Here is a 71,655-nt window from a genome sequence, read left to right as displayed (position 1 = left end):
GATTCTTTTTTTTGTTTTGTTTTAATAACTTTTAATACATTTTGGGTATTAAGATGGCCTTACATGAAATTGAATCATTGTGATTATCCAGCATACATAACAACCCATAAATATGAATATTTCCATTACAAATGTTATGATGTCCATATAAACAAACATGTACAATATTAACTTTCTCACGTTCTTGCTTATGGCTTTGCTCTAGTTATGAAAAAAATACAACCCTGCTTCATGCATATTATTATGCTGATGTTCTTGCTTTTTTTCTCTCTCTCTCTTTTTTTTTTATTTTATAACAGTTTATTTTTACATCATTTTGTACATTTTTTTTTCTTTCTCAATTGTAATCCCATTGGGTTTCCCATCACCAAGTCACCCGTGTGCCATCACATATGGTGAATATTTTTAATAATTTGAGAAAACGTCATACAGTTTTCCATAAGTGCTGACCATTTCACATTCTCACCAAGAGTTTGGAAGGATTCCTACATGACCCCGCCCCCCCAAAATCTCCCTAACCCCCCAGCATCCCCACCACATCCTCACCAATACCTATTGATGCTGGCCTTTTTGATATAGGTCATTCTTACAGGGGTGAATGGTAATCTCATTGAGTATATATTTGCAATTCTCTGATGATGGTGATGATAGCATTTTTCCAGATGCCTGTTAGCAATCTGTAGTTTTCATTGGAAAAGTGCCATGTTCCTTTTCTTCCATTTTTTGATTGGGTTATTTGTTTGTTTTATGGTGAGTTGTGTGAATTATTCGTAGATCTTGGTTATTAGCCCTTTATTGGATGTATGGAATACAAATATTTGATCTCATTCAGTACGGTATCTTTTCATTTTAATGAGTTTCTTTTTTTGGCATGCAGAGGCTGTTTATTTGATATTAGATTAGTATCTGTTTTTCTTTTGTTTCCTTTACTGTGTAGTTTAGTACCCAAATAAATCACTGAAGCCAATATCTTGGTGTGTTTAGCCTACGTTTTCATCTCTGTACTTCTTAGTTCCACGTCTTATGTTCATACTTTTAATCCATTTGAACTTAGCTTTTGTTTGTGGAGTGTGTCACTTGTTAATTGTGTGTCACTTGCTAGAAACTTTTGGATTTCAAGTGTTGTTGTGAGAATTCATTAAGTATACATTAAACACTTAGAATAGTGTCTGACATTATTCTGTGATGATTATTAGATGTAGTAATTATCAGCAATAATTGTAATATTATTTATTATCCACTTAGAAGGATTAAGGGAATTTAAGTCACATATGAAGCTAAAATGTAAGACTGTAAGGAGAAGCATATACCATGATATTGACATGAGTTTCATGTTGAGCACCATTTTCCTTACAGTGAATAGATATATCTCCAGGCTTGTGACTAACTCATCTCTATTTCTGAACATGAGGGGGATAAGTTAGAGAAATACAAAATAGAACTAACTTAATAGAATTTCAACAGAGAGATAAAAATTGAAATTATCCCACTAAACAAAGAATACCTGTTTAGTTCTTGAAGTTTTGTACAGAGTCATTTATATATTTGAAGGTAGCATGGTTTTTAATGTAATTATAAGTCCTACAAACCTTAAAATTTATTACTCTAGAGTAGGAGAGGGCTCTTTTCTACTCTTGAAACATGACACTGAAATACTTAGATTTATTTCTTTCCTTTAAGTGGTTGACACCATCATGACCAAGCAACTTGAGCTGAATAAAATGCCACTCTCCGTGTTCCCATACTACCACTCCTTGGGCACAGCCTTGTATGGAAAGGAGAAGCCTCTGATCAAGCTTCCAGCACCCTTCAGAGAATCCTTGGACCTTCCCTTGTGGAAGTTCTTGCACAAGAAAAACCACCTGATAGAGGAGATAAATGATGAAGTGAGACGCTGTCACTGTGAGCTCACGTGGTCTGAACTTGACAGGGAAGTGACCATCAGACCTGCACCCTCCTTGCTCCATCAAGGAAGACAGAGAATCAAGAGCTGGCAGAAAAATGCTTCCTCAGCCTTCGCTCACATCAGGTCTAAATATAAAGTCTCCTCATTTAAGGTGCAGCCCATTGTGTGGGACACCATAAAAAGTGACTTAGAAGACAACAGTGTGCTGGTTGAGTTTGATACACTGCTGGAGATGGTCACTTTGGTGGGGAGATCAGAGGATGTACAAAAGATGGAGCCACAACTGATAGAATTAATAGATAGAACCACTCAAAGAATCGAAAGGGAACAACAAAGTCTGAAGGAAAAATTGTCCCTTTCTCCAGGGAGATTTTCTCTCTTGTGCCACAGTGGGGCATTGGAACATTTATGCTCGGAAAACCCAGAGGTAGAGATTTTCTATGACGAACCCTCTCAGCACATGAGCATCAAAGGTCTCCCAGCAGAAGTGTATAAGATGAAGTGTGAAGTCCAGGAAAAGGTGCACACCATGGCTCAGAAACACATTGAGGTTCTCCCTGAGATCTTCCAGTTTTTACAACAGGTAGACTCTGCAGAATTCTCTAAGTCTCTTTTTATAGCACAGAAAATTCCTGCAATTTATGAGCTAAAGGGTCCAAATGTTCTCTTAACCAGTTGTTCTCCTGAAGTCCTATTAGAAGCTGAAAGTCATATCACCGGGGCCTTAATTTATCAGCGCATATGTGTTGAGGATAGGGACTTTCTCAATGGCAGGGAATGGAAAGGATTCACTTGCAGTTTGGATGATCAATTTAATTCTCCGTCAAAGACTGTCATAATCAGTGAGTTAACTTCAGATGTCAAGTCTGAGGTCATCGTGGCTGGCTGTGTGAAAGAAGTAAATAAAATCCATGACTCACTTTTTGACTTTCTGGACAAAAAAATGATCATAACAAGGATAGTTGAAATCAAGTCTTCCTTGATTATTGAATATTTAAGGACGGAAAAGAAGTCATTCTGGCAAAAATTAAGGAAATCAAACATGCAAGTAGATTTCATTCTAGACAAAAATGAAAGAGTTAAAAAAGGAATTTTACTAAAGGGTCCAAAGGTAGAAGTCCTGAAGGGAATAGACTTCATCTTGAAAGCCTGGGATTCTCTTTGCATTAAAAGTACCTGTATTGATCAACCAGGAGCCAGACAGATATTTCGGGAGAGAGAACGGTTTTATACATGTGAAGCCAAAAGGCTGTTTGGTTGTTTCATCGAACTACAGGAGAATGAAGGAAAGGAGGGAGGCGCCGATGGGCAGAAACGCTTCTGTCGGGCAGACTTGGCCCCTGGAGTGTCCCTGGTTGTGCAGCAGGGAGACCTGGCAGGGTTTCCTGTGGAAGTGGTGGTGAATGCAGCCAATGAGGAGCTCAAGCTCATCGGAGGCCTTGCTGCTGCTCTCTTAAAAGCAGGGGGCCCTGAGCTCCAAGCTGACTGTGACCAGATAGTGAAGAGAACTGGCAAGATCCTACCTGGCCGAGCCACCATCTCCAAGCCAGGCAAGCTCCCGTACAGACACGTGATCCATGCAGTCGGGCCCCGGTGGAGTGCACAGGAGGCCCAGAGGTGTGTATCTGAGTTGAAGAGCGCTGTGGAAGAAAGTCTTCGTTTGGCTGAAAAGCACAATTGTCAGTCCATCGCCATTCCTGCTATTAGTTCTGGAATCTTTGGCTTTCCCCTGTCTCAGTGTGTGGAGACCATCGTTTCAGCTGTCAAGGGGTTTTTCCAACACAAGTCAGATGGATGCACCTTGAAGGAAATCTACCTGGTGGATACAGCTGAGAAGACTGTGGAGGCCTTTGCCAGCGCTGTGACAGCTCTGTTTAAAGACACCCGACCTGAAGCTGATGCCGCCTCCCTGCCCAGTGTGCCAGCAGCTGAACAGCCCGACTTGAGACAAGATCATGGGAATGGACAAGTTCTCTTGACCCCAGAAGGCCTGAGCGTCCTGCTGGTGAAAGGAGAAGTGCAGAGTGCTGTGGTGAGTGACCCGATTCACACTCTTCCAAGCTGTCTCTACCCCAGTTAGTCCAGCCTGAAAGAAAGACAGGCTCGAGGAGAGAATCCGTGCCCAGCCCAAGTCCCAACTCAAAACAAGGTGCTTAGAACTTTGCTGCTTGACTAAGACATTTCCTACAAGCCTGGCCAGTCATCTGTGGGAACTGAATATGTATTCAGGTCACTAGGTGTCTAGTCTGTGTGAAATACACCATAACACCTTGGTTCAATGACTTAACACTTATTTGAAACAACTATCGATAATTCTGGTTAAGTTGGCAGATAATGGATAAGAAAACTTAGAGCATAGGGTCTGAACACCTGTGGATTGAGATTGGGGGCTCTCAGCACCAACCCCAGGAAGGAAATGTGATGAGGACAGAAGAAAGGAGCTCGGAAAACAGTCAGGGTATGATGGAGGAACAATTCTGTTAGGTTGAACAGGGGAAGACATGTTTAAAAAACACATTAATAAACTTTTCACACTGACTAACTAGTCAGACAGCAGTGTGGACTCCCCTCTGTTTGGGGAGTGACTTCTTTAATGGGCCCACAGTCGTGGGCATAGGACACCTGGGAAGGCCGTTATAGAATTTCTTTGGAGAACTGTCTACTCAGATCCCTTGTTTGCTTTCAAATTGGGTTATCTTTTCCTATTGCCTTGTTAAGAGTTCTTTATATTTTCTGGATATAGCTTCCTTATTAAATATATATGATTTTAAATATTTTCTAGCATTTTTAAGGTGCCACTTTTTATAATTTTGCTGTTTAGGATACTTTTATTTTCACATAAAATCTTGAAAGAGATTGTTAACATTAGATTACCACTTGCATCAAGATAAAATATAATCACAACAAAAGAAGCTCAGACTGATCACTTTCTCTGTGCCAGACACTATGCTATGTGCTTGATACACATTTTCCCATGAGATAGATTGTGGGATTATTATGCTTCCCAATACACAGATGAAGAAATGGGACTGAGAGGGGACAAGAAATTTGTACATGTGTCATAGTTACCTAGTGGTAGATCCATGAATTTGCTCAGATACTTAGCATTGAAATTGATTTTGTTTTTCACTAAAGAAAGGAAATAAATTTTAAAAACCAATTCAACCAACAGTCAGTAAGTGGAATGAGCTCTGAGCCCCGTCCTCCCTATCACCAGAGATATTCTAGTCTGGCTGGCTGGACTGTGCTGTCAAAACAGGCCTGCCCACCTGTGACAGATCACAGCCCACATGCTAATATTCAGCTCCCCCTCTTCTTGAGTGACATCTTGTGTCTCTCCCTGCTACAATCCTTCTCAGTGCCCACTCAGCCCCGTGTCTTCACCAGCCTTGAAAAACCTCCCTCTGGACTCCTCTAAAGTTCCAACACTATTTTTCTGTTGCTTTCTGACAATTCTCTATTGTCTTGGAGTTCCTTAAATGAAAAAGTATCTAGGAATACATTGCATAAGGGAGCATTCAGTCTTAGAAAAGTTGATTGTGTTAGTTGTCCCCCATTGGGCCAGCCCAGGGGGTCAAATGGTAAAGCTTGATGAATGATTTCTACTAGTGTTTGAAATAAACTGGTTTTGTCTTTAAGGCCGAGGTTGTTGTCAACTCCGTTCCCCGGGATCTTGCTCTACATAGAGGAGCCCTTTCTAAAGCCCTCTTGGGAACAGCTGGACCAAAACTCCAGGAGGAATTGAACACAGCTGGACAAGCGGTGGCCGTGGGCGTGGGCACAGTTCTCCTCACCAGTGGCTACAACCTGCAGTGCCAGCATGTGCTTCACGTGGTGGCTCCCAGCTGGAGCAATAACAGCATGTCTGCATACAAGGTGGGGCCTTACTGCACATCCCCAGGAAACTGGGAAGCCCTCTCCACTCTCCTCTGTGTGATGGAGACCAAACAGAATCCTGTCTCTCTCTCCTACAGCCATGTCACACTCGCGACAGGTTCCGCCATCATGGCCGCCTCTCGTAGCGGTGTCTGACATTCCCTGAGGACTGGTAGCACTATAAACTGGCACAGTGCTCAACCAGTGTTGGGAGTCAGGGAGAGTCAGCGGAGATAAATCCTGCCTTTAGAGGCTACAAGGAGAGGGAATGAAGAGTTGAAAAGAAGGAAATTAGAATGGTGGTTGCTATGGGTCTTCCCATCAATCCTGATGAGCTTGATTTTGGGACGGGCTCTCAGGGCTCCCCCTCTAGTCTGTACTTGTCTTTCACTTTCTGACTATTCTTAACGTCTACTGAAAATGAAATAGTGGACATCATGGTCAGGTCACTAAATTATTTTTCTTCGAACTCCCATTCCATAAAGATTTATTTTGTTCTTTTCAGAGTATGGAAGACTTAATCAGGAAATGTTTGGAGATCTCTGAGAGCCTGTCCGTAAAATCCATTGCATTTCCAGCCATAGGAACAGGAAATTTAGGCTTTCCTAAACCTGTTTTTGCCAGACTAATCATTTCAGAAGTGTTCAAGTTCAGTAGCAAAAATCAAGCTACCTCCTTACAGGAGGTTCAGTTTCTGCTGCATCCACAGGATCATGGAACTATCCAGGTACAGTCTCTCATTTTTGGTATTTTGTGAGTTCAGCCCTATGTTCTCAAGTGCCTTCTTGGCCATTTCTTCATTTATTTTTGCATACAAGAGAGCAATTGAGTAGTGTGGAGTAATTGTGGCCTGGGAAACCTCAAGCAAATTTATGGTTGTAAAAACAGAATTAAATTCTTTTTCAGGACATTTAGAATCTATATAAAAATTGGTAAAACAATATAAAATTCCTTTGAGCCCACAATTCATCTTCATAAATATCAACTTATGCCACTGTGTTTCACCTCTATTTCATTTATTTCCTCTCCCTCCAAAAATACTATTTTGAAGCAATTTGCGGCTATATATTTTATCCATAAAGAATTCAATTATTTGGCCCGCCCTGGTGGTGCAGTGGGTTAAAGCACAGCACTAAGAGGCTGGGGCCACTTCTGCCTGAGTTCGATTCCCGCCTGCCCTGGAGGTGACCACAGGGCGTGGCAGACCTCTCCTGACCCGCCCACTGCTCCCCTTAGCAATGTACTTCATCAATCTGCCTGTTCTGCTCCCCACTCTGTCTCTGGTGAAGTCTCTGCCCCCCACCCCGAGCCTCTAGCCTGTACCCCAGTTCTGTAAGTACAAATAAATAAAAAATCTTAAAAAAAAGAATTCAATTATTTAATTGAGCCAGTCAGGTTCTTGTGAAATTTGTAATTTGCATATTGATTATAAATGTTTTATGTTATTTGAACAGCTTGTTTTTTTGAATCAGAATCCAGATAACACCTACATATTGTAGTGGACTTGTCTTATCCCTTTATCCTTTTTTTCTTTTCCTTGTTAAAGTTTTATTTACTTTTACATACAAGAACTAGGGTATAGTCCAGAGGTGAGTGGGGGGTAGTGGTGAGAGGATTCACCAGAGACAGAGTGGGGAAGAGAACAGCAGAGTGACTGAAATACACTGCTGAGGGGAGCAGTGGGCAAGACCGGAGAGGTCTGCCACGCCTTGTGGGTCACCTCCCTGGCTGGAGATTGAACTGCTGCTGCGGTAGATTCATAGTGCTGGACTTTAATTCCTTGAGCCACCCAAGAGTGTCCAATCTGTTTTTCATCTTTGGGGTTCCCTTCTTCATGAACACGGAAATTTTAATATATATTAAAAATGCACAACTGCAGTGCTGTACATAGGAGAATTTTAGGATGAGATATGATGGAACCCAGCATCTCCCCACTGGAGTAAGAGTGTTAGGACCAGGAAGATCAGAACTATCTTTAGCCCTAGAAATCCATCAACCAGCTTATACTTGCTGAGTACCAGAAGTGGCCAAGCCACACTGAGGCATTTAATAAGATACCATTATCCCTGACCTCCAAGTTCAGATCCAGTAGAGTATATGACATCAAATGTTTGAAAGTCTATGATAGTATAAAATTAAACATAAGTGAAAGCCATCAACCCAAAGATGTTTGTGGATTATTGGACCATGTGAATTATTATGTTTACTTAACTATTTTCTGGCTCAAGACACTACCCATTACTTCTTTTGAAGCAAGCAAATGTAACTTAAATTTCAATCAGGCAGACAAACCACCCAAGCAAAACATTGTCCATTTAGTTGGCCCACCCACGTGGTAAATCCTGGTCAAAAATGCTTTTTTTGAACAGTCTATTGTGGCTTATTTTTTACAAGGTGATGTGGATCATGGAGTAATTTTATAGCACATATTTTTCTGTTATAAATAATAATTACTTTAGTGTTTAGTATTTATATACATAATACAAAATAAATGAAGGACAAAAAGTGCTGAGAGTTTTTAGATGCATTGCGGAGGAATCATGGTACCATCCCATGAAATTACCTGAACTTTCAAATCTCCATTTTCTGTGCAACTCCCACCTTTATTTTCTTTGCTAAAGACTGAGAGTACTCTGCATATCTTCTCTGAAATGAATAATCCATATAAAAACTTGGAATGTCATTGAAGTAGTATTGATTCTCCACACAGAATTGTGCCACTAGCTCTCTTAAGATCTTTAAGATGGTAAAACTGAATATATTTCCATGGAATCAGTAAGTGATTGAAATGGTTCTAGGCAGATTGTAACAGAGGTTTCAAAAGAGCTGTTGGAAACATCTAAATATGCTTTACTCAGGCTAATTTTTTAACATGTCAATCAGTTGCCAGCATTTAAAAACCAACTATTTCCCACAGCATTGTAGATGCACTCTGTGACCTGACAATCCAAAAATGCTGGCACCCTGGGAGCAGGCAGTTTGCAATGGCCGAGCGCCCCGTGCCCTCTAGTCTCTCAGTCAGCATCCACCGCTTGCAGCTTCCCTGCCTGCCCCCAGGCCTGGGAGCCTGAGACCCTGGCTCCATAGACTCTCCTGGCCCTTCTTCCATCATGCCTTAGTCATTTTGTCATAGGACAGGGAGAGGCACCCCAACTCCCAAACCTGCCCACTCTAAATAGTTTCTGCCGATTGTCCCATAGAAAGAAAGCATGGTCTAGTGTATAAGATTTTGAATGGTCAGGAACTTTATACAATTAGTGTACAAAAGGGGAAGGATGGGAAAGAATATAGTTTGCAAAACAATCTACCAAAGTTACCCATCCCCTAGGGGGTCAACTCCCAGTCAAACAGGGTTGGCCCAAAGTGGGGCCTCTACGGTCCCTTCCGGTGGGGATCTATTGAAAAGGGGCAGAATTAGCCAGACAAGTCCTGAAAAGAGCATAATCAATCAAGATCTAGCTGCCATTGTTAACCTTCCCATGGGTCTTTCACCCATAATCCTGCTTCAGCCAGTCCAAGGTGGAAAAGCAAGTGCAGCTTCTTCACATGTCTCTCTGTTCCACGTGCCTCTTCCGGCTCTCCTATCTCTCCCTCCTGCTGGCTTCCTTCCCCATCTTGTCTCCAGCTCAGGTCCCTGCTCATCTTCACCCTCCCTGACTGATGAGTTAATATCAGTTATCTGCTGAGGAGAGTAGACCGTAGTGATCAGAACTCTCTTTGCATTTCTAGGCATTTTCAGATGAATTTGCTCGAAGGGCTAATGGAAATTTGGACAGTGATGCCATTCTGAAGACAGAAGATACACAAGGTTCAGTAAAACTTTCCCATTGAAAGCAATTGACATCTTCCATCCTGCCCGCTACCTCTCTCAGGAGTATATTTCAATAATTCTGCTTTTTCTGCTCTCTACTAAATAAATAATAATAAATTTAGACATCATTTTTAGTTATTAAATAACTATGAGTGATAGGTGGGCATGATACTGATGATTTTTATGAAGCATTCAATTTTTGATAATAGTGTTTTCAGTTGCATTCTATACATGTAGCATGCAAGTCCCTGCTGGTGTTAATGTGATCTGGACCAAGAGTGGCAGACCAAATAGTAGAGCCTGCACTGAGGTCTTTACGTAGTGATGAGCCACTATTTTTGTGTTTTCAAAAATAGACTCTTTGAAGAGACATTATCAACTAAATGCTTCAGTCTGGTCTGCTTGCTCCGTTAGATTTTATGCTATCAGAAGTTTACTGAGCTTTCTTAGAATATATGTCTTTCATCAAATTTGGTATCTTTTCAGTCATTTTTTCAAATATTTTTTAAAAGATTTATTTGGTGGCCCTCCCTGGTGGCGCAGCGGGTTAAAACACTGCACTAAGAAGCTGAAACCACTTCCACATGAGTTCGATTCCCGCCTGTCCCGGAGGTGACCACATGGCATGGCAGACCTCTCCTGACCCACCCGCTGCTCCCCTCAGCAGTGTACTTTGTGGATCTGCCTGTTCTGCTCCCCACTCTGTCTCTGGTGAAGTCTTTCGCCACCCCTGAGTCTCTGGCCTGTACCCCAGTTCTGTATGCACAAATAAATAAATCTTTAAAAAAAAAAAAAAGATTTATTTGGGCCCTCCCTGGTGGTGTAGTGGGCTAAAGCACAGCATCAAGAAGCTAAAGCCACTTACTTGGAGTTCGATCCCTGCCCTAAAGGTGACCACATGGCGCGGCAGACCTTTCCTGACCCACCTGCTGCTCCCCTCAGCAGTGTACTTCGTCTGTTAGCCTGTTCTGCTCCCCACTCCGTCTCGGGTGAATCCTCTTTTTCCCCCTGCATCTCTGGCCTGTACCCCAGTTCTGTATGCATAAAAATAAATAAATCTTTTAAAAAGTCAGTTTATTCTCTTTAAAAAATTATAAAAGAAAAAAAGATTTATTTATGCATAAAGAAGTGGGGTACAGGCTAGAGGTTTAGAGGCAATGAGAGGGTTCACCAGAGAGAGTGGGGATCAGAACAGGCAGATTGACAAAGTACCCTGCTGAGGGGAGCAGTAGGTGAGACAGGAGAGATTTGCTGTGACATGTGGTCACCTCCCTGGCTGTGGATCCTGCTGAAGAACCTGAGGCTGCATCTAGATTCCTAGCACTGCACTTGAACCCTTGTGCTACCAGAGAGGGCTGCTTTTTCAAATATTTTTGTCTGTACTGGTCTCTGCTTCATTAGGGTTCAAAATGACATGAAGTTAAAGCTTTTCGATAGCTTCCCATAGTGGCTCAATCTTTTCTTTCCAAAAATTTCCTCTGTATCAAATTCATTTTTTTTAATTGATCAGTCTCATGTCACTCACTATCTATACTCTGTTGTCTATCCGATGAACAATTTTATTTCAGGCTTTCTTTATATTGTTTTATTATAACAGTTTATTTTTACATCATGTTGTGCCTTTTTCCATCTCAGTTGTAATCCCGTGGACTTCCCACCACCTGTTCACCTATGTGCCATCACCATAGTCCCTTGCATACCCCACCTCCCCATTTGTGATTCCATTCCCCACCCTACCCCCATAAAACGTCTCTGGTATGTAGCTGTTATTATTTTTTTTTAAAGATTTATTTATTTATTCGTACAGAACTGGGGTACAGGCCAGAGATGTGGAGGGTGAGAGGCTTTACCAGAGACAGAGCTGGGAGCAGAATAGGCCAACTGACGAAGTACACTGCTGAGGGGAGCAGCGGGCGGATCAGGAGAGGTCTGCTGCGCCATGTGGTCACCTCTGGGGCAGGCGGGGGTTGAACTCATGTGGAAGTGGCTCAAGCTTCTTTGTGCTGTGCTTTAACCCGCTGTGCCACCAGGGAGGGCCCTATATAGCTGTTATTATTATTCCCCCCCCCACTGGTCCTTTATGCTTCTGCTATGAGTGAAACCATCCAGTATTTTTCTTTTTCTTTCTGGCTTATTTCACTAAACATGATCCCTTTCAGCTCCATCCATGTTGCTTCAAAAGGCATGAAGTTTATATTTTTGATTGCTGAGTAATATTCCATTGTGTATATGTACCACATCTTTTTAATCCAGTCATCTACTTTTAGGCACTGAGGTTGATCTCATGTCTTTCCTACTGTAAATAAAGCAGCAATAAACAGGGGGTGCTGGTGTCTTTTTGAATCAATGTTTTTGTGTCTTTTGGGTAGATACCTAGGAGTGGGATTGCTGGGTCATGTGGAAGCTCCATTTTTAGCAGTTTGAAAAATCTCCAAACAGTTTTTCACAGTGGCTGTACTAGCTTGCATTCCCACCAACAGTACAGGAAAATTCCTTTTTCTCCGCATCCTCATCAGGCTGTATTGTTATTTTGAAAATGTCCATTTGATCTTACAGTATAATTTCTGTTTTTCTGGAGAGACTCTTGTTTTTGCATTCATTAAATCATTTCACTTTTCAGAATTGTAATCTTAACCTCAGACCTTATGGTTATAGAAGGTTCTGTAAAGTCTTCCTCTCACTGCCCAACTTCTGGGTCACCTAAAGATGAGCATCTATTGACTGCCTTTATCCTTGAGTTGGTCCAATTTTCCTTGTTCTTTGTATATTAAGCTATTTTGGATAATAGGATGAACAGTTTCAATATTATTTTATGAAACTTGGGTCTTCTTAAAAGTCTGTAGAAATAGTGAATTTTTGTGTGTTTGCTTCAGCAGGCTGTCAGTTGGTCAAGTTCATTCTAAGAGTTCCCTCTCACCTCCTGTGTGAGCAGTAGCAGTAGCTCCCCTGTCTTTTCGGTCCTCCCAGCATCTTCCCTGTAGCTTGACACTCACCTATCTGTGAAGTTCTGGGGTGAATTCAGAATTTCCTTAGTTCACATCCTGAATAGGTGATCCCTGTTGCCAGTTCACATGTCTCAAGTTCTCTTGTATACTCTGACTTGCAGTAACTCATTTTCTAAATCATCTGGTCAGAGAGACAGGGTTCCCTCTGAGTTGAATTTGACATTTCCATTGCATGGTCAAACCCCTTGGAGGAAGTGGAGAGAAAAAAGAAAAGAGTGGAAAAATAACAGAGAGGAAAAAAGAAGTGTCAGGGAACAAACTAAGTAAGTTAGTGAATATCAAGAATGCTCACCCTACCCCTCCGTATGCTTTTCAAGTCAAAAGAGCTCATTTTCTTGCTTTTCTGGATAGAATCAAGAATGTGGAGTCATCCTAGGGCAAGGTCTTGATCAAAAAAAAAAAAAAGAGCATGGAAAATAATGAGAAATTAGTATCCTGCTATTTAACTCACAGGGACCTGTTTTCTCAGTCCTCTGGCCTCAGGCTAGATATTCTGAGTGTTTTCATAGCCTGTGCCCATGTATGCCTCTTTGGCCACCCCAAGGCCAAAGCCAGGACAGAAAAATGGAAAAATGTCAAACAAAACAAAATTGAACTCTTCTCTTTCCCTCCCCCACTAAAGGTTGCTACTTCAAGTTTGAACTTTGTTCCAACTCTACCTGCTGGTGTATACTCTCCTCAGTTTCTAATTGCTGCCCTTTATTATCTACCCCACATTATCAGTTGTATCAGTGGGAGAGACCTGCTTGAGTGGGCTAGTTTCACCTTGACCAGTGTCTGACTCTACATCTAATACGTATTGCATTTCATAATCTGTTTTCCAAAATGGGCCGTCACTCTGCATAGGGTCTGGGCCAGATTAAAGTCAGAGCTCACAGACAGGGAAGCAGCATGGGATGCATGTGTGGAGCAGAGACCAGCACTGTTCTTGCTGTTGGCAGCCTGGCTTCTGATTCCATCTTCTTCTCTTCTCAGGTGTCTATGGGTCTGTGTCCAGCCCTCAGCAGGGAGTGCACACGATGAAGATCGGTCCCATCACGTTCGAGGTGGCCACAGGAGATATCACCAAGGAAGAGGCAGATGTGATTGTCAATTCAACATCAAACACATTTGATCTCAAAGCAGGTACTCTACATGTTGGGTTTGAGTGGTATAATCGTAACAGAGAATTCCATGTAGGAAATTTCCTCCAGCCAAACTGTTCTACAGTTCCTATAGCTGAGGTGATTTCTACAACTGTTTATTAATTAATATTTTAAAAAGTATTTAGACATTTCTTATATTGATAACAGTCATTTTATGCATTATTGTTCTTTGTTATCACAACTACCCAGGCTTTATTATCTCACTGGTGATGGGAAAGCTTAGACAGTAAGGAGGAATGCACAACACCAATTGAAAGGGCACAGACACTGCTCTGTTCATTGCAGCATTATTTACTAGTGTCAAGTTTTGTAAACATCCAAAAGCCCAGACATGGTACATCATGTACCATGATGTACATGCAATAGAACACTATTCAGCTATTAAAAAAAAAACTCTGGCTATTTGCAACAACATGGATGGAACTGTATGGCATTAAAATAAGCAAAAAAATGATAAAGATAAAGAAAACTATGAGATGATATCATTCATATTGGGAACTTACAAAGTCAAAACAAAGGATCAGATAAAACCAAACCAATTTTAGACCCCTGAAATCTGACTTTAGAGTAGAAGTTGACAGAAGAGTTGGATACTTGAAACACAGAGGGGAGGGGTACAGTGGATGCTGGTGGAGGACTTCAGGTACCTTTGTGGTGTGTTTGGTGGTGATGTACACCAGAAGGGTATGATCTTAAGTCTCCAAATCATAGTGTTCTACAGCAATGTTACCTCAATTTACAAAAAAGCTACAAGAGGAAAAGAAAATGAGCAGTTACTCTGATCTAAATGTAACATTCTGGGTTTTGGTCACATTTATACCATCTTAATTTTCTCACATAGGTGTCTCCAAAGCAATTTTAGAAGGTGCTGGAAAAGATGTAGAAACCCAATGTCAACTTCAAGGTAAAGCATAATCATATTTTCTGATCCTAATTTGTGAATGGCTCAACTGAGTATAAGAGGCTATGCAGAGACTTGGGAAAGACTTGGGATTGAAAAGAAACACAGTTACATAAAAGTATATATTTTACCAAGAATTTCGGCTGTGATAATTAAAAGTAAAATTAATCTCATAATTCAAAAGAGGAGGAAAGCTAAAAATTCATCAAAGGTAGTAGTTCAAGGTTCTTTGAGTTGCATAAAATATTTTATATGCAACTCAAATATTTTATATGCAACTCAAGCCAGATATGTTGCTTTCTAAATAATTAGAAACACGCTTCAGCATCTGTTTTTGCAACTTTTCATGTGTTTCCTAGGTAAACAGGGCAATAGTGATTATATAATCACTGACGGTGGTTTACTAAAGTGCAAGAATATTATTCATGTTGTTGGTGGAAAGGACGTCAAGAACTCTGTTACCTGTGTTTTGCGAGAGAGTGAAAACCGGAATTACTCATCCATTTGCCTCCCGGCCATTGGGACAGGTGAGTAACCTTTGGCTGACAAGGCAAAACCCCAATTCATCCTCTCCCTTATTCGGAATGTTCTTTCACCCTAGAGAGTCTCTAACAGAATAAGGGATGTCTGTGGGAAATGTGATAGAGAAAAAAAATAAAGGAAAGTAAAGAGTTCAAAACCATTAGAAAGACATTTGCTCTTTGATGTGGATGTCAGTGGAGAGGATGGAGGGGAGAGAGTAAAAAGAGGAGGGGAAATGAAGGAGTTAAAAGAAAAAAAGAGCATCTCTCCTTTTCTGTCAGTCCCTTTGTTGATTTTCAGCCTCTCACCTGGACACATCACCTACTATGAGAGACAGACACTCGTGAAGCACAGCGTGGCCCGTGTGCACTGAATGTGCAGGTGTTGAAGGGGACCATGGCTCGAGGATAAACCCAATTGGTCACCAGGTCCCGCGGACTTAGGGCCTAAATACATCCTCCCTGCACCCGACCACTCATTCTGACCTCTTCCCTTTGTTTAGCTCTTGTCTTAGCCTAAACTGTTATTTCACACTCTAACTAAACCTGGACTTCACTTCTAGGGTTTCCTTCACTTTCCTCTTTCCTCAAAACAGCTCTCTTGCCCTAAACATACTGGTGGACATACCACACCCTAGGCCCACTTCTCTCTGGGTTTCCATTTTCCTCAACATCCCTTCCCTCTTGTACTCACCCCCTCACCCATATCCAGTGTGTCCTCAGATCCTTACAGAGCATCAGCCTATGATGAGACACAGTCAATACTTATAGATCGTGGGTGCTTGTGCCTGACATTCCCACTTAAATTCTTACAAATCTCAGGCGGTTAATTATTAATTTCTCCCTTCCCTGATCGTGAGGGTTGTCTACAGTCTCACAGTTGTTGACATAGGCAAGTCAAAGATGTCCAGCCTCATTCTCTGCAATTGTGGGGCACCATAAGTAGGAGTAATTGAAGCAGTCCCCGGCCTATCACACCATGTTGGTTAGGGTTCTTCACATTGCCTCCTGCCCCAGCTGAATTATCCAGCTGCAGTTCACATGGCACTTCTGTGAATTGCCATGAATTAGCTGATTGGTTGTGAGAAACCAGCCATGGAGCATACTGAGATAGGAACTGACCTCAGGTGGCAACTTGATCATTCCTGTTGGCTAAAATCTCACTGTGTGCGGAGATTCATTAAAATCTCATTCCTGGTGAAGCCTCTCACCGCCCCTGAGCCTCTGGCCTGTACCCCAGCTCTGTATGAATAAATAAATAAATCTTTAAAAAAAAAAAAAAATCTCATTCCTGGAGTTTCATTAATAACTTGTGTGCAAAGAGTTACTGATTACTAACAAGTTGCTTATAGTTTTGTGTCTTCCAAACTATCTCAGATAAATAAGGTCCATAAAAACAGCAGAGAGAATAAGGGTACATGTGTAAAATTAAGGGATGACTGAACCACAGTAATGATTTTTCCCTTTAATGATCATAATGTTGCAATATAAATTATCATATTTTGTTTATTTTGAGTATACTAGCAATACTAAAAGATTATCTGTGCTCTGTATTTCAGAGAAATAAACTGAGCTGGTATCAGTGGAATAGAGCAGGTATTTACATCAGACACCCAAGTTACTTTTCTGAGTCCTTTGATCATTGTGTGGTCACTTGCATCCAGACATCCTGGACACGGCAACTAGGACTTTAAATGTTTGCTACAAAGTGTTGAAAAGTTCATGTTCTTAAAATTTTTAGAAAGTGTGCATTTATTCTGTGATTATTTGAATCTTTGACTTTTTTGTGTCTTTCTCATCCAATCAACTCTATTATTTGCCTTGCCAGGAAGTGCTAATCAAGACCCAGATAAGGTTGCTGGAGCCATCATAGATGCCATTGAAGGTTTTGTCCAGAAAGGATCTGTCCAGTCCTTGAAAAAAGTTAAAGTTGTTCTCTTCCTTCCACAATTACTAAAGGTGTTTTATGCCAACATGAAAAAAAGAGAAGGCTCTCAGCCTCCCCCACAACAGTCTATGATATCTAAAGTTGCATGTGAGTTGTACATTTTTACCAAATGCATGCTTCTGATATTCTTATCACATGAGAAATAGTTCATCTTTCCAAACTATCAGAAACAGCAATTAAGAAGACAGTGTCATTAAAAATTGCATAAAAAGAAAATTATGCCAAGAAATAAATTTAATCAAGGTGGTGAAAGACCTATACACTGAGATAATTAATAAATAATGAAAGAAAAGAAAGAATATATATATGAATGGAGATTACTGCAGTACTTATAGATTAGAAAAATTACTATTGTTACAATGTTCATACCCCATAAAACAAAATACAGAGTCAGTGCAATCCCTTTCAAAAATTCCTTATTATTTGCCAAAAGAAACAGAATAAACAGCCCTAAAATTTGAATGCAACCCTAAGAACTACCCAAGTAGAAATAATGACCTTGGAAAGAGGAACAAAGCTAGAGGCATCACACTTGCTGACTTCAACTATATACAAATTAATAGTAATAAAAATGTGTGATGATACACAAAAGCAGATATATAATCATGGAACATTAGTGAAAGCCCAGAAAAAAAAACCCAACTATTGATAATCGATACACAGAACAAAGCAGACAAGAATGTACATTGGGGAAAAAAACTATGTCTTTAATTAATGGTATTGGGAAAATTGGACAGCCACATACAAAAAGATGAAAGTGGACCCTTATTTTACACCATACAAAAATAAAGATTGAATGAATACCAGATAAAATAGAACTCCCGGAGACAAAATAAGGGATAAACTCCTTGACTTTGGTTTCCGCAATCATTATTTTTTATTTCTACCAAAATTAAAGGCAACAAAAACAAAATAAACAAGTAGGATTACATAAAACTAAAAGGCTTATACAGGGTAAATGAAAATGGGAGTAAATATTTGCCAATCACATATGTGATATATATAAATAATGAATATATACAAAATGTATAAAGAACTCATAAGTTAATAAAAAAGAATGTGTTTGAAAAAATGGTCTAAGGACCCGAACAGACATTTTTCCAAAGAACACAGAGAGGGATGGCCAACAGGCTACATGAAAAAGTATTCAACCACACAGATCATTAAGGAAATTTAAATCAGAACATAATGAGATACATCACATCCAATGATGTCTATTTTCAAAAATTCAGAAAAATAAGAAGTGCTGGCTTGTTGTAGAAAACAGGAAACCTTGTGCACAATTGATGAGAATGTAAATTGGCTAATCACTATGGAAATCAGTAAGGACATTCTTCAGAAAACTTGAAAGGCATGTAAGACAGGATCCGTTTCTGAGTATTTACCCCAAAGAAATGAGATCAATAGCTCAAGAAGATACCTGCATTTTCACAGTAATAGCAGTGTTGTTTATAATGCCAAGATGGAGACAACTTAAATGTCTCTCCTTAATGAATGGCTAAAGAAAACTCCACACATGGACACACACACACACACACACACACACACACAGGAGTATTATTCAGCTATAAAAAATGAATTCCTGTCATTTGTGACATGGATGAAACTTAAGGGCATTATGCTAATGTAAGTCAAAACAGAATGACAAGTACTGTATGATCTTACCTATGGTGCAATCAAAGAGTAAAATAAAAAGTCATAGAGAGCAGAGGCAAGGTGAGAAGATGGGAAAAATGGATTAGGAAGGCCAGGAATTACAAACTTCCAGCAAAGTAATCAGTAAGTGTTTGGATACAATGTGCATTCTGGTCACAAAAAGTAAGTAATAACTAATCTTACTTCTTTTCACTTTTTAGCATTTCTCCGATTTTCAAGGCCGCCTCCCAAAAAGCATCATCCTTTGGCTCTGGAAAAGAAAAGAGAGACAGTCATTTTTCAGGTGTGTGGTGAAAAAGCAGAATGTGTGGAAAGAAGTTTGTCCTGGTTACAGGCTGAGCTTAAGAAGGAGCAGTGCTCTTACACCACTGAAGATGAGTGTATCAAAGACTTTAAAAAACAGGAGGCCCAGAAATTGAACGAGCTACAGAAGAAATTAAACATTACCATATCCTTGAACTGCCAAAGACCTTTGATTGAGGTCTTGGGATTTAGCAGAGATGTGACTGAGGCTAGAGATGAAATTGAGGCAATGCTCAAGAGAGCAAGATTGGCCAAAGAACAGGAATCCCGGGCAGACTATGTCCATGAATTTATAGAGTGGCAATATAATGACAATAACACTTATCACTGTTTTGACAAAATGACCAGTCTGAAACTGGAGGATGCAAGGAGAATAAATAGAAGTACAATAGATGTCAAAATTAATCATCAGACCTACACAGTGAACTTGAACACGTACACTGCTACCAATGTGAATGGTCACACTGTGTCTGTTCGGCGCCTCGATAAACCTAAAGGTGAGTCCAGTTTTCATTCTTGCTATTTATTATTTTATACCTCCTTTGGACATATTACTGTTTTATATTTACATCAACATTCTAAGTATTATTCAACCAAAATTTAGGGATAAAATAAAAAAAACTTGGTCTTAGCTCATGCAGCTCAAGTGAGACTATATCCTGGGCACGAAATGATGTCCATTTAGGTGCAACCGCAGCCAAGCCTTGCATTTAGTTCCATCCTATATAATACAGATTTCCCAGAGCCAGTTCTGCTGAGGAGAAAAAGTCTGTGTTTGTCTTTAACTGGGAAGACATTGTTTAAGGAAAAATTCCTGAGACTCCCAGCAATCCTGGGGAAAAGACAAGTCAGGTTCATTTTGCCATGTAAGTGCCATGTAAATGTTATATAGGTGTGCTAACTGTGCTACTGTAGATCCTGGTGTGGTCTTTGATTTAGAGGAAGGACACAGAGCTGTTAGCACACCACCACATACAAAGCCTGCCACCCCCCAACTTGTAAGGACGCTGTGTGTGAGGAATGAAAGCACAGATGTGGAAGGCCCAAGACCAAAATCCATGCAATTGGAAGAGGACAAAATGACTACTGGATATTATAGGGAACAATTTATTATTAGGTTGCTAAATGTAATGGCCTACAGACTGAACAAGCTATGCAGCTGGGTTATCCTACACTGATAGTTCCAGATCCACACGTGATTAAAATTTGTCAAGAGATGTATCTACATGGTTTCCATCCCCGTTCCAGAAATCTTCATGCAGTGTATCTGTGAGAGTTTTATCTTTTTAATAAACAAGATCATAGTTTTTTAGATGTACGTTGCTTTGGTCCACATTTTAAGAAACAGTCTAGAAAGAGAAGGAAGAACTTGAACACAATGGATTAGGAGATTGTAAACAAGAACACAGAGAGCACTCACATTTTCAAAGCACACCATGGAATGTGACTATGTAGCAGCTCTTCCCCACTGAGGTAGAATCAATTGTCCACTTTACAGTTGAGATCCCTGCTCACTGGACTGACATGAGGCAGCAGGATTTCCTTGCGGTAATTCTACAGCCTGATCACCCAGATTATAAATTTGTGGCAGACGCTTTTAATCTGACCTGTGCAAACTTCAGGATAGAGAAGGTAAGTCTTCTGACATGGGATTTATTCATGGTGAAAATAAATTATATTGTGGACTTACATTTTCATTCTCTACCTATCTTTTTTTTTCTTTCCCACAATTAGATATTTATTTTAAGAATTTTTTCACTAATACATTCAAGAACTGGTATGTAGGTCTGAGGTGCAGGTATGGCATGAGAGGATTCACCAGAGACAGAGTGGGGAGCAGAACAAGCAGATGTACTGAAATACACTGCTGTGGGAGGTGGGGGAGGGGGGAGAGACAGAAGAGGCCTGTTGCACCATGTGGGTCAGCTCACCAGACAGCCAAGGATCAGAGTCATGCTGCAGGGCCTGATTATAGCTGATAGTGCTGTCCTTAACCCCTGCACCATCACGGAGGGCCCCAAATTATATCTTTAATGCTATGCTTAGGTTTTAGATTCATTTTATGTCACCACTATGCCTGAGATGTCAGGATTTAGCTTTTTTGTGTCATTCTATATAGTACTAACTTACAAATCATTCCAGAATATTTATTTTCTGAAGCAAAGGTTTCCACATTGGTTTGGTTCCCAGGGTTATCCTACACTGATAGTTCCAGATCCACACGTGATCAAAACTTGTCAAGAGATGTATCTACATGGTTTCCATCCCCGTTCCAGAAATCTTCATGCAGTGTATCTGTGAGAGTTTTATCTTTTTAATAAAACTGTTTACAGACAGAGGCTCCTCAGACACTCTTAGCTACTTCTGCCCCATCCACAGAGCAACAGTGCCCACCTCCTGACTAAACCCAACAGCCTGCTCCTTGTTCATCTTACCTGCTGTGGCTTCTCCCAATTTTAAGCAGTGGACTGCTGTTTGAAACATATTCTCCCTGACTTCTGTAATGACATTAATCTACAGCTTTCTTTTCCTTCTTTAACTGATTTTCCTCTTATGGCCAGTGACATCCAGTCCTAGTGTTACACATAGGATTTTGGACTTTTGTCTCTGCGCTTCATTGAGGAATACTTTTTCAATTTTTCTTTTGTAATGACATTAGTGACGATCAAGTGCTCTACCCTTTCTTAGCTTCAGCTATTACTTCAATGTTTATCACTCCCAAGTCTGTATCACCAATCCTAATCTTTGACTCAAACTCTCAAACATAATCACAGTGACATAAAAATACCTCAGTTTGGGCCCTCTCTGGTGGCACAGCAGGTTAAAGCACAGCACTAAGAAGCTAAAGCCACTGCAGCATGAGTTCGATCCCCGTCTGCCCCGGAGGTGATCCACATGGTGCGGCAGACCTCTCCTGACCCACCTGCTGCTCCCCTCAGCAGTGTACTTCATTGATCTGCCTGTTCTGCTCCCCACTCTATCCCTGGTGAATCCTCTCACCACCCCTGCACCTCTGGCTTGTATCCCAGTTCTGTATGCATAAATAAATAAATCTTTAAAAAAAATACCTCAATTTACCCATCTGTTAAATCAATTTCCTAGAAACTAATTCGCATTCTCTGATTATTATCTTTCTCCTTTCTTCCCCTTTCTGCCCTTTTGTCCACCAGTTACTGATTCAAGATAAATCTTTCAATACCTTCATCCATAAAAATAAACTTGTCAACATACCTGCATTTAGTTTCTCTGTGGATTGTCTCTTACACTCTGTTTCCATTGCCACCTCACTATTTATTTGCGCAGTCACAAATATAATAAGGCAATAAATATTTGAAGTATCCTCTAAAGGTAAATATCATATTGTAGATAAATAATGGAAAAAAATGAACAAAAAGAGGAGGATAAAGAAAATAAGATGATACAGAAGTATTGTTAGTTCACATAAATATGTAACAGGAGATCCTAGGTAGTAATGAGGGCAGGACCCAAATTTGCCTTAGCTTTCCAGTAGAAAAACAGAAGGGAACACCCAACTACAAGGTTGATAGTGTCCCCAAGTCACAAACCAGTGACAGAACTTTCACAACAGAACTTTGCTCCTAATGGATTTCTCCAGTGAACCAAGTACTGGAGAGTGTCATCAAAATCATCCATGATAAATTCAATAAAAAATTTATTATCACTTTTTAAATCTTTCAATGTAATCCAGTTGAACAATTCTCTGAATAACTAATATGTAGCTCTTGATGCCTTGCTTTTGAGGTAACAAGTAGATTTCATCAAATACCTCTCATAGTCGTCAGGTAGATGTGTTGAGATGTCAGGTCCAGAGCAGTGAGATCTCTCTGACCAGCAGTTTCTGTAGTGGGCCCTGGACATTTGCCATGTGTTGGTGAGTGAAATGACCAGAGAAATGATTTCCCTACTTTTTTTTTATAATAGAAGTCTTTTTCTTAAGGATTTTTTTTTTTTTTTGTGAAATCCCAGTGTGTGACACTGATAAAAGCAGAGCTAGGATGTAAGACATCTCTGTGAGGTCCATAGTGGTGTGAAAACATTGGCATAAAGAATAGTTGATTTGGGTCCCCCCTGGTGGTGCAACGGTTTAAGGTGCAGCACTATGAAGCTCTCTGCAGCCGCTGCAACAAGAATTCAATTCCTGCCCAGGGAGGTGACCCACATGGCACAGCAGACCTCTCCAGAACTGCCTGCTGCTCCCCCTCAGCAGTGTACTTATTGGATCTGCCTGTTCTGCTCCCCATCAGCCTCTAGTGAATCCTCTAATCCCACCCCCAGCACCTCTGGCATGTAGTACAGTTCTTGTATGCATAAATAAATCTTCAAAAAAAAAAAAAAAGGGTGATTTGGCCACTAGAACTGTGACTAATTTTGAATATTCAAAAACTTCCACTTCAATTCATTTCTTGCCACATTTATATTTCTCTCTCATTCAGTTTTTGATGGTGTTTGAATGTAAGTTGTAGACATTATAATACACCTAAATATATTAGCACATGTCTTGTAGAAACAAAGTGTTATCTTTCAAATAACACTACCATTATTTCATATTATTAGTGCCAAATCATTAATAATACAGAATTCATGTCCATATTTCCCCACTTGTTCAAACTTGTTCAAACAGAATTCTTATGTATTCCTTACTCCAAGATATCTAGTTACAAATTACATTATGTCATTATGTCTTGTCTATTCTAGAACAATACTCCTGCATTTCTGAAAAGTATTATTTTATGATATTAAGTGTTTTAAAGTGTCACTTTCTTGTTCTCTTTTGCATAGTTTTTTTTTTTTAACCCATCCCCCAAGCCAGTTTTTTAATAGATTCTAGAATTGTCAGGTTCCTGGTGGTGTACGCAAGTCTCCATCTCTGGAGTCTGCAGCCAGAGTCTGGTCACAGCATGGCAACTGTGATCTGAAACCGCCCCCTCCCACCAGGACTCATGCCCCCTCTTACAACTGGCCAGAGATGGATTTACATCCATTAATTGTGCTTCTGCCTCCTTTCTAGTGCTTCTCACTATGTTAAGGCATCCGTAGGTAAGCCAGGACTCAGAGAAAGGAGGGAGGTGGAGAGTGACAATGCCAAGCAGACAGCTGCGGGGGGCAGTCAGGAGCATGGAGGTCAGAAGCAGGAGCTGCAGACAATGCCTGGCCAAGGTCATATGACAACAGTTAGACCCTAACCACCGCTCACTCTCCTGTGGTGCGTGACCGATGTTCAAAATTAAATCAGCGGTCTTCCAAAGGCATATATTGTGAAGTACTGGCTCGAACAAGGTTTCTGAATGCACAATGCTGCCACCTGACGTTGATTTTGCTTATAAAAATATGGTTGTATTTCATTGGCTGTATCTCGCCAAGTGCTTTCGACCCTAGCAGAATGTTTATCCTGATCTACTTGCAGATTGAGAGAATCCAGAATCCAGATCTCTGGAATAGCTATCAGATAAAGAAGAAAATCATGGATGCTAAGAACAACAATGCTGTCAATGAGAAGCTGCTCTTCCATGGGACAGATGCTGACTCAGTGCCACATGTCAACCGCAATGGCTTTAACCGCAGTTATGCTGGGAAGAACGGTAAGGAGGGGCGGCTTCTGGCTGCTGCAGTGAGGGGCTGGGCATGACACCCCAAGCGGGCCTGGGCCTCGTGTTCCCTGTGGCCATGTCCCTGGTGCCACCAAAGTTTCTGGGTCAGACTTACTAATGGGGACTGGTGATGCTGGGGTGAAGAATGATTGGTAAAAATAAGAAACACACCCTGAAAATATACAGAGGTTTTAGACTGAAAAAAATAAACTTTATTTGACATATTGAATCTATAGAGCTATTTGAAGACTAATGTAATCTTTTAAAATGTTGTTTTCACTTAGTGAAATAAGCCAGAAAGAAAAGGAAAAATACCGTGTGGTTTCTCTCATAGCAGGAGTATAATGGACCAGGCGAGAAAATAATGATAATAATGAACAGCTATAGACAAGAGACACTTTGCGGGGGTGGAGTGGGGAATGGGGTCAAAAACAGTGGGGAGAGGGAAATGCACTGAACTATGGTGATGGCACATGGGCAATTTGGTGATGGGAGACCCAAGGGGTTTGCAACTGAGATGGAAAAATGCACAAAGACATGTAAAAATAAACTACTATAATAAAATCCTTAAAAAAATGTTTTCTCTTCACAGCTGTGGCATATGGAAAAGGAACCTATTTTGCTGTCAATGCCAAGTATTCTGCCAATGATACATACTCCAAACCAGACAGAAATGGGAACAAGCATATGTATTATGTGCGAGTGCTCACTGGGCTCAGCACACCTGGAAATTCATCATTAATTGTACCTCCTCCCAAGGACCCCCAAAATCCTACTGACCTGTATGACACTGTCACAGATAATGTGCCAAATCCCTCATTGTTTGTGGTATTTTATGACTACCAGGCTTACCCGGAGTACCTCATTACTTTCAAACGATAACCTTTCAGAGTCCTTTGGAGAAAGTATTATTCACTGACAATAATAGATTAAAACAGGTTTCAGCTTTTTTTCTCCATTAACAGCTTTTTGAAAATTAAAGGGTGCTTGTTTCTGAAATCATGCTATTTCAGATGATATTTCATAATGGATGAACCTCTCTGGAGAGAACTAAATTTGAGAATTTAAGTCAGATAATTTAGTTACAAGTTTGTGTCCAAACAGTGAACATCAGGTTTGCAGACAAAAGAACAGGAAGGGGAGCATACTGTTATACTACACCCTAATGTGAGCTGAACCTTCCAACCCCCCTGTGGTGCCTGACTCAGGTGTGTAGCCCCAAACTCTTTATCCCGCTTTTCACTGCAAGACAAACCTATGATAAAATGCAAGTTATCAGTTAAGCACCATCAGAGGTTAACAGCAACCATAAAATACTACAATTATAGCAATAAGTGTAATAGAATTTATTGAATGTGGGTTCCTTTTTTCCTCTCCCAAATACCATCTTGTAGGTGACACATCGGAACTGTGGTTACCCATGGGTAACTGAACCCATAGAAAGCAAACTACGTGTCAGAAGGAGAACTGTTTTCTTCATGTCAGGTGGTAAAGCGACGTCTGCAGCTGCTGCTGAGACACAGCTGGCGTCACGTCACTGCCGCTGGCGACTGAGTTAGGAATAGGGGCTGCTACTTCCTCGCACCGGGATTTATGATTGGCTCTTACACATGGAAACGGGTGATGGCACATTTCTGGTGATTTTATAAAGACAGACATTAGGATACAGAAATGAGTCTGGCTCAATTTTTACCCCGATCTGATGCCTGGTGGTCAACGGTTGCACTGTAAATGCTCCACAAACCAAGTAAGCATGACAGAGCCTAGTCAGGCTGCCACCAAGAAGGGACAGTCTCTCCCGCTCCGTGGCTCACTGTTTCTGCCCCAACCTGAGCAGACTCCTTAGCAGCAAACGTCCTTCAGCAACTAGGGCAGGACATGAGGAGCAGGCCCGGGCAGGGCTCTGGGCAGGAGAACAGTGTGGCCTGCATGGTCCAGGGCATAGAGGAGACGAGAGGAGCTCGGGGTGTGCCCAGAGCTGTGTGGCAGAGCCGCCTGCCCAGATGGGTCCTTTCATTGTCAAGCCCAACTCCACTCACTGTCTTAGTTCTGCCCAGTGAAGCCCGTGTGATGAAGCCTCGGAAACCTTCATTGCGAAACCCTTCTGCTATGTGGAGATTAAATGGATTCCGAGATTATTAAATAGCACATGCTCCTTGGCAGTCTATCTGTGCATGATTTCAAAGTTCTGAGAACATGTCATTGATTAATACAGGGATTCACATGTGTATAGGCTGGTAGAAATATTAATAAAAACAAAAACTAACACTGACTACTGGCTTCCAAGGCTTCAAAAACAAACATATTGCTTAAATAGATGCCACCGCTTTTAAAAGTCTAATTAAAAATTTAAAAAGCAGTTAACAATGGGAAAATTATTGCAAACTCTACCCAATTTTTGAAGAGTATGTATTGATTAGCTTTTGATTTTAAGTGTAAGATGGCAGAAGAATAGATACAGAATTTATAAATTCAAACAAAATAGCACAAGAAGGGGAATAAAAAAGACTTTAATTCAAAAAGAATGGAAAAACACTTCATTTCAAAATTTGTAAAATAAAGTGCTAGAAATAAATCGGACTATACTATTGATTATAAATTTATATTTAGTAATTTTTAGAAATGAATTTGAAAGTCCAGCTATATTCTTTTTTTTTTTTTTTTAGATTTATTTATTTGTGCATACAGAACTGGGGTACAGGCCAGAGGCTCAGGGGCGGTGAGAGGCTTCACCAGAGACAGAGTGGGGAACAGAACAGGCAGATCGACAAAGTACAACTGCTGAGGGGAGCAGCGGGCGGGTCAGGAGAAGTCTGCCACGCCATGTGGTCACCTCCGGGGCAGGCGGGAATTGAACTCATGCGGAAGCGGCTCTAGATTCTCAGTGCTGTGCTTTAACCCGCTGCGCCACCAGGGAGGGCCCCAGCTATATTCTTTTAACAAGAGGCAGACCCAAGCTAAGTGTAAGAAGTTATTCAAGTAGATGAGATGATGCTTTCAGCTTAGGCAACTGAGTTCCTAAATAAACCAACTTGGACAAAGGAGATTTCCCTGACTCACTAACAGGAAATCTGGAGATGGTTGGCTCTAGGGCTGACTCTGCACTTGCTGCCACCCAAACCCAGGCTCTTTTCACTTCCCACTTCCCCACACTGTGACCCCAGCTTCTCCTGTCATCGACACCAAGCAGGTTCACACCATCACCTGAGTCTTCGGTGAATCCTAATCTTTTTTTCTGGTGGAGGGTCTTGGCTTGGTGTGGATGGCTGCTGACGAATCGGGTGGTGGTTGTGAATGTTGGGGGCAGTTTACTAAAATGAGGCTCCCGTGATGTCTATCGTAACATCTACTCTTCCTTTCCGCCCGGGGTCCCCGTGGCACCCCTGCCTCTAATAGCACCTGGCCCACAGGAGGACGCTTTGCAAATGAGCCCACCTGCTCCTGCCCTGTTGCTGCTTCAAGAATGTTCACAGCACCATTGCCAGGAGAACTTTCCATGTCAAGAAACCACTTGCTGCGTCCATCTACAGGAAGCAAATCTTTGTCTACTGATTGATCCTGAAATTGCAACTACTCAGTCAAAATTTCAGGCTCGCTTCTGACTGAATTTCTCACTACTTGCATCCCGTCTGCAGTTACCTTCAAAACAATGACAATGGTACCATCAACCGTGTCGTAAACCCATGTTATCTCAAGGCAAAAGTGACATCAAAGAGCACCTTGTAATGAGCACAAGAATGATGAGAAGGGATGATAGAGTGTGAGAACTGTCAAAACGTGATCCCGAGACATGAAGTGAGAAAATGGCATGAACTTCATGCAAGTTCTCCAGTCTGTAAAAAGGGCAACGTTGGCAAAACACTATAAAGAGAAGCACAATACATGAGGCATGTTTGTGTAATTATATTACAAAGAGAGATAAAAACCCTGTAAACCCAGAGGGCATTCTCCATCCTGAAATGTAGCCTACAGTAATAACAAGGCAACCTGGAAGGTAGAGGGAGCAGTCTGACTTCTAGCATAGTCTGAGACAGCATAATCTCCTTCTAGGAAAAAACAGTTGCTCTGGGGAAAATTCCCACACCTCACAATCAGAAATACCGACGTGCGTCCCTCTATTTCTACTGGGTTCCAGTGCTGTGGGAAAATGTCGGCCTCCTCTTAGTCTACAACCGGCAAGTTCCAGTCTCCTCTTCTCCCTCAACCTGTATCTTCCACCTTTCTTCACTTCTTTCTACCAATATTGAGCATGTCTAAGACTGCTCTACCTTTAAAAATATTGTTCAAGCCAGAAAACAAAAATCACAACTCCCTGACCCTATGACCACATAAGTGGCTGCCTAGCTCCTTGGTTTCACAGACAGACTTGCTTCTAATTCTTTGTCTTCCTTTCAGTCCTCTGTCCACTCACATGCCCTTTTCCTTCCTCCTTACCAGTCGCTGCCACTTTAGTAGACACTGGTATTATTTATGACGATCCTCACTTCTCACTTGAAACAGTCTCTCTTTCCTAGCCTCCCTTGGAGCTCCCTCTGGGAGGTGCCACCATTACCTAGCCAGTTGCTCAGGATATCTGAGGATCACCCTGAAGTTGTCCAGGCATCTTTCCCCACACTCTCCATCCTCCAGCAAGTCCATTCCACACTGATTTGAAGCACCAGACCTCCTCTGCCAGGTACCTGTTCTCATCCACCTTCATCTCTGACCTAGACACTAAGCAGCCACAAGGTTGTTCTCCTGCCTGTGCTCTTGCCAGGACAGGGGTGACCCTGACAAGTGGATCACTTGATGGAGCTCCCCTCTTTACCTCAAAGGTGATCCTCCATCAACCTTGTCTTCAGGTCATGTCACCCTCGGAGTCCCTATTCTAGGTTAGGATGCCCTCCTAATTTGCACCAGGGACAGACACCTGTATATTCCTCCCAAAAGCAGTTATTCTGCAGTGTCCTTACTGCAGTGGTAACAGCTTCCTAAGGACAATGACAGCAAGGGACGCTACTGAATTCATCTCAAGTGACATCCAATAAATATACCATAAAAACCTTTAAAGGTCTTCCTTGTCCCCACACACTCCCAACTTTCTAGACCTACAACATCAGCAGATTAGGAAACAAAAAGCAAAAAGAAAGCAAGGAACTATCTGCTAATTGTTTAATTATTGAAAGATGTCCCCAAGGAGCCTCCAAACATCTAAAAAGCATGCTGGGCTGGGCCTTTTGCTATTTTTCTACAATATGGGCCTGTAGCAACAATGAAGCTGTCTGTGTTGGAGCAATGTGGAGTGACCAAAGCTGCTGACTGCAGCTGCTCTCCTGGGTGAAGCCAGAGACCCTGAACTACAGCCCCTTGTACACAGATGGGGAGGTCAGAAGCCTAAAGTGGTGCTGGGCAGCCATAATGGAGGGCTAAGATGAAGATGAAGCCGGGAAAAGCTGTTTAGAGCGAAAAGCAGAAACTTTGGGCAGGGAGGAGTCTTCCACAAAATGAAAGCGAAAGAGGCAGTCAGACAGACGAGCGGAGGATGGCTGCGTCTGGCTCCTTTCCTCTGCTGGTACAAGGGTCCTGGGGCCCGGATCCCCTGATGAACTTGAGCACGGAGGTGCAGCAGTACTTCCAGAGCACTAAGAGATCTGGAGGCGGAGACTGCGAGATCAGGCAGGAGCCAGGGAGCCCACCCTGCTTCAAGGTGCTCTTCTTCCGGGAGGACGGTAAGGGGCTCCGGGCATGGGAGAAAGAGCTGGGGCTGGGGCTGGGGCTGGGGGAGGTCTAGGCTGTGGCTGGGAGTCCCGCAGCCGTGGTCAGAGAGGCAGCCAGGAGTTTTCCCAGCCTGAGTCCTGCTTTCAGATGCTCCCGGGGCTGCCTGGAGGTGGTAGGGAACAGGAGTTAAATCTTCAGGCTGTAGCACAGAAAGGAGCTGACTGAAACTGATTACCCACCTCATTTTAGGAGGCTGGATAGTGTGTTAGAAACAGGGTTTCGGTTTCATTGCAATCTTAGAACTCCAAAGATGTACTGGAGGGAGACTTCAGGGTGAAGGAAGTTCCAGGAAATCACAGGAAAACTGACTCCTGGAAGGTGAATTCAGTTCGGGATGGGCAAGACTTCAGAGAGGGCCCTTCAGACCTGAGAGTGCTGTCTGAGCAAGCGCAGGAAGGCCGGGGCTTCCCCAAGGGCCAGCAGGGCGTGGGGAGCCTTTTGTGGGGTGAAGTGTCAGTCCTCTGCCTATTGCTTCTCCCTGGGCACCTGCCTGCAAGGTCTCTAGCTGGACAGGAGAGCACGTGGCGTCTGGAAGAAGGGGTCAGATATCGGAGGGCAGTTGTTATATGTGTTAAAATCTTAGGCCTTCTGTTGTTAAACCGCCATTTTGTGAAAAGATACAGAGGAAATTAAAGTTAAGAGATAGTTTGAGATAATAGAGTCCTGTATGAACAGGGTATGGAGTATTGATACCAGGTGGTAGAGGATGTTACATGGATCAAGACCCCACTGCCCAAGTACTTTACCAATTTCTGTCTAGGTCCTTCACAGTTTCCTCAATTGCAAGACTGCTCAGTCTCAGGAAACAACAGTGAAGGGATTTATTTAGCAAATGGGATAAATAAGAATCATCGAGACCAATAGTGGTCCTTTACCCAAAGTAGTGTCTGATACTGTCCAGTCCTGCATAAAGATTGTTATGATGGCATTTTCCTGCCACTGAGCATGGGCATCTCCTCTCCCAAATGACAGGCCACTTGTCTAAAATGGAGACTCCTGCCTCAGCCTACCTGGGGCACAGGGCAGCCAGACCCCAGGCCAGGGTCCATCTCACTAAGACAACAGAGGACATACAGGAGATGTTCCCAGAGCTGCAGGACGCTTCAGCACAGCACCAGAGGAGGCATTTTTAGTACAGTAGCTACAGCCAGCAATGACTAGACAAAGGCTATATCTGCAGCAAACCAGGAACCTTTTTAGTTGTTCGGCTACTTGCAAAGCCTCTTCCTCTCCAAGGTTTGCTACTGGAAGTCTCCACCTTCAGAGGTCCACAGACACCTTCTCCAAGATAGTCTGGCCCCCAGGGCTCATATCCACTGGCCCGCAAAATGTCAAAACATCTCCAAACCTGTAACTCAAATGTTGAATCCTGGAGCTTAGACAAAAACCCTTTTTCCTTCTCCCTCTTCTTTCCTTTACTCCAGTCACTCCTATTTCTTCTCCAGGTAGCCCCTCCTTAGAACAGATGCTTTTAAACTGTATTCCTGAGTTGTTTTGTCTTCATAGTAACCTCCTCGAGGAGGGGCACCATCTGCCACATTCCTGGTATCATTCCCCACTTTTCAGTTTTTATCACCATATCTGTGGAAGATGTTGGACAAACCCTTTCCATTGGCATAATTACAAACCACATTATACAACACAGTAGCACAGCTACCAGTATGAATTTTCATTCCCCCACAGGGAGGCTCCCATGGGCAGGGGTTTGGACAATACTGACGTTGCTGTCGCCACAGGATTTGAACCACAGTAGCCAGAAGAGGGCAAGGAGGCTTCCAAGTCCCTAAGGACAGCAGCAGGAGCCTAGGAAGGAAATAAGGAAACCCAAAGGGAACAGACTCCAGATAAGTTAGAAGGAAAGCAGGTGGCAGGGACAGGACACCTTCTTCACTCAGAACACTGGTAACACAAACACTCAGGTGTTCAGAGATTTATGACCCCAAAGAGAGCTCAAAGGGCCTCTGTGCTGTATGAGTCATTTCTTCACTGTCAACAGTGTGGGCCTGGCCTTTGGCCACACTGCTTTCTTTGCTGATCCCCAGGGGCAGTTACTGAAATGGGGCATCAGAACCCCTGCCCCTGAATTAGAGGAGATTGAACAGAGTGTGGGGGCTGGGAATCTGCATGCTTAACCACCAATTAGGTAACCTTGATGCACTCAAGTGTAGGAATCTGTTGTTTACTGATGACTAATAAAAAGGGACCCATAGCACCTGCCTGCAGAAATAAGTGTTAGAAGCAGAAACTAAGAGGAAGTTAAAATATTTTTATGTGTTCACTGAATTTCTGAAAAGTTGTGTGTAAATGGATTGCAGTCCTGCTCAAATGTGGACATTAGCATCCTTTTGCTTTCAGTTTGCTCCTGATTATTGGCAGATGGGGGCCAGAGAATCCATCTTCTCTTTAAATCAAACGTGGTGGAAGTGCTGGCTGCAGAAGCCGACTGCCCATGAGGGGAAGGGTGACTGGTCACAGAGTTTTTCTCTTTTCCGTCCAGATTCACCTTTTCCTCACTGGGGATCACATACCTATATAGCCACCATCTACTCTCTGGAAATAGAGCTGCCCAGATGTGCGACACAGTCTCAGAACAGGCTGGCCGTTCAGACACCTGGACAGGACTCTGTCACAGTCTAGGGAATCATACCAGGAAGGCAGCAGGGAGTTCATGACTCAAGACAACTGGGCTTAAAAAACTGTATTGCTTGTAGGTTACTCTTACAGACAAATCTCTTCCTCAGTCTGAGCTTTCCTCAATCACAATTATATTCTCAGTCAGTAGGTCAGGAGGCTGTTTAAACACCACCTCAGCTTGGTCTCTGGCTTTGGAGTCTTAACTGGCCCCCAGCCTTAATTGTAATGAGGACAGCCTCTTATAAGTCCAAGTTGAAGCATGTGCTCTCTCATAAAGAGAGAAAAGGAGTCTGGCGTTTTCCCCCCCTCAGCTTCTGAGTTAGACATCCGGTTCAGCCTTCCCCTTTATGGATAGTCTTCCACCCCTTTATGGATAGTGGAAATGAGAAAACGATTCAAGCCCTCTTGAGAGATTCATGTGCCTGTTTCTGGCCCCATCACCAAGGTCACCATGTCGCATGTAATCTGCTAACCCTGTACAGGGCAGAGCTGCCCTGTGAATAGCAAAGGCACGAAACTGGCTCCCTTCACCTGGACGTCTGAGCCTTCGGCTATGTTGGGCTCACCTCCACCTATAGATTCACCTGCTCCCGCTTTTCCACTGTCTGAGAGACGCTGACTTTCCTTTCCTCTCTCTGATTGCTCCTTCTTATGACTTACACTCACATCTTTCCTGTGCGAGTAACAGAACATGTTCAGCAACACCTCTTTAATGAGGGAACAGGCTCAAGGGAAGTTAAGCTCATAGTCACTCAGCAAGTTCAAGGCAGATTGGAGTTCAGCTCCAGGGTTCTCTATTCTTCTGTCCACTGCAGTTTGTTCACTGCAGCCCAATGCCTGATGTGCTCATTCTTGTATTCTTTCACGATTCTCCTGCCTTCTTTTCTCCTCTTTTCACTATCAGATGTGAGTCTCTTACTATTGCAGGTGAAAGATCTGACTGAACTCTAGGCTGCTGGCCATTTACCCCTGGCCACTTTCAATGGTAATGGTAAAAATTTGTATTTTGTTTTGATTAAGAGAAAGTTTTCTTGTTTGACTGACCAAGATCTGCAGTTATGTTGCTTTTTAAATTTTTCTTAGCAGAGCTAGCTTGTTTCTATTTTTCTCTCCCCTTGATAACAACACGGTATAAAAATAGTGGTAGCGGGCCCTCCCTGGTGGCACAGGGGGTTAAAGCACAACACTAAGAAGCTAAAGCCACCTCAACATCCACATGGCGTGGCAGACCTCTCCTGACCCACCCGCTGCTCTCCTCAGCAGTGTACTTTGTCAGTCGGCTTGTTCTGCTTCCCACTCTGTCTGGTGAATCCTTTCACTACCCCTGCACCTCTGGCCTGTACTCCAGTTCTGTATGCATAAATAAATAAATCTTAAAAAAAAAATAGTGGGGCCCTTCCTGTTGGCACAGCAGTTTAAAGCACAGCACTAAGCCACTTCAGCATGACACAGAGCTGAACCAAGAAGAAAACCAGAGACCTCCAGTGAATGTGAGGAAGCTTGCCTCCATTGGTAGGACTGCACAACCTGGATAAATAAAGTCCTGGTAACCTTGAGAAGAAGAAACCCCAGACTGCATGATCGTATGTCAGCAGTTCGCTCTCGTCCTGTTGTTAGAGGGCAGCAAATCTGTTTTAGGACAGGGAGAGAGGTGCACTCCTGAAGCCCCAAAACCTGCCTGCTCTAATTGGGTTCTGCCTTCCGGCTTCCTTCTCTTCTTCTCTGCTCAGCTCTACCCTCATTCTGGGTAGGGCAGGGAATCTGGAACTTCCCCTTTTTCTAGGGACCACCCTGTTACAACCCCCCCTTTTGATTTTTTAATACCACCATATCTATGGTGGCACAGATTTTAGGGTATAGTCAGTTACCAACATTGTCCATGAATGTCCAATATGACGACTGTAAGTGGAAAATAGTCCATTAGTGCATGTGAAAGGAAAAAAAACTTTTTGGTGTATATCAAAATCACAGTAATAGAACAAAGCAAAACTTTAAAAGTCGTTTAAAACGTTCTCTCAACCTTGATCCCAACTTTGTTCAACTTGTACGCGCACAAGTTATTTACAAATACATGTTAGCTTTTAACCATTTTTCTATCTTTGCATAAAATCACAGGGCAGAATAATCAAGTAGCAATTTGTTGTTGTTGCTGGCTTTGCTGGAGTGTTCCATACAGCATCAGAGCGAACCATCGATGTCCGGTCCACACAGGCTTCAGGAGCAACGTTGGTTTCAGGAAACTCAACCTGGAGTTTCCTCTTCTTGAGGTTACCAGGACTTTTATTTTTCTGGGTCATCCAGGCCTTCCAGTGGAGGCAAGCTTCTTCACCTTCTTTGGAGGTCTCTGGAACCCTACAAACAAAGCAGCAGGTTCTCCTCTTCTTGGTTCAGCTCTATTTGAAGTTCCTGGAGAATGCCAAGCAAAGCCACTGAAACACATTTCCAATTTATTTAGGTTAAGCAAACAAAATTCCCTATTGAAGTTATGCAAAACTAGATTCGAGTAGTAAATATTACTACCACAGTCTTTACACTGTGTTGGTATCAAGGGGAAAGATAGAAATACACATTGGTTCTGCTGAATAAAAACATCACTGCAGATTCTGGTTATTGAAAGCAAAAAAACTTTCTTTGAATCAAATGGGGAAAGAAAAAAAAAAAATACGAGTATCATTTCCAAGAAAACCTTAGCAAAAAAATCAGTCTGTTCAGTTCTTTGTAGAAAATCTTTTTTCACTGTCAAAATTTCCACCAGTTGGAATCAGTTTAGGTCTTTCTCTGTAAATTTTTTTTTTCAGAAGCAATTTCTGCAAATGCCAAACCATTAAATATAATATTTCAGAACAACAATCATTATTTACAATTCAAACAGTATATATCATAATGTTTTTATGAACTTTTCAGAACACCAGTGTTAACATTTATGTTCATGCCATGTTTCACCTTTTTCCAAGTGACAATGCTTCCTTTCCAGTCATTTTTCTTTACTAGGTAAACCAACAAAAGTCCAAATTGATCTAAGTGCCTTTCCAGAAGGTAAGGAGGAAATTTTGTGGAATGTCTCAGGAGCTCTACTGAGGTTCCATAAAATTTTCTTTGATGAACCAAAGGACAGACTACCAAATTTTTCTTCAAATTTTGAATTTTGGGAAGCTTTGTCACAAATATGAAAAAAAAAATAGACAACAACAACAATCTCAATCTCTCTGAAAGCTCCGGCTCAGTCAGTAATGCAATATAAACAGTCAAACCATACCAATCAAACCATAAAATTTTAGTTTTTTTTCCTTCATAACTAGAGACTCTTTGTCCTCAGAAACCTTAATTTTTCCAAACTTGTATTTTCCTGACATTATCAACCCAAGCAAAAGGAAAAATATTATACCCAATACAACCTTAGAAGCACCTGTTTTAAAACATTAGAGCACAAGTTTACCATGGGCCAAAAATTATCCCAGATTGTGTTTTCAAAACATGTATACCAGTTTTCATTAGTTTTGTTTGTTTGATTTCTTTTCAATATCTGTAGGTACCACCAAAACCAATTTTATAACACCTCAAGGCCAAGACAATTAAGCACAAGGACAAGACATACAGACATGCAACATATAGACAAAACAGTTTTCTTAGTTATGCCACGTGGAATCTTATGTAACTGCAGTTTTACTCATATAGGCCAGAAAAAAATCTCGAATTAAAAAAAAAAAATGTTCAGTGTTGCTGGCAGAAAATCACAAGTTTCAGTTGTTATCCTACAAACCTAAAACTTTGGAAATAGGAAGAAAAACTTCATTAATCACAGGAGTTACATGTTTTTCAGTGTTTAAGCATTTCCACTAGTTAGAAGTCAATCCTGAGTATCCTATACAGCAAACCAAAAGTAAAAACAGTTAACTTTCACGCAAAAGCAGTCCTCTAGTTGTTAGCCACTAAGCTTGCAATCCTTGGGATTCCTGGAACAGAACCTGAAAAAGCAGAATCAAAACTCAGCAGTTAACTTTCAATTAAAAGGAGTCATTTCCTTACTTAGCCACTTTGGCATAGAAGCTGAAAGAGCAAATTCAGCATACAAGTTATTGATTGCACCTCCCCACACAACAGAGAAACTGTAATAGGATGGTACCTAGGAAAAAGGGAAGTTTCAGTTTCCCTGCCCCACCCAGAAGGAGGGTGGAGCTGAGCAGAGAAAAAGGAGAAGAGAGAAGGAGAGAAGGAAGCTGGATGGAGAACAAGGAGACCTGAGGAAGCCATATGGAGCAGGAAGCATGTGATAAAGAAATGGGGCTTGTTTCCTGACCCTGGACTGGTTAAGGCAGATGTGGGTGAGATACCTGTAGGGAGGTGACTATGGCAGTGTTTATATTGATTTTGATTTTGCTCTTTTGCTCCCATATTTGTCAGGCCATTTCTGACCCTTTTCCATGGGTCCTGGCCAGAAGGTGCTTTGGGCCAATCCCTTTTGACTTTTGCCCACGAGGGGATGGGTAACTTCACGTATTTGATTTAGAAGTTACATTCTTTGTGGTCCATATTGTATATTCACTGTATTAAAGTCCCTTTTCATTAAAGTTTTATATGTTTTGTCTTGTTGCGGCAGAGGGCAGAACCCACTTAGAGCAGGCAGGTTTGGGAGCTTCAGGGGTGTCCCTCTCCCCCTGTCCTGTAACAAAACCACAACTCAGGTATGAAAACCTAGTACAGTTACGCCATACACTATAAAGAGTGCTTTCCACAATAGACCTTCCTCAGTAGGAAACAGAATCTTAGAATCTTGTCTTACACCAGTAATCAAACAGATCCAGAATAGCAAATATGCCCCAAACAAATTATGTAGACAGAATTCACAACAGCAAACCTTTTAGACTCAATATCTTTTCTAATTTTTCTGATCTAGACTTTGAAAAAATTCAAGCTATCTCCAAGAATCCATTAAGGTTACCAGTATTTACCAGTTACATAGCAAGGCTTAGACTTTCTTTGCATCCAAGCATACATTATTTGCTAACTTAACCTAAACACCACTGCTCCATTGTTGGTTTACAAACCCCTGAGGCAAAGATCAGGGAGTAGTCAAAGTCAAAGGAACCTACTAAAAGCAACCCATCATTGCTTTTAGAAATGCTAACAAGGTCTGCAAAAACAGCAGAGGTCACAAAAAAAAGTCCAAAGTCCTAGCAACTTAACTTCAGTTAACAAAGGAAGTAGAAAATCTTAGGAACCCAAAAGAACAAAAACTTCCAAGTTTCAGAGAAGCCAGCGAAGGGCCTCAGATGCCATTTTTGATCTGTCCACATGGCCCAAACTGCTATCTTTTGAGTAAAACTGCTACACAATTTCCACAAAACCAAATCTCTTAGCAAGTGGCCACAACAGAATTGTACACTTACACACAGAAATTTTCACAAGGCCAAGCCAGTTTTTAACAACAAATCTGCATCTGAAAAAAACTGGAAACAAAAACCACATTTGCGTTTAAGGTAGTCAGTGCCATGGGGAAGCCAACTTTCCTCATGGGGCTGACTAACCACGGATGGCTCTAATCCTACAATGTTGGGCGCCAAATCTGTTATAGGTCAGGGAGAGAGGTGCACTCTGAAGCCCCAAAACGTGCCTGCTCTAAGTGAGTTCTGCCATCCAGCTTCCTTCTCTTCTTCTCTCTTCAGCTCCACCCTCCTAATGGGTGGGGAAGGGAATCTGGAACTTCCCCTTTTCCTAGGGACCACCCTGTTACACTGTTACAGGACAGGGAGAGAGGCAACCCAGAAGCCCCAAACCTGCGTGCTCTAAGTGGGTTCTGCCATCTGCTGCATCAAGACAAAACATATAAAACTTTAATGAAAGGGGACTTTAATAGAGTGAGTACACAATACAGAAGACAAAGAATATAGTGTCTAAATCAAACACCTGAAGCTATCCATCCCCTCGTGGGCAAAAGTCAACCAAAAGGGATTGGCCCAAAGCAAGGCCTGAAAGCCCACCACGAAACTAAAAAACCTTCTGGCCGGGACCCATAGAAAAGGGTCAAAAATGGCCAAACAAGTTTGGGAGGAAAAGAGCAAAATCAAAATCAATATAAACACTGCCATAATCACCTCCCTACAGGTCTCTCACCCACATCTGCCTTAACCAGTCCAGGGCCAAGAAACAAGCACTGTTTCTTCATCACATGCTTGCTGCTCCATGTGTCTTCTTCACATCTCCCTTCTGGCTCTCCATCCTGCTTCCTTTTTTCTTCTTTTTCTCTCTTCAGCTCCACCCTCCTTCTGGATTGGGCAGGGAACCTGGAACTTCCCCTTATCCTAGGGACCACCCTGTTACAGTCCTTATGGAATGATTTTATGCAAAAATAAAAAAATGGTTAAGAAGTAGATTGCATTTGCAAATACTTTGGCATATTGTTGGATATGTTGGAGTGTAAAATATTGCCGCGTTCAATAATGACCGAGGCCCATGTCCGATGCAAAAACAAACGAGACTTTATTATGCTAGCTCAAGCCAGGATCCTTCCTTTACGTGCCCTGTCACAGCAGGCACACCCCTCAAGGAAGGATCCCGAAGATCTACAGAGTGGGGTTTATAAGGGCAGTTAGTAGGCCTGGGGATTTTCCACTGAGTATGTCCTTTGGTGGTGGGTGCCTGCAAATTCCTGTTTGTCCAGATGTTAGGGACACAGCAGACAGACAGATGCTGGGAACTTATCTTGATCAGGCAGGACTCTAGGCTTATCTCTGGGAACCCACCAGGCCAGCACCTTCCAGGAACAATGGCTCTGGAGGGGGGCGAGCTGTCTAGTGGGAACTAAGTTTTTACAACATTCCCAACAGATAGAGTTGGGATCAAGATTGAGATTTTTTCAGTCAAACCAACAGGCTCCTGAACAGAGCCTGAAAAAGCAGAATCAAAATATCAGCAGTTAACTGACAATTAAAAGGTGTCATCTCTTTCTGTTAACCACTCTGGGACAGAAGCTCAAAGAGCAGATTCAACATCAAAGTACAGATTACACCTCCCCCACACTAGGAAGAAACTGCAGCACTATGGGTATGAAAACCTGGTGGTTATATCATGCACCAAAAGTGTGCTCTTCACAACAGAACTTCCTCAGTAGGAAGCAGAATCTTGTCTTACAACAGCAATCAAACAAATTAAGAATTCAAATGGCAAACATGCCCAAATGAATTGTGTAGACAAAACTCACAGCAACAAATCCTTTTAGACTCAGACAAAATCTTTCTAATTTTTCTCATCCAGACTTTGCAAAAATTCAAGTTATCTCCAAGAAGCCACTAAGGTTACCAGCATTTACCAGGTACTGTTCAAGGCTTAATCTTTTTTAGCACTCAGGCATACATTTGCTAATTTAAAGGGCACAGCTCCATTGCTGGCTTACAAAACCCTCAGGGAGAGATAAGGAAGTGGTCAAAGTCAAAGCAACCTGCCACAGAAAAACCGTCATTGCCTTTAGAAATGCTAATGAGACCCGTACACAGCAGAGATCACCAAAAAAATGTTGAAAGTCCTAGCAACTTAAATTTTGTTAACAAAGGAAGGGAAAATCTTAGGAGGAGCCCAAATAAACAAAAACTTCCAAGTTTTCAGAAGAAAGCCATGTGACCTCAGCTGCCATCTTTGATCTGGTCTAACCTATTACGATCTTTTGAGTAAAACCGTGGGAAATTTCCACAAAATCAATTTGTTACAGGTCAAGGAGAGAGGGGCACCACTGGACCCCAAACCTGCCTGCTCTAAATAGGTTCTGTGTCCACCACAGAACAAAAGAGCTTTAATGGGAAGGAACTTTAATACAATGAGTGTGTAATACAGAAAAGACAAAGAATATAATTTCTAAATCAACACCCGAAGTTACCCATCCCCTCATGGGTAAAAGTCCACCCAAAAGGGATTGGCCCAGAGCAAGGCCTGAAAGCCGGCCACAAGTATCTCCTGGCCAGTCCCATAGAAATGGATCAGAAATGGCAAGACCAGTCTGGGAGGAAAAGAGCAAAATCAAAATCAAGATAAATGCTTCCATTGTGAACTTCCCCACAGGTCTCGCACCCACATCTGTTTCAACCAGTCTAGGGTCAAGAAACAAGCACAGTTTCTTCACATCTCTCTCTGCTCCATGTGCCTTCCTTAGGTTTTGTAAATCAAATATCCAGTTTCCCATCCCCTTATGGGTAAAAGTCTCCCCAAAAGAGACTTCCCCGAAGCAAGGCCTGATAGCCTGCCACAGTCTAAAGCACCTTCTGGTAGGGACCCGTAGGAAAAGGTCAGAAATGGCCAGACAAGTCTGGAAGGAAAGAACATGAACAAAATCAAAATCAAAACAAACACTGCCATAGTGAACTTCCTCGCAGGTCTCTCATCCATATCTGTTTCAAACAGTCCAAAGCCAAGAAATAAGAGTCACTTCTTCATATGTCTCTCTGCTCCATGTGCTTCCTTAGGTCTTGTAGCTTTTCGCTTTCCATCCTTGTTCCTTCATCCTCAGTCTCTTCTCCAGATATTTCTCCTCCCTGCTTAGCCCACCATCCTTTAGGTGAGGCAGGGAACCTGGAACCTCTCCCTTTCCTGGGGACCACCCTGTTACATTACTAATAGACAAGAAGACAGGCTTTCTATATTTATTAAGAAAGATAGTCACAATTTAAAATAATATCTTTAGGGTACTCTCTGGTAGTGCAGTGGGTTGAGGTACAGCTTTATGAAGCTATCAGCACCTACTGCACAGTGAGTTTGATCCCCAGCCAGGGAGGTGATCCACATGATCTGGCAGACATCGCCAGTCTCCACAGCTGCTTCCCTCTGCAGTGTATTTCAGTCAGTCAGCCTGTTTTGTTTCAGCTCTGTCTCTGGTGAATCCTCTTATCCCATGCCACCCTACTCCCGCACCTCTGGACTGTAGCCCAGTTCCTGTGTGCATAAATAAATATCTTTTTAAAAAAATGATAACTTTAAAGATGGAATTGAAGTCTGTTTTTCTAACTTTTTCTCTTTTTGCTACATAAGATCTGTCTTGGGAAATGCCTGACCTTTGATCTATCATGATGAAACTGATGGAAAACATAGAATAATGTTGTGAATGAAGACACTTGACAACTGGCTTTTAAATGTTTTAAATTCCAGTTCAGCAGAGAGTCCTAGAGAGAGACAACCACGAGTTAGTATGGCCTGGAAAAGGAACATTCAAGCTAACTGTCAAATTGCCCACAACCACAAACAAAGTCCACAATGTTCTTGAGGAAGAAATTCCAGTGAAGGTAAGTTAAATAAAAGAATAAGTTGTTCTTGTAAGATATGTGGGAGGGGATTGCAATGATAAACATGAGAAGTATTACTCAAACTGGAGAGAGAAAAATGACTTACAAAATAGAAAGTGTGAGAGTGTGAAGAGTAGGTATGGAATACTGAAGGAGGGACAGTTTGTTTGATTTTTTACACGTTTAGAAAAGACAAGACTTGGACATTACAATGATGTTGGTTGAAATGTAAAATTTGGGGTTTGTTGGGGTGCACTATAACCTGGAACTTAGTGTATTTGTTTCATTTTTGTCATTGTTTTGAGGGGACAATGACCCACACCACATGCCCTGATGTTTCCTCAACTTGAATAATGTCCCCATATGGGGCAGTCAGCTGCTGAGGATGAAAGTGGGCGACCTATGTCGTGAGCCAGGCATGGTGCTTGCTCACAGTGACCACCCAGGGAATATTAAGTGCAGAAATGGGCATGAGCTACACTGTGACTCTGGTTTAGATCTTACCTCACACATTGAGTTCTGTTTCCTGGGTTTCTGGTCTTTGGGACTTGTTTGTACCAGTTCTGCTGACTGAGTGGGTGCGGCAGACACCCTATCAGAGTCACTCTGAGCCTCTCATGGACTTCTCTCTAAGTCCCATAGCTCCAGGCTGCTCCAAGAGACAATTTGTCAATGTAAAGACATGATTGCGAATTCATTAATGCTGCTTTATTGTTTGGGTTTCAGGAATCCAAGACTCAAGTCCATGCCAAAGAGCCAGGTAAGATCTCCCCTCTGAAGTAGCTTTGCTTTTCCTCAAGAGGGTACAGCCTTGCCAGTCCCCTCCTCTTGGTTTTACAAGGCAGAGTTTGCTTAGCTGTGTGATGCCGAGGGCTTGCATCGTCTACATGCTTGGTGCCACAAATATAGAGGGCAAGTCTGGAGTTGGTCCTCGAGTTTCTAGGGCTCAGGTGAGAAGGATAGGAACGGCTTATCATGTGTGAATAAACACCTAGCAATGGAAAGGAGGGCAAAAATCTACATGGAAGATGGGTGAACCAACCTTTAAAACCCATTTGTCTCCTACTGGTCATTGAGAAGCCAAGGCATGACATGCTGCTGCCTTGGGTGGCAAAACCAGTTTCTGAGCACTGGGTACAGAGGACGCACCTCTGCATCCTCGGTAAGAATGTGTGTGTCCTGTGTGGCGCAGGGTGCAGGGATGGGAACACCCATCAGGCCAGCAGCAACACTTCTTGTCGCACTGGTGGTCAGAAAAAGTCAACAACCTAGTTGTGCTGGCACATGTAGGCCCAAATAAATAAATCTTTATTTGTAAAAGATACTGGGTTGAGTCCAGAAAGAGAATAGAAACAGTATAAAAATATGGAGAAGGTCATGTCAAGCATACAAAATTGGATGAATACAGGCAAAAAAAGAATGGGCTCTCAAGACAGACTCGTATTTGTGGCCACATTTGAATGCCAGGGAATACTCAGAAGTGTTGATTAAAAATTAGCGTGGGGTCAAAAAGCCAAGGGCAGGTAAGCCTAGCTAAGTAGCATAACTCATGTCTGCAGGGAATGATTCACCACTGAATGACTTCAGAAAGCAGGGAAAACAGAATACTTGTATTGTAGTGAGACCAATCAGGTGGCCACATCAAACAGGGATGGAGAGGGTTGTCCCTGCCAGGAGACAGGGACACAGTTCTGGACAGTAATCCAAATAAGACATTTATACGGGCCTGGTTCAAGAATGGCGGGTTTAGGCATAAAATTGTTATCAGCAATTAAAATCTAGCATCTAAAAAGTAGTGCTTAACTCCCCCTTATTTTTAATAATATCCAGATAATTTCATATCAGAAAAGCAGAATTGTCTAATGTGTTTATTTGTTCACCTATGTATTTTTAGATGTCATGAAATTTGTTGCTGATTGTGCCAAGGTCTCTGCTGAGAAACAACTTCAGCTTTCTCCAAGACCGCTGGAAGTCACAAGAACAATCAGGGTGGAAAACCTGCCACCTGGTGTTGATGTCTGTGAATTAAAACTTGTATTTGAAAACCCTGATAATGGAGGAGGAAGCGTTACCAAAGTTGAATATTCTCCTGAAGAGAGTTCTGCTCTGATTGAATTTTTGGACAGAAAAGGTAAATATGTTGTAGTCTGATTTTATAATCTTTATCTGGCATAACCTAAACTATTTTAACAGATAATAATAGTTACCAGTTGATGTACAATTTATTTTAATTCATTTATTTCATTGAAAATCCAATTTATGGCCCTCCCTGGTGGCGCAGCGGGTTAAAGCACAACACTAAGAATCTAAAGCTGCTTCCGCATGAGTTTGATTCCCACCTGCCCTGGAGGTGACCACATGGCGTGGCAGACCTCTCCTGACCCGCCCGCTGCTCCCCTCAGCAGTGCACTTCGTCAATCTGCCTGTTCTGTTCCCCTCTCTGTCTCTGGTGAAGCCTCTCACCGCCCCTGAGCCTCTGGCCTATACCCCAGTTCTGTATGCACAAATAAATAAATAAAATCTTTTTAAAAAAAAGAAAGAAAATCCAATTTATAATCTTGTTTATCAAGAATATGTACTTTACCTGTGATGTCCATTGATTTAAACTTTAGAGAATCAATGTTAAGTTTTGGAAGATAAAAAGAATTCCTGAGTCTCAGTTTATGACAGACCAAAAAATTATATCTGGTCCCTTTGCTCCTGATGTGCACTCTCATATGGAAGCCTTAACTCTACAGATTTCTAGATTTCATTTAGATTTTTTTCTTTATATCACACAATGAGAAAAAAAATCTAGTATTTGTCTTTGACCTACTAACTTATTTCACTTATCATAATAGCCTTAGTTCCATCCATGTAGTCACAAAAGGCAGGAGTCAGCTTGTTAATAGCTGAGTAGTATTCAAAAATGGCCTTCATTTTAATACACTGGTCTGTCTTTGGGGACTTAGATTGTTTCCATAGTTTGATTATAAACAGTGCTGCAATGGACACATGAGTGTACATATCCCTCTGAATTAGTGTTTTATATCCTTGGGTAGACATCTGGAAGTGGAATTGGTGGTCATATGATGAATCAAAATTTTTTTTTTTTTTTTAGTATTTATTGATTTAGAAATACAGAACTGAGGTACAAGATAGAGGTGCAGGGGCAGTGAGAGGATTCACCAGAGACAGAGTGGGGAGCAGAACAGGCAGATCAACAAAGTACATTGCTAAGGGCAGCAGGGGAGAGACAAGAGAGGTCTGCTGCACCATGTGGGTCACCTCCCTGGTTGGGGATCAAACTCCTGCTGCAGTGGCTGGAGCCAGCTTCCTAATGTTGTGCTATAAGCAGTTGCACCACTAGGGAGGGCCCTGAATGTATTTTTAATATTTTGAGAAAACTTCTTATTGCTGACCATTCTACATTCCCACCAACAGTTTGTATAGATTCCACCTGAGCCCCCCCCCAACCCCCCTGCCCATCCCCAGCATATCCTCATCAACACTTGTTGATGCTGGTCATTTTGACATAGGTCATTCTCACAAGGGTGAGTGGTATCTCATTGAGTTTATATTTGTACTTCTATGATGAAGGCAATGATAGCATATTTTTACATGTCTGTTAGTAATCTGTAGTCTTCATTAGAGAAGCGTCATTTTATCTCTTCTCCCATTTTTTGATTGGGTCATTTGTATTTTCTTTATGGTGGGTTGTGTGAATTATTTGTAAATCTTGGATATTAGCTCCTTGTCAGATGTATGGTGTACAAATATTTCCTCTCATTCAGTGGGGTGTCTTTTCATTTTAAGAATAGTTTGTTTTTTTTTTTTTGCCATGCAGTGGCTTTTTATTTGATGTTACTTTAGTATCTGTTTCTATTTTGTTTCCCTTACTGTGTAGTTTAGTACCCAGGGACATCACTGAAGCCAATATCGTGGCGTGTTTAGCCTATGTTTTCATCTCTGTACTTCATAGTTTGAGGTCTTATGTTTATACGTTGAGTCCACTTTGACTTAGTTTTAGTTTGCAGAGATGTCACTTGTGGATTGTGTTGATAGAAACTTTTGGATGTCAAGGGTTGTTGTGAGAACTCAATGACTTAAATATATGTTAAACACTTAGAAAACTGACATTATTCCATGATGATTATTCGCTGTAATAAAGATAATCAGAAATAATTATAATATTATTTATTATTGCTACACCCCTCCGCTTAGAGGTATTAAGGGAATTTAAGTCATGTATGAAATTAAATTGTAAGACTGTACAGGAGAATAAAATACCATGATTTTGACAAGAGCTTCATGTTGAACACCGACGTTTTCCTTACACTGAATAGAAATTACCGCAGGCATATGACAAAACTGATGTCTATTACTGAACATGACAAAGATAAGTCAGAGAAATACAAATAGAATTTGAATGAAGAGTGAGAGAAACTGAAATTATTAACTAAACAAAGAATACCTGTGAAGTCCTTGAAGTCTTTGTATGGGGTCATTTATATATGAAGCTAGTGTGGTTTTTAATAATGTAACATCAAAGTCCATAACCATTAAGATTTATTATCCTAGAGTAGGAAAGAGTTCCTTTTTATGCTTGCAACATGACAACGAAATACTTAGTTTTATTTCTTTCCTTTAAGTGGTCGACACCATCATGACCAAGCAACTTCAGCTCAATAAAATGCCACTCTCTGTGCTCCCATACTACCAATCCTTGGGCACAGCCTTGCATGGAAAGGAGAAGCCTCTGAGCAAGCATCCAGCACCCTTCAGAGAATCCTTGGACATTCCCTTGTGGAAGTTCTTGAACAAAAAGAACCACCTGATCGAGGAGATAAATGATGAAATGAGACGCTGCCACTGTGAGCTCACATGGTCTGAACTCAATGGGGAAGTTACCATCAGACCCGCACCCTCCTTGATCCATCAAGGAAGACAGAGTATCAAGAGCTGGCAGAAAAATGCTTCCTCAACCTTTACTTGCATCAGGTCTAAATATAAAGTCTCCTCACTTAAAGTGCATCCCATCGTGTGGGACACCATAAAAAGTGACTTAGAAGACAACAAGGTGCTGGTTGAGTTTGATACACTGCTGGAGATGGTCACTTTGGTGGGGAGATCAGAGGATGTACAAAAGATGGAGGCACAACTCATAGAATTAATAGATGGAACCACTCAAAGAATTAAAAGGGAACAGCAAAGTCTGAAGGAAAAAGTGTCCCTTTCTCCAGGGAGATTTTCACTCTTGTGCCACAGTGGTGCATTGGAACATTTCCGCTCACAAGACCCAAAGGTGGAGATTCTCTATGACAAAGCCTCTCAACACATGGTTATCAAAGGGCTTCCTGCAGCTGTGTATAAGATGAAGTGTGAAGTCCTGGAAAAGGTGCATGCCATGGCTCAGAAACACATTGAGGTTCACCCTGAGATTTTCCAGTTTTTACAACAGGTAGACTCTGCAGAATTCTCAAAGTCTCTTTTTATAGCACAGAAAATTCTTGCTACTTATGAGTTAAATGGTCCCAGTGTTCTCTTAAACAGTTGTTCTTGTGAAGTCCTATTAGAGGCTAAAAATCATATCACTAGAGCCTTAACTTATCAGCGCATAGATGTTGAGAACAAAGATGTTTTCAATGACAGGAAATGGAAAGAACTCACTAGCAGATTGGATAAGCAACATAATTCCTCCTCAAAAACTGTCATAATCAATGAGTTAACATCAGATGCCAACTCTGAGGTCATCGTGGCCGGCTGTGTGAGAGAAGTAAATGAAATCCATTATTCACTTTTCAACTTTCTGGACAAAAAAATGATCATAAAGCGGATAATTGAAATCAAATCTTCCTTAATTATTGACTACTTACGGATAAAAAAGAAGTCATTCTGGCAAAACATAAGGAAACAAAAAGTGCAGGTAGATTTCAATCTAGAAAAAAATGAAAAAGGTCCAAAAGGAATTTTACTAATGGGTCCAAAGATAGAAGTCCTGAAGGGAATAAACATCATCTTGCAAGCCTGGGGTTCTCTCTGTGTTAAAAGTACCTGCATTGATCAACCAGGAGCCAGACAGATATTCCGGGAGAAAGAACGGTTTTATACTACTGAAGCTGAAAGGCTGTTTGGTTGTTTTCTTAACCTACTGGAAAATGAAGGAAAGGAGGGAGGGGGTACAGATGGGAAGAAATGCTTCTGTCAGGTGAAATTGGCTCCTGGAGTGTCCCTGGTTGTGCAGCAGGGCGACCTGGCAGGGTTTCCTGTGGAAGTGGTGGTAAATACAGCCAATGAAGAGCTCAAGCTCAGTGGAGGCCTTGCTGCCGCTCTCTTAAAAGCAGGGGGCCCTGAGCTCCAAGCCGACTGTGACCAGATAGTGAAGAGAACTGGCAAGATCCTACCTGGCCGAGCCACCATCTCCAAGCCAGGCAAGCTCCCATACAGACACGTGATCCACACAGTCGGGCCCCGGTGGAGTGCACAGGAGGCCCAGAGGTGTGTATCTGAGTTGAAGAGCGCTGTGGAAGAATGTCTTCGTTTGGCTGAAGAACACAATTGTCAGTCCATTGCCATCCCTGCTATTAGTTCTGAAATCTTTGGCTTTCCCTTACCTCGGTATGTGGAGACCATCGTTTTGGCTGTCAAGGGGTATTTCCAACACAAGTCAGATGGATGCGCCTTGAAGGAAATCTACCTGGTGGACACAGCTGAGACAACTGTGGAGGCCTTTGCCAGTGCTGTGAGAGCTCTGTTTAAAGACACCCGACCTGAAGCTGATGCCGCTTCCCTGCCCAGTGTGCCAGCAGCTGAACAGCCCGACTTGAGACAAGATCATGGGAACGGACAAGTTCTTTTGTCTCCAGAAGGCCTGAGGGTCCTGTTGGTGAAAGGAGAAGTGCAGAGTGCTGTGGTGAGTGACCCAATTCACACTCCCCCAGATTGTACCATCCCAGTTAGTCCAGTCTGAAAGAAAGATGGGCTCAAGGAGAGAATCCATGCCCAGCCCAAGTCCCAACTCAAAACAAGGTTCTTAGAACTTTGCTGCTTGACTAAGATATTTCCGACAAGCCTGGCCAGTCATCTGTGGGAACTGAATATGTATTCAGGTCACTAGATGTCTAGTCTGTGTGAAATACACCATAACACCTCATATGTATAAGCCTTCTGAACTAGCTCAATGACTCTACACTTACTTGACACAACTAAGGATAATTCTGGTTAAGTTGGCAGATAATGGATAAGAAAATTTAGAACATGTGTTTTGAACAGCTGTGGATCTGAGATTGGGGATTCTCAGCACAAACCTGAGGAAGGAAACGTGATGAGGATAGAGGAAAGGAAATTGGGAAATGGTCAGGGTATGATGAAGGAACAATTCTGTTAGTTGATGAAGGGGAGACACGTTTTAAAGCAGGCCTGCCCATCTGTGACAGAGCACAGCCTATGTCCTCTTCCCGAGTGTCATCCTGTAGCTTTCCCTGTGGCAACCCTTCTCAGGCCTTGAAGGGCCTTCCTCTTTGAACTCCTCCAACGGTCCAACACTATTTTTCTATTGCTTTCTGACAATTCTCTATTGTCCTGGAGTTCCTTAAATGAAAAAGTATCTAGGAACACAGTGTATAAGGGGGGCTTCAGTCTCAGAAAAGTGTTAATGTCCCCCCCACCACCAGCCCAGGGGGTCAAATATAGTAAAGCTTGATGAATGATTTCTAGTAGTGTTTGAAAAAAAATTGTTGGTTTTGTCTTTAAGGTTGATGTTGTTGTCAACTCCGTTCCCCCGGATCTTGCACTAGATAGAGGAACCCTTTCTAAAGCCCTCTTGGGAACAGCTGGACCAAAACTCCAGGAGGAACTGAACACAGCTGGACAAGCGGTGGCCGTGGGCGTGGGCACGGTTCTCCTCACCAGTGGCTGCAACCTGCAGTGCCAGCATGTGCTTCACGTGGTGGCTCCCATTTGGACAAATGACAGCATATGTGCATACAAGGTGGGGCCTGGTTGCACATCCCCAGGAAACTGGGAGTCCTTTCTATCTTCTTCTGTATAATGGAGATTGAACAGAACCCTGTGTCTCTCTCTACAGCCATGTCACACTCGCGGCAGGTTCCGCCATCATGGCCGCCTCTCGTGGCGGTATCTGACTTCCTCTGAGGACTGGTAGCAGCGTAAACTGGCACAGTGCTCAACCAGTGTTGAGTCAGGGGAGAGTCAGCAGAGATATATCCTACCTTTAGTGAGGCCACAAGTCGAGGGCATGAAAAGCTGAAGAGAAGGAAATTAGAACAGTGGTTGCTGTGGGTCTTCCCGTCAATCCTGACTGAGCTTGAGTTTGGGACGGGCTCTCAGTGCTCCGCCTCTAGTCTGTACTTGTCTTTCACCTTCTGGCTACTCTTAACTTCTCCTGAAAATGAAAGAATAGACATCACAATGAGGTTTATCTTTGTCTTTTACTTTCCTAACTCCCATTCCGTAAAGATATGTTTTGTTCTTTTCAGAGCATGGAAGACCTAATCAGGACATGTTTGGAGATCACTGAGAGCCTGTCTGTAAAATCCATTGCATTTCCAGCCATAGGAACAGGAAATTTAGGCTTTCCTAAACCTGTTTTTGCCAGACTAATCATGTCAGAAGTGTTCAAGTTCAGTAGCAAAAGTCAAGCTACCACCTTACAGGAGGTTCAGTTTCTGCTGCACCCAGAGGATCATGAAACTATCCAGGTACAGTCTTTCATTTCTGCTCTTTTGGCATCTCAGCCCTATGTTTTCTGGGGCATTTCTTCACCTACTTCCGTTACAAGAAAGCAAAGGAGTAGTGTAGAGTAATGGTAGCCTGGCAAACCTCAAGCAGATTTATATTTGTAGCAATCAAATTAAATTCTTATTCAGGTAATTTGAACCTATATATAAGTTGCCAAAATCCTTTGTGTTCACCATTAATCTTCCCAACTACCAACATATGCCACTGTGTTTCAACTCTATCTCCATTTATTTCCCATCCCTCCAAAAATTCTCTTTTGAAGCAACTCACCGACATGCATTTAACCCTAGAGGGTTTGTTGAAATGTTCTAATTTGCAGATTTCTTATAAATGTTTTATTTATCTGACAGCTTGTTTGTTTGATCATAACTCAAATTACACCCATATATTGCATATCCTTTGGGATATGGGATTCCCTTCAATATGACCACAGAAATTTTAATCCATAATAAAGATAAATGTGCAACTGCAGTGCTGTAAATAGGAAATTTTAGGATGAGATATGATTCAAGGTTGTATTTAGAATCAGCTAGCACCTCCTCACTGGAGTAAGATTGTCAGGACAATGAAGGTCAGAACCACCTTTCGCTTTAGAAATCAGTGAACCAGCTTATACTTGCTGACTATGGGGAGAGGCCAAGCCACACTGAGTAGACACCATTTTCCCGGACCTGTAGGTCTCAGAGTCCAGTAGAGTAGATGACATCAAATATTTGAAAGTTATATGATAGGGCAAAATTAATTATACAATTAAAAGCCATCAACCCAGGGCTCTCCATGGTGGTGCAATGGGTTAAAGCACAGCACTACGAAGCTGGCTGCAGCCACTTACATGAGTTAGATCCCTGGCCAAGGAGGTGACTTACATGGGACTGCAGACCTCTCCTGACCTGCCTGCTGCTCCCCTCAGCAGTGTACTTCATCAACTGCCTATTATGTTCCCCATTCTATCTCTGCTGAATCCTCTCACTGCCCTTGCATCTCTGGTCGGTACCCCTGTTCAATATGCATAAGTAAATAAATATTTTTTAAAAAGCCATCAACCCAAAGATGTCCATGGAGTATTGGATCTTGTGAATTATTGTGTTTACTTAACTTTTTCCTGAATCTACACAGTACCTTTAAGTATTTCGAGGCAAGCAAATGTAACTTAAATTCCAATCAAGTGGCCAAACCACCCAAGCAAAGCATTGCACTTAGTTGGTCAGCCCACGTGGTAAATCCCGGTCAATAGTGGATTTTTCAACACTTTATTGTGGCTTGCATTTTACAAGGTAATGTGGATCATAGAATGGGTATATAACACATACTGTCCCTGCTATAAATCATAATTACTTTAGCATCTTAGACTTATACATGCAAAACAAAATAAACTAAGGCCACAAATTGCTGATCGTTTTTAGATGCATGGTGGAGGAATCAGGGTACAGTCCCAGGAAAATTACCTGAACCTTCAAATCTCCATTTTCTGTGCAACCCCCACCTTTAGTTTCTTTCCTAAGAACTCTGATACTCTGTGCATCTTCTCTGAAATGAGTAATATATAAAGACTTGGAATGCCATTGAAATAGTATTGATTCTCCACACAGAATTGTGACACTAGCTCTCTTAAAATCTTTAAAGATGGAAAAACTGAATATATTTCCATGGAATCAGCAATGTGATTGAGATGGTTCTAGGCAGATGGTTTTACAACCTTTTACAGAGGTTGTAAAACAGCTGTGCTGCTGGAAGCATCTACATATGCTTTATTTAGGCTAATTTTTCCAGAATGTGCATATATTAAAATTCATTTAATCTTTTCCTTGTTGTAATTTAAAAGTTTTACTTTTTCTCTTTATATTGAGCACTGCGATGAATATCCTTGTATATAAATATATATCTTCACTCACGTCTTTATAACTTTCATAAGATGTATCCATGAAAATAGTATAGCAACACATATTTCATAATTTTGAAATCTGTAACAAAATAAATAATCCTTTGGGATTGAGCTGTCCTCAGTGTGCATGCTTGCAGAGCCAAACTGTGTGTCACAGTCACTCATCTGCTGAGGAGCGTAGACCGTAGTGATCAGAGCTCTCTTTGTGTTTCTAGGCATTTTCAGATGAATTCTCTGGAAGGGCTAATGGAAATTTGGACCATGATGCCATTCTGAAGACAGAAGATACACAAGGTTCAGTAAAACTTTGCATGAAACATTAGGCAATGACGTCTCTGATCTTGCCCGCTGCCCATCAGGAGCCTCTTTCATAACTGGGCCTTTTCTGCTCTTCGTGCAAAAGAGGCTGGGCTGTGGCTGCGTGTGCTGAGTAGTATTGTGCTTACCCCGTTACACCTCCAGGGAGGGCCACTTCTTCAACTGTTTTTGTTTGCTCTGGTCTTCCCCTTCTTTGGGTTCAAAATAACATGAAGTTGAAGCTTTTGATAGCTTCCCACATTGGCTCAATCTTTTCTTTCCAAATTTTTTATCTGTATCAAATTCAACTTTTTTTATTGATCAGAATCATGTTTACTGACTGTCAATTCCCTGTTGTTTATCTGATGAATATTTTCATTTCAGGTAGTATTTTTAATTTTGAAAATGTCCATTTCATCTCACGATATAATTTATATTTCTTTGGAGAGACTCTTGTTTTTCCATTCATTCCAAATCATTTCACTTTTCAGATGTGTTATCTTGAGCTCGGCCACATAGTTACACAAGGTGCTGTAAAGTCTTCGTCTCAGGCACAACTTCTGGGTCACCTTGAGATGAGCATCTATTGACTATCTTTATCATTGATTTGTATATTATCTTTTTGGATTATAGGACGAACACTTTCAATATTATTTTATGTGACCTGGTCTTCTTAAAAGCTGTGGAAATAGTGAATTTTTGTGTGTTTGCTTCAGCAGGCTGTCAGCTCCCCCTCACCTCCTGTGTGAGCAGCAGCTCCCCTGTCTGTTCAGTGCTGCCAGCATCTGCCCTGCAGCTTGGCACTCACCCACCTGTGCCGTTGTGGGGTGAATTCAGGATTTCCTCAGTACTCACCCTGAATAGGGGTCCCTGCTGCCAGTTCACATGTATCAAGGTCTCCTGTGTATGCTCTTACTTGAAGTAACGCATTTTCTTTCTAAGTCATCTGGTCAGAGACAGGGTTCCCGCTGAGTTGAAGTTGACATGTCCGTTTCATGGTCAAATTCCTTGGGGGGAAATGGAGAGAGAAATGAGAAAAAGGGGGAAATTAACAGAGTAGAAAAAAAAGAAGTGTTAGAGAGCAAAGATCTAAATAAATGAGTAAATATCAGAAACCTCCATATGCTGAAAAGGTCAAAGAGGTATTTTTCTTGATCCTCTGGATAGAAATAAGAATGTTCTGACCATTTTTACTCTCTCTGTCATAACAAGTTCTACAACTGGGATCTCCTTGGGAGAGAGTCTTGATTAAAAAGAAAAAGGTATGGGAAATAATGAGAAGTTACTGTCTTGCCCTACAAATCCCAGGATCTCTTCTCAGTCCTCAAGCCTCCGACCAGATTTTCTGAGTGTTTTTGCGGTCTCTGCCCATGTGTGACTCTCAATAGGGTCATGCTGGGCCAAACCCAGCGAGAAAAATGGAAAATGTCAAAACAATATCGAACTCCTCCCTTCCCCTCCCCCACTAAAGGTTGCTACTTCAAGTTTGGACTCTGTCCTGAGTCTACCTGCTGGTGTACTCTCCTCAGTTACCAACTTATGCCTTTTTTATCCCTCACACATTTTCATTTGTAATCAGTGGGAGAAACCTGCTCGAGTGGGCTAGCTTCCCCTTGACCAGTGTCTGACTCTACATCTAATACGTATTGCATTTCATAATCTGTTTTCTAAAATGGGCCATCACTTTGCACAGGGTCTGGGCCAGATTAAAGTCAGAGCTCACAGACAGGGAAGCAGCATGGGGTGCATGTGTAGAGCAGAGACCAGCACTGTTCTTGCTGTTGGCAGCCTGGCTTCTGATTCCATCTTCTTCTCTTCTCAGGTGTCTATGGGTCTGTGTCCAGCCCTCAGCAGGGAGTGCACATGATGAAGATCGGTCCCATCACGTTCGAGGTGGCCACAGGAGATATCACCAAGGAAGAGGCAGATGTGATTGTCAATTCAACATCAAACACATTTGATCACAAAGCAGGTACTGTACCTGTTGGGTTTGAGTGGTGTAATCGTCACAGAGAATTCCATGTAGGAAATTTCCTCCAGCCAAACTGTTCTACAGTTCCTATAGCTGAGGTGATTTCTACAACTGTGTTTATTAATATTAATTAATAATTTAAAAAGTATTTAGACATTTCTTATATTGATAACAGTTATTTTATGCATTATTGTTCTTTGTTATCACAACTGCCCAGGCTTTATTATCTCACTGGTGATGGGAAAGCTTAGACAGTAAGGAGGAATGCACAACACCAATTGAAAGGGCACAGACACTGCTCTGTTCATTGCAGCGTATTTACAATAACTAAGTTTTGGAAACAGCTTAGAGCCCAAAGATGGATGAGTAGATTATGAAGATGCACACACATTGGAATACTATTCAGCTATAAAATACACTTGCTATTTGAGACAGCATGGTGGATCTGGAGGGCATTAATTTAAGCAAAAAATGTCAGAGAGATAAAGTAATCATGAGATCATATCATTTATATGGGGAACATACAAAAAACAAAAGATCAGAAATAAAAACAAAGCAATTATAGACCCCAGAAACCTGACTATAGAATCAAGGTTGTCAGAGGAATAGGGGACTTAAAACACAGTGGGGAGTGGTAGAGTGGTTGATGGTGGAGGACTTCTTGTGGTGGACACAAGAAGTGTATGACCTTATGCCTCGGAATCACAGTGTTCTATCCCCATTTAAAAAGAAGAAAAAGAAAAAATGAGCAGTCATTCTGATCTAAACTTAACCTTCTGATTTTTTGGTCTCATTTATACCATCTACATTTTTTCATACAGGAGTCTCCAAAGCAATTTTAAAAGGTGCTGGAAAAGATGTAAAAACCCAGTGTCAACTTCAAGGTAAATGATATTTTCTGGTCCTAATATGTGAAATGGCTAAACTGAGTAGAAGAGGCTATGCAGAGACCTGGGAAAGACTTGGGATTGAAAAGAAACATATTGTTCTTAAAAAAAAGAAACATTGATCTTAAAAATTCCTTTTCCAAGAATTTTAACTGTGAGAATTAAAAGTGAAAGTAATCTCATAGTTAAAAAGAGGAGGGAATGCAAAAAATCCATCAAAGATAGTAATTCAGGAGTCTTTAGCTGCATAAAATACTTTGTCAAGCAAGACATGTTGCTTTCTAAATAATCAGAGATCATCTTCAGCATCTTATTTTCAAGTTTTTATTGTTTTCCAGGTAAACAGGGCAATAGCGGTTACATAATCACAGAAGGCGGTTTATTAAAGTGCAAGAATATTATTCATGTCATTGGTAGAAATGATGTCAAGAACTCTGTTACCTGTGTTTTGCAAGAGAGTGAAAACCGGAATTACTCGTCCATTTGCCTCCCGGCCATTGGGACAGGTGAGTAGTCTGGCTGTCAAGGCAAAATCCCAAGTCATCCTCTCCCTTATTCGGAATGTGTTCAAATTTCAGTTTGATAAGAATCTTTACCTCACCCTAGAGAATCACAACAACTGTCCCGCTTCCTCCATGGAGTTTCTTATTTTCCTCAAACTATACATGAGTGAGTGATTTTTTATGAAGAAGACAGTCCTTTGGCTTTATCATTACTAAGGTGATAAAGTGAGGAAACTCCTTGAAATCTTTCCCCAAGAATCTCAGTCAGGTGCCTTGATGAGGAGTTCCTGCTTGGCCTCCCTTAAGAGCAGGTCAGGAGAGGCAAATACTCTTGGGCCTGAAGTAAATGGAGTCACTGGTTCGTAGAGAACATTCAGCATTGGACTGATCGTTCTGTTGTTCAGGAAACTGAGTTTGAGTGTCTCACTCTGGCATTCTAGGCTCTCCAGAAATTTAGCCTCAGTAGACTCAAACATCCACGTCACTTTCTGGGCCCTTCTAATTCTCTGTCCCTCACTTTGATTTATTTTATTCTCTACCTTTTCGCTTATGTTCCCATATGAATTGCTGTATCTACCTCATTACCTTCCATATGTGAGGTTATAATTTATAGCAACTTAAGTTTTCATTCTCCTCATAGTAGACTTCCTTTTAGCAGATTAGCCAACTTTTCATCCTTGTGTCAACCATCATGGTTAATTTTTTGAATACTCAATAATAACTCATGAGCAATAACTCCTTCTTATTCTGCTGGCATTTGTTTGGTATAAATTTTGTTCCTGCATTGTTCCCTTCATTTTATTTTAGTCAAGAAAGCAGGAGCTCCCAGTGGAGTCAAGGCAAAAACAAGAACATGAGGCACTTTCAGTTCTGTATGAATGAGTACGCACCTGCCTGTTTCTGGACTCCTACAAACCTGTCACTTATCTTCCATGCTGGCTGAGTTGCTGGGCTGCACAGACTCATGGAGCTCAGCATAGTCTCATCAACTGCCCTTTTACTCTGTCTCTCCCTGAGCTGGTCCTCAGACTCCCTTTGTGGAGTTTCTGAGTTGAATTGGGACTTTGATCAGACAGCTTCTGGTACTATAATAAGCCCTTTGCCTGTCCTTAAGACACCTTCCTCCGTAGAGAGAATGGAAGGTCAGAAAATCTAAGGGCCTCCAGCCTCAGACCAACTGCAAACTCCAGTTCATCTCCTCTTCCCTGTAATCTGCCCTTCTTCTGTAATTCTGGATTGTGTACCAAGCACTGCTCTAGCATTTGACTCCCGTCTCCCTGTACTCCTATGTTCAGTAGTTTCTGAGTTAGCTTGGTGAAATGTTTCCTGCATGCCAGCCCTGTGCTTAGACAGCTGGGATAGAAAGATGAGTCAGGAAAGGGTCTGGCCCACCTGGACATGTCACCTACTGTGAGAGACAGGTACTCATGCAGCACAGCATGGCCCGTGTGCACTGAGTGTGCAGGTGTTGAAGGGGACCGTGGGTCGAGGATAAACCCAGTTGATCACCAGGTCCCGTGGACTTACAGCCTACATATGCCCTCCCTGCACCCAACCATTCATTCTGACCTCTTCCCTTTGTTTAGCTCTTGTCTTAGCCTAAACTGTTATTTTACTCTCCAAACTAGATCTGGCCCTCACTTTTAGGATTTCCTTCACTTATCTCTTTCTCAAAAGCAGCTCTGTTGCCTTAATATACTGGTGGACATACCACACCTGTGCCATACTTCTCTCTGGCATCCCCTTTTCCTTGAAGTCTCTTCCCTCTCTTACTCATATCCAATGTGTCCTGAGATTCTTGCACAGTATCAGCCTATGATAGGACACAGTCAGTGTTTATTGATCGTGTCTGACACTCCCACTTAAATTCTTCCACATATCAGGCGGTTAATTAGTAATTTCCCCCTTCCCTGATCATGAGGGTTGTCTACAATCCCACAGTTATTAACATAGGCAAATCAAAGAGGTCCAGCCTCATTCTCTTTAATAGTGGGGGCACCATAAATAAGGGTAATTGAAGCAGTCCCTGGCCTATCACACCATGTTGGTTAGGGTTCTTCACATTGCCTCCTGCCCCAGCTGAATTAGCCAGCTGCAGTTCACATGGCACTTCTGTGCGTTGCCATGAGTTAGCTGACTGGGTGTGAGAAACCAGCCGTAGAGCATGCTGAGATAGGAACTGACCTCAGGTGGCAACTTGATCCTTCCTGTTGGCTAAAACTCATTGTGTGCGGAGATCCATTAAAATCTCATTCCTGGGGTTTCATTAATACCTTGTATGCAAAGAGTTATGGATTATTCACAAGTTACTTATAGCTTCTGTGTCTTCCAAACTCTCAGCTAACGAAAGCCCACAAAAACAGCAGAGAGAATGAGGATACATGTATAAAATTAAGGGATGACTGACCACAATAATGATTTTTTCCCTTTAATGATCATGTTGTTGCAATATAAATTAGCATATTTGTTGATTTTGAGTATACTAGTAATAAAAAGGATTAACTGTGCTCTGTAATTCAAAGAAATAAACTGACCTGGCATCAGTGGAATAGAGCAGGTACATTAATGTCTTTACATTAGACACCCAAGTTACTTTTCTGAGTCCTTTGATCATTGTGGGGTCATTTGTATCCAGACATCCTGGACATCGTTCCCCATGGCAAGAAGGCTATCAAGTGTTTCCTACGAAGTGTTGAAAAGTTCATGTTAAAATTTTTAGAAAGTGTGCATTTATTATGTGATTATTTGAATCTTTGATTTTTTTAAGGCTTTCTTATCCAATCAGTTCTATTATTTTCCTTGCCAGGAATTGCTTGTCAAGACCCAGATAAGGTTGCTGTAGCCATTATAGATGCCATTGAAGGTTTTGTCCAGAAAGGTTCTGTCCAGTCTGTGAAAAAAGTTAAAGTCGTTCTCTTTTTTCCACAATTGCTAAATGTGTTTTATGCCAACATGAAAAGAAGAGAAGGATCTCAGTCTCTCCTACAACAGTCTAAAGATGCAGGTGAGTTATTCATTTTTACCAAATGTTTGATTCTGATACTCTTACCACATGACAGTTCATCTTTCCAAACTATCAGAAACAGCAATTAAGAGGACAGCCTCATTAAAAATTGCATAAAACCAAAATTTTGCCAAGAAATAATTTAATCAAGGAGGTATTAATGAGTGATGAATGAAAGTGAAGATAATACATATAAGTGGAGGGTATTTAGAGTACAGATTGGATATATCACTGTTGCTAAAATAGTCATACTCCTTAACACTAACTACAGAGTCAATGCAAACTCTTCAAAATTCTCTTTTATTTGCCAAAGAAATAAAGCAAACAACTCTAAAATTTGTTTACAACCCTAACAATCACCCAAAAAGCCGAAATGACCTTGAAAAGAAGAACAAAACTAGAGTAACCACACTTTCTGACTGCAACTGTATTTCAAACTAATAGTAATCAAAACAGTACGATGTTGGCACAAAATCAGACATTCAAATCAATGGAACATAGTGAGAGTCCAGAAAAAACCCATGCAACTATTGATAATCAATACATAGAACTAAGAAGACAATACTATACTTTGGGGGGAAAATTATGTCTTTACTTCATGGTATTTGAAAATTGAACAGCCACATACTAAGAGGTAAAAGCGGACTCTTATTTTATACCATACAAAAAATATATTCAATGTTTCAAAGATTGAATGTAAGATCAGATACAATGAAACTCCCAGAGAAAAAAATAAGGGATAAGCTCCTTGACATTGGCCTTGGCAATTATTACTCTTTTTCCTACCATAATTAAAGGCAACAAAAACAAAAATAAACAAGTAGGATTACATCAAACTAAAAGGCTTATACAGAGCAAGGAACCAACAATAAAATGGGAAGGCAGCCCAAAAAATGGGGGGAAATATTTGCTAATCATATATCTGATATATATAAATATAGATAATGCATACTTACAAAATCTATAAAGGACTCATGAAACTTAATAAAAAAGAATGTGATTGAAAAAATGGGCTAAAGAGCTGAATAGACATTTTTTCCAAAGAAGACAGAGAGGGGTAGTCAACAGGCTACATGAAAAAATATTCAACCACACAGATCATTAGGGAAATACACATCAAAGCACAATGAGATGTATCTCATCTAATATGATGTCTATATCAAATATTCAGAAAAATAAGAAGTGCTGACCAGGTGTAGAAAAGAGGAAACCTTGTGCAAGGTTGATGGGAATGTAAATTGGCTAGCCACTATGGAAATCAGTAAGGACATCCCTCAGAAAAGTTTAAAGGCATGTATGACAGGACCCATTTCTGAGTATTTACTCCAAAGAAATGAGATCAATAGCTCAAGAAGATGCCTGCATCTTCACAGTAATAGCAGTGTTGTTTACAATGTCAAGATGGAGACAACTTACATGTCCATCCATGATAAATGGATAGAGAAAATTTCAGACATGTATACACACAGAGAGGAGTATTATTTAGCTATAAAAAAGAATTCCTGTCATTTGTGACATGGGTGAAACTTAAGGTCATTATGGTAATGGAAGTCAAAACAGAATGACAACTACTGTTGACCTTACCAATGATGCAACCATAGAGTAAAATACAAACTCAGAGAGAGCAGAGGCAGGGTTAGAAGGTAGGAAAAATGGATGAGGAAGGCCAGGAATGAACAGCTTCCAGGTAAATAATCAGTAAATTTTGGGATACAAAGTGTATCCTGGTCACAAAAAGTAAGTAATAACTAACCTTCCTTCTTTTCATTTTTAGCATCTCTCCAATTACTAAGTCAGTATCTCAAAAATCATAATCCTTTTTTTTTGGAAAAGAAAAGAGAGACAGTCACTTTTCAGGTGTGTGGTGAAAAAGGAGAACATGTGGAAGACAGCCTGTCCTGGATACAGGCTGAGCTTAAGAAGGAGCATTGCTCTTACACCAGTGACGATGAGTTTATCAAAGACTTTGATAAAAAGGAGGCCCAGAAATTGAATGAGCTACAGAAGAAATTAAACATTACCATATCCTTGAACCGCAAAAGACCTTTGATTGAGGTTTTGGGAATTAGCAGAGATGTGACTGAGGCTAGAGATGAAATTGAGGCAATGCTCAAGAGAGCAAGATTGGCCAAAGAACAGGAAGCCCGGGCAGACTATGTCCATGAATTTATAGAGTGGCAATACAATGACAATAACACTTACCACTGTTTTGACAAAATGACCAATCTGCAATTGGAGGATACCTGGAAAAATCACACAAAGACAACTGAAGTCGTGATTAATTATCAGACCTACACCGTGAACTTGAACACGTACACTGCTACGAATGCAAATGGACACACTGTGTTTGTTCAGCGCCTCAAGAAACCTGAAGGTGAGTCCAAGTTTTATTCTTGCTATTTATTATTTTAGACCTCCTTTGGACATATTACTGTTTTATATTTACATCAAAATTGTTTCAAGTAGGTAAAGTTCAATCAACCCATAGCGGATAAAATAGGAACCTTGGTCTTGACTCCTGCAGTTAAAGTGAGAATATGTCCTGGGTATGGAAGAATGTCCATGTACATGTAATAGTAGCCAAGCCTTGATCTAGTTCCATGCTATAGAGTACAGATTTCCCAGAGCCAGTTCTGCTTGGGAAGAAAGGTCTGCTTTAGTCACAAGATGGGAAAGGCAGTGTTTAAGGGGAAAAGGGTAGGTTTTCTAGAACACAGAGGGGAAGACAGCCTGGTTAGGATGAAGAGCAGGAAAGACCTGGGAGCCTGAATCTTCCAAGTCACTACCTCCTCCTAGCTGAACATAAGGATTCTTAAAGCACTGGGAATTGAATTAGATTCTCTGACTACATCTGCTTCCTGAGAAGCAGTTGCTTCTCTCTTGTTTGCAGCCAATCCTGCATTTCAACCATGGAAAAGCCACACAGAAAACTAGTAAACTGCCTTCAGTAAATATCTTACCCTCTTGGGAGATCAATGTGAACAAATTCCTGAGACTCCCCACAGCCCTGGGGAAATGACAAGTCAGGTGTGGCATTTTGCCATATAAGTTTCTTATAAATGCTGTGTAAGTGCCATATAAATGTGCTGACTATACCACTGTAGCTCCTGGTGTGGCCTTTGATTTAGAGGAAGGACACAGAGCTGTTAGCACACCTACCACAAATATAATCTGCATCCCCCTAACTTGTAAGGACGCTGTGTGTAAAGAATCAGACAGATGTGGAGGGCCCATGACCAAAGTCCACGCAATTGGAAGAAGACATAATGACTACTGGACATTATAGGGAACAATTTATTATCAGGTTGCTAAACTTACCAGCCTAAAGACTGAACAGGTTTTGCAGCTGGGTTATTCTACACTGTTTATTCTCGAAATGATCAAAATTTGTCAAGAGGTGTATCTACATGGTTTCCATGCCCGTTCCAGAAATCTTTATGCAGTGTATCTGTGAGCTTTTTATTTTTTTATTTTTATTTATTTATTTATTAAAGATTTATTTTTTTATTCATACAGAATTGGGGTACAGGCCAGAGATGTGGAGGGTGAGAGGATTCTCCAGGGACAAAGTGGGGAGCAGAACAGGAAGATCGACAAAGTACACTGCTGAGGGGACCAGCAGGCGGGTCAGGAGAGGTCTGCCACGCCATGTGGATCTCCTCTGGGGCAGGCGGGAATCGAACTCATGCGGAAGCGGATTAAGGTTCTTAGTGCAGTGCTTTAACCCGCTGCGCCACCAAGGAGGGCCCGAGCTTTTTATTTTTTAAAAAAACAATATTATGTTTGCCTGAGATATAGGTTGGCTTTGTCCACATTTTAAAAAGCAGTGTAGAAAGATAAGGAAGACTTGAACACAATGAATTAGGAGATTGTAAACAAGAACAGAGAGAGCCAGGAAGAAGAACAATTCTACCAGAAACGTGGACTGTGTAAAGGCTGTTTGTGGCATTACTCAATTGTCCACTTTGCAGTTGAAATCCCTGTGAACTGGATTGACATGAAACAGCAGGATTTCCTTGTGGTTGGTCTACAGCCTGGTGATCCAGAATATAATAATGTGGCATACAAATTTAATCAGACCTGTGCAAACTTCAGGATAGAGACGGTAAGTCTTCTTCTGATAAGAGATTTATTAATTATGGAGATAAATGATACTGTGGTTTTATATAAATACATTTTCATTCACTACCTATCATCATTTGTTTTATCCAAAATTGTGTTTTTTTTAAGATTTAAAAAAAATTAGAAAAATGTATTCATTTATCTATGTATACAAGAACTGGGGTACATGCTAGAGGTGCTGGGCAGGGTGAGAGGATCCACCAGAGACAGAGTGTGGAGCAGAACAGGCAGATGGACTGAAATACACTGCTGAGGGGAGCAGCAGGCAGGTCAGGAGAGGTCTGCTGCTGCGTCATGTGGTCACCTCCCAAGCTGGGGAGAGAACTCATATTGAAGCGGTTCTGGCGAGCTGTAATGCTGAGCTTTACTCCATTGTGCCTCCAGGTAGGGCCAAGATAAATACTTTGATACCTTCATCCATAAAAATAAACTTGTCAATAAATCCTGCATTTTGTTTCTTTGTGGATTATCTCTTACACTCTGTTTGCACTGCCACCTCACCATTTATTTATGAAGTTACACATATAATAGTGCAACAAATTATTTGAAGTATCCTATATGGGTATATATCATATCACAGATAAATAATGAACAAATGAACAAAAGGAGGAGGATAAAAATAAGACAAGTATTGTTAGTTCACATAAATACGTAACAGGAGATTCTAGGTAGTAATGAGGGCAGGACCCAAATTTGCCTGAGCTTCCCAGTAGAAAAACAGAAGGGAACACCCAACTACAACGTTGATAGTGTCCCCAAGTCACAAAACAAGTGACACAGAACTTTCACAACACTGAGACTTGCTCCTAATGGATTTCTCCTGTGAACCAAGTGTCATCAAAATCATGATAAATTCAATACAATATTTATTATCACTTTTTAAATCTTTTGTTATAATCCAGTTGAGCAATTCTCTGAAGAACTAAGATAATATGACTCTACTATGTAGCTTTGATGCCTTGCTTTTGAGGTAACAAGTAAATTTCATCAAATACCAATCATAGTCATCTGGTAGGTGTGCTGTTTGAGATGCCAGGTATAGAGCGGTGAGGACTCTCTGACCAGCAGTGTCTGGACACTTGCCATGCATTGGCCAGTGAAATGACCAAAGAATGACATCCCTTTTATAATGGAAGTCTTTTACCCAAGGATATTTTTTGTGAAATCCAGTGTGTGAGACTGATAAAGCAGAACTAGGATGTAATGAAGACATCTCTGTGAGGTCCATGGTGTTGCAAAAACACTGGCATAAAATATGGGTGATTTGGATCCTCTCTGGTGAAGCAACGAGTAAAAGCGCAGCACTATGAAGGTATCTACAGCCACTGCAGCACCAGTTTGATCCATGGCCAGGTTGGTGACCCACATGGCATGGCAGACCTCTCCTGGCATGCCTTATGCTCCCTCCAGCAGTGTATTTTACTGGATCTGCCTGTTCTGCTCCCCACTCCATCAACCCTGCAACTCTACACCTCTGTATTGTACCCCAGTTCCTGTGTGCATAAATAAATAACCCTCTCAAAGAAAAGGGTGCTTTGTCATCATCCATGGCTGTTAGAACTGCAACTAATTTTGAATATTCAAAAAATTTCCACTTTAATTCAACTCTTTCATCACATTTGTATTTCTTTCACATTCAGTGTTTGATGAAGTGTTTGAATGTACATTGTCGACATTTTGATACGTCTAAAATTTTAGCCCATGTCTTGTAAAAACAAAGTGTTATCTTTCAAATAACACTACCATTATTTCATATTACTAGTATTAATAAATACTATAGAATTCATGTCCATATTTATCCAGTGTTCAAGACACAATTCTTATGTATTGTCTTCCCCACCATTCTGGTTACAAACACATTTGGTCATTATGTCTTATCTTTTCTACAATATTCTTGCATTTTGAAAATTACTTTTTAATATATTAAGTGTTTTAAAGTGTCCCATTCTTGTTCTGTATTGCCTAGATTTTTAAAAAAGACTTATTTATGCTTACAGAACTGGGGTACAGGCCAGTGTTGTGGGGGGTGAGAGACAGTGTGGGGAGCAGAACAGGAAGACTGACAAAGTGCATTGCTGAGGGGAGGAGCAGGTGGGTCAGAAGAGGTCTGTCGAACTATATGTGTCAGCTCTCTGGCCAGGAATTGAACTTGGGCTGCAGTGGCATCTAGAGTTTCACAATGTGGTGCTTTAACCCATTGAAGCCACCAGGGAGAGCCCAAGCCTAGATTTTTTAAACCCCATCCACTCAAGCTGTTTTTTTTTTTTTTTTTTAAAAGTTTTTTTTTTTTTGCATACAGAACTGGGGTACAGGCCAGAGGCTCCGGGGCGGCGAGAGGCTTCACCAGAGACAGAGTGGGGAGCAGAACAGGTAGATCAAGGAAGTACACTGCTGAGGGGAGCAGCGGGCGGGTCAGGAGAGGTCTGCCACGCCATGTGGTCACCTCCGGGGCAGGTGGCAATTGAACTCATGCGGAAGCGGCTTTAGATTCTCAGTGCTGTGCTTTAACCCGCTGCGCCACCAGGGAGGGCCTCAATCTGTTTTTTTTATAGAGTCTAGAATTGTCTGGCTTCTTTGGAGGACGCCAGTCTCCAGCCCTGGAGGCCACATTCCATTGTCTGGTCATAGCATGGCCATGTGATCTGAAACCGCCCCCTCCCACCAGGACGCATGCCCCCTCTTACAACTGGCCAGAGATGGATTTACATCATTAATTTTGCTTCTGCCTCTTTCCTAGTGCTTCTCACTATGTTAATGCATCCGTAGGTAAGCCAGAAAGATAAAGAAAGGGGGGAGGTGGAGAGTGACACTGTGAAGCAGACAGCTGCGGGGGCAGCCAGGAGCGTGGAGGTCAGAAGCAGGAGCTGGAGACACTGGCTTCCAAGGTCATACGACAACAGTTAGACCCTAACCACTGCTCACTCTCTTGTGGTGCGAGACCAATGTTTAAAATTAAATCAGTGGTCTTCACAAGACATTTTTTGTGTGTGAAGTACTGGCTTTAATAAGGTTTCTGAACGCACAATGCTGCCACCTGACATTGATTTTTTTTTTTAAAGATTTATTTATTTGTGCATACAGAGCTGGGGTACAGGCCAGAGGCTCCGGGGCGGCGAGAGGCTTCACCAGAGACAGAGTGGGGAGCAGAACAGGTAGATCGAGGAAGTACACTGCTGAGGGGAGCAGCGGGCGGGTCAGGAGAGGTCTGCTGCGCCATGTGGTGACCTCCGGGGCAGGCAGGAATCGAACTCATGCGGAAGTGGCTTTAGATTCTCAGTGCTGGGCTTTAAACTGCTGCACCACCAGGGAGGGCCTAATTTTTTTTTATTGTAGATTTTGCTTATAAAAAACAGTACTATGTTTCATTGGCTGCATCTTGCTGCGTGCTGTTGACACTAGCAGAATGTTTATCCTGATCCATTTGCAGATTGAGAGAATCCAGAATCCAGATCTCTGGAATAGCTATCAGACAAAGAAGAAAACCATGGATGCCAAGAACAACCACATCATCAATGAGAAGCAGCTTTTCCATGGGACAGATGCCGGCTTAGTGCCCTATGTCAACCGCAATGGCTTTAACCGCAGTTATGCTGGGAAATGTGGTAAGGAGGGGCGGCTTCTGGCTGCTGCAGTGAGGGGCTGGGCATGACACCCGAAGTGGGCTGAGTTCTCCCTTGTGGTTATGTCCCTGGTGCCAAAGTTTCAGGGTCAGACAAACTAACGCAAATCAGTGATGATTGGTGTGGAAGAATGCTTTTTTTTTTTTAATTAGACACACACCCTGAACATATAATGAGGCTTTAGACAGAAGTACTGAATATTATTTGACATATTGTATCAACACAGCAATTTTAGACTAATGGAATCCTTAAAAAATGTTTTGTTGTCTCTTCACAGCTCTGGCACATGGAAAAGGAACTTATTTTGCTGTCCATGCCAATTATTCTGCCGATGATTCAAACTCCAAACCAGACAGAAATGGGAAAAAGTATATGTATTACGTCCGAGTGCTTACTGGACTTTATGCACCTGGAAATTGGACATATATTGTACCGCCGCCCAAGGATCCCCATAATCCTACTGACCTGTATGACACTGTCACAGATAACGTGTTAAATCCCTTATTGTTTGTGGTATTTTATGACTACCAGGCTTACCCGGAGTACCTTATTACTTTCAGACGATAACCTTTTAGAATCCTTTGCAGAAAGTATTACTCACTGACATCTAGCTAGATTAAAACAGGTTTCAGCTTTTTTTCTCCATTAACAGCTTTTTGAAAATTAAAGGGTGATTGTTTCTGAAATAATACTGTTTCAGACTGTATTTCATAATGGGGTGAAGCTCTCTGGAGAGAACTAACTTTGAGAATTTAAGTCAGATAATTTAGTTACAAGTTTGTGTCCAAACAGTGAACAGACAAAAGAACAGGAAGGGGAGCATACTGTTATACTACACCCTAATGTGAGCTGAACCTTCCAACCCCCCCGCCCCCGTGGTGCCTGACCGAGTGTAGCCCCAAACTCTTTATCCCGCTTTTCACTGCAAGACATACCTATGATAAAATGCAAGTTATCAGTTAAGCACCATCAGAGGTTAACAACAACAATAAAATAGTACTATTACAGCAATAACTGTAATAGAATTTATTGAATGTGGGTTCCTTTTTTCCTCTCCCAAATACCATCTTGTAGGTGACACATCGGAACTGTGGTTACCCATGGGTAACTGAACCCATAGAAAGCAAACTACCTGTCAGAGGGAGAACTGTTTTCTTCATGTCAGGTGGTAAAGCAACGTCTGCAGCTGCTGCCGAGACACAGCTGGCGTCAGGTCACTGCCGCTGGCGACTGAGTTAGGAATAGGAGCTGCTACTTCCTCGCGCCGGGATTTATGATTGGCTCTTACACATGGCACATTTCTGGTGATTTTATAAAGACAGACATTAGGATGCAGAAATGAGTCTGGCTCAATTTTTACCCCGATCTGATGCCTGGTGGTCAACGGTTGCACTGTAAATGCTCCACAAACCAAGAAAGCATGACATGTGGGACTCAGTTGCTAGCAGACCTGTTGGCTCTTGCTTTCAGATTTCTGGAATTGTGAAAGAATAAATTTCTCTTGCTTTAAGCCACCCAGTTAGTAGTACTCAATGATAGCAACCTGAGAGATTAATAACAGGGTACACATGTGTATAGCCTGGTAGAAATACTGATTAAAACACAAAACAACACACTGACTACAGGCTTCCAAGGCTGCAAAACTAAACATATTGGTTAAATAGATGCCACCAGCTTAAAAAGACTTAAAAAAAAAAAAAACAGTTAACAATGGCAAAAGGATTGCAAGGTCTACCCATTGTTTGAAGATATGTTTTGATTTTCTTTACATTTTAAGTCTAAGTCAAAAGAAAGGAAAAATAGCAAGACAAAACACTTCATTTCAAAATTTGTAAAATAAAGTGGCAGGAATATTTCTCCTATACTATTCATTATATATTTATATTTAGTAATTTTTAGAAATGGATTTGAAAAGTCCAGCTATATTCTCTTAACAAGAGACGTACCCAAACTAAGTGTAAGAAGTTATTCAACCAGATGAGATAGAATGCTTCAGCTGTAGGCAATGGAACACCTAAATAAACCAACTTGGACAAAGGAGATTTCCCTGACTCACTAACAGGAAATCTGGAGGTGGTTGGCTCTGGGGCTGACTCTGCACTTGCTGCCACCCAGACGCAGGCTCTTTCACCTCCCACTTCCCCCACGCTGTGCTTCTGAGATACAGGCCTTCAGGATGACATGTTTGTGTCATTAAATTATGAAGAGAGATAAAAGTCCTGTAAACTCTCTACCCAGAGGGCATTCTCCATCCTAAAATGTGGTCTCCAGTAATTATGAGGCAACCTGGAAAGTAGAGGAGCAGTCTGACTTCTAGCAGAGTCTGACACAGCATAACCTCCTTCTAGGAAAAAACAGTTGCTCTGGGGAGAATTCCCACACCTCCTCCACAGTCAGTCAGAACTACCCACTTGCGTCCCTCTATTTCCACTGGGTTCCAGTGCTGTAGGAAAATGTCGGCCTCCTTTTAGTCTACAACATGCAGTCTCCAGTCCCCTCTTCTCCCTCAATCTGTATCTTCCACCTTTCTTCACTTCTTTCTACCAGTATTGAACATGCCTAAGACTGTTTCATCTTTCAAAATTGTTCAAGCCAAAAAACCAAAATCACAACCCCTTAATTTCACAGACATACTTACTTCTACTTCCTTGTCTTCTTTAAAGTCCTCTGTCCACTCACATGCCCTTTTCCTCCCTCTGGCACTCCAGTAGATACTGTAATATGACGATCCTCACTTCTCACTTGAAACAGTCTCTCTTTCCTAGCCTCCTTTGGAGCTCCGTCTGGGAGGCGTCACCATCACCTAGCCAGTTGCTCAGGATGTCCCAGGATCACCCTGAAGTCATCCAGCTATCTTTCCCCACACTCTCCATCCTCCAGCAAGTCCTGCAGCTGTCCCTTCCACACTGATTTGAAGCCCCACCCTTCCCCAGGCCTCTCTGAAGGTAGCAGGTCTCAGCCATCCTCATCTCTGACCTGGGCACTAAGCAGCCACACCGTTGTTTTCCTGCCTGTGCTCTTGCCAGGACACAGCAGCCGGGGTACCCTGACAAGTGGATCACTTCATGGAGCTCCCCTCTTTACCTCGAAGGCAATCCTTCATCAGCCCTCTCTTCGGGTCATGTCACCACTGAGCGACCCTCATCTAGGCTAGGATACCCTCCAAATTTGCTCCAGGGAAACCTGTATATTCCTCCCAAAAGCAATTATTCTGCAGTGTCCTAACGACTGTGTTCCACAGCTTTCTGAGGACAATGACAGCAAGGGACCTACTGAATTCACCTCAAGCGGCAACTAATAAATATTCCATAAAGACCTGCAAATGTCTTCCCGCTCTCTCCCCCTCCCCAAATTTCTAGACTTATAACATCAACAGATCAAGAAACAAAAAAAGGAAAGCAAGACGATAATTATTTAATTATTGACAGATGTCCCCAATAAGCCTCCAACCATCTAAAAAGCCACACCGGGCTGGGCCATTTGCTATTCTTGTACAATAAGGGCCTGCAGCAACAATGAGGTTGTCACCATACCACTCACAATCCTCCCTCCTGATCCCTCTGTGACTCTTCCCCGGCAGGATCTCTCCGGTTTATAATTGTCTGTGTGTTTTTCTTGTTTTGTGTTGTGTTTTCTATTGTAATACCAATACACTTCCCCCCCCCTCCCCTTGTCTCATTCCGTTCTCTTAAATTCCTCCTATAAGTGAAACCAAATAAATAAATAAATAAAACGACGGAAGTTAATTAAGCCAATTATTTACTCATCTCAGCATAAATGTAATCAAACCTACTGCTGGACTTATCCAGTGATGTATGATTACTTTTCAATAACGGGAAAAAAAAATCTTAAAAAAATGACTCTGTCTGTGTTGGAGCAAGGTGGATTGACCAAACCTATTGACTGCAGATGTTGTCCTGGGTTGAGTGTAGAAACCCTGAACTACAGTCCCTGTGCACAGATGGGGAAGTCAGACCCCTAAAATGGCGCTGGGCAGCCATACTGGGGGGCAGCTGTCTATAGCCATAAGCAGAAACCTACGGCAGGGAGGAGTCTTCCACAAAATGAAAGCGAAAGAGGCAGTCAGACAGACGGGCGGAGGATGGCTGCGTCTGGCTCCTTTCCTCTGCTGGTACAAGGGTCCTGGGGCCCGGATCCCCTGATGAACTTGTGCACGGAGGTGCAGCAGTACTTCCAGAGCGCTAAGAGATCTGGAGGCGGAGACTGCGAGATCAGGCAGGAGCCAGGGAGCCCACCCTGCTTCAAGGTGCTCTTCTTCCGGGAGGACGGTAAG

At 41.8% G+C, this 71,655-nt stretch overlaps 3 protein-coding genes across 3 annotated transcripts in view; all 3 read left to right on the top strand.

Annotated features, from left to right (window-relative positions):
* The window catches only part of LOC101629736 (poly [ADP-ribose] polymerase 14), a 40,137-nt gene extending 12,955 nt beyond the window's left edge, over positions 1-27,182 (top strand). The window contains exons 6-17 of the mRNA XM_004675160.2: positions 1,681-3,938; positions 5,546-5,782; positions 6,288-6,509; positions 9,512-9,590; positions 13,574-13,723; positions 14,585-14,647; positions 15,004-15,171; positions 16,994-17,200; positions 18,970-19,569; positions 20,571-20,704; positions 24,498-24,672; positions 25,274-27,182. Of these exons, the coding sequence (XP_004675217.1) occupies positions 1,681-3,938; positions 5,546-5,782; positions 6,288-6,509; positions 9,512-9,590; positions 13,574-13,723; positions 14,585-14,647; positions 15,004-15,171; positions 16,994-17,200; positions 18,970-19,569; positions 20,571-20,704; positions 24,498-24,672; positions 25,274-25,563 (4,583 nt within the window). The 3' untranslated portion in view covers positions 25,564-27,182. The remainder of the gene's footprint in view (positions 1-1,680; positions 3,939-5,545; positions 5,783-6,287; positions 6,510-9,511; positions 9,591-13,573; positions 13,724-14,584; positions 14,648-15,003; positions 15,172-16,993; positions 17,201-18,969; positions 19,570-20,570; positions 20,705-24,497; positions 24,673-25,273) is intronic.
* A 3,020-nt stretch (positions 27,183-30,202) lies between these two features.
* LOC101622867 (poly [ADP-ribose] polymerase 14-like) lies at positions 30,203-68,484 on the top strand. The gene is made up of 16 exons (XM_012729517.1): positions 30,203-30,389; positions 42,202-42,335; positions 43,062-43,095; positions 44,230-44,466; positions 46,967-49,227; positions 50,068-50,304; positions 50,813-51,034; positions 53,172-53,250; positions 55,076-55,225; positions 56,047-56,109; positions 56,451-56,618; positions 59,422-59,619; positions 61,394-61,993; positions 63,591-63,724; positions 67,169-67,343; positions 67,639-68,484. The coding sequence occupies exons 1-16, from the start codon at positions 30,203-30,205 to the stop codon at positions 67,926-67,928; spliced, it is 5,169 nt and encodes a 1,722-aa protein (XP_012584971.1). The 3' UTR covers positions 67,929-68,484.
* Positions 68,485-71,463: 2,979 nt separating this feature from the next.
* The window catches only part of LOC101622634 (poly [ADP-ribose] polymerase 14-like), a 36,707-nt gene continuing 36,515 nt past the window's right edge, over positions 71,464-71,655 (top strand). Inside the window, exon 1 of the mRNA XM_004675438.1 lies at positions 71,464-71,650. Coding sequence (XP_004675495.1) covers positions 71,464-71,650 — 187 coding nt within the window. The remainder of the gene's footprint in view (positions 71,651-71,655) is intronic.

This window comes from Condylura cristata, unplaced genomic scaffold, assembly GCF_000260355.1.
Source record: "Condylura cristata isolate star-nosed mole 26May11 unplaced genomic scaffold, ConCri1.0 scaffold00003, whole genome shotgun sequence".
Lineage (NCBI taxonomy): Eukaryota > Metazoa > Chordata > Mammalia > Eulipotyphla > Talpidae > Condylura > Condylura cristata.
The sequence above is the reverse complement of the archived record's forward strand: the minus strand, read 5'-3'. Positions and strand labels throughout refer to the sequence as shown.

Coding starts and splice junctions, on each gene's coding strand:
- LOC101622867 (XM_012729517.1), top strand. CDS start 30,203: ATGGCTGCGTCTGGCTCCTTTCCTCTGCTGGTACAAGGGTCCTGGGGC. Junction 49,228..50,067: donor GAGAAGTGCAGAGTGCTGTG/GTGAGTGACCCA, acceptor TTTGTCTTTAAG/GTTGATGTTGTTGTCAACTC. Junction 56,619..59,421: donor CCTCCCGGCCATTGGGACAG/GTGAGTAGTCTG, acceptor TTTCCTTGCCAG/GAATTGCTTGTCAAGACCCA.